Here is a 72,089-nt window from a genome sequence, read left to right as displayed (position 1 = left end):
GAGGTCTGACAGCAAAATGGCAACACTCTATAAACATCTCACAAAGGCCAAGGAAAGGTCAAAAGACTAAAGCCAAAAGTGCTTCGCTGAAAAGTACAAAGTCTTGAAAAAAGACACTACTTAAAAAGCAAAAAGCACGGCCTCAAAGACGGAGCTAAAAAGTCATTCAAATAAACTATAAAAAGGTTCCCCATCGGAATACTACCTAAAAAGTTGTTGGATTATGACTAAAAAGCCCGAGCAGTGAAGACAAACAAGTCGGAAGAAAGCTGAAAAGACCTTTAAAAAAAAGGGGGCAATACCAAACTCGCACAAGGAGAAACTACTTAAGATCGACCAAAGTCAGGATGCTTGAGCACGACTTCCCCAAAGAGATCAAAACTCTGAAAGCACGATCTCACGGAAAGGTCCAAACTCAAGCAGGGGCAAAGTCGTACAGGTTGACGTCAGCTAAGAAGAGGCGCAAGTACGATCTCAAAAAAGAACAAGCCAAAAGGTTGAGAAACAACTTAAGGCTCAAATGTGCTTAGCTAAAAGGGATACAACTCCACTCAAAGAAGGCACAATCTCAAACAGGGCTACGTACGTCATCCGAGACTAAAAAGGTTCAATATAAAGAACACTAAAAAGTCATTGGACAAGTCACTAAAAGCCCGGATATCAAGCCGCAAAGATAACTTCGCCAAAGCAGAGGGTTTTCAACACAAAAGCAAGGCGTGATCCAGAAGGCAAGGGTAGGAAACCCACACTACCACTCAAAAGAGGACGGACTGTGAAGTACCAAACCTGTAGAAAATCTGCAAAAGATTGTAAAGCAAGGAAGAAATAAGCCAGACAGATGCTTGAGCACGACTTCCAAAGAGATCGAAGCTCTGAAAAGCACAATCTCACGGAAAGATCGAACTCAAGCAGGGGCACTGTTCATACCCTTGGTCAAGCTGTCCGAACTGGGATGTTTAGCGACAAGCCGACCGACCTCTTCACAAAGAGCTCGAACAAAATGCCACAGAGGCCCAAGTAGGCCCAAACGAAGGAACACAGCCCAATCTAATGGCAGCTAAAGCCTAGAAAGATAAAGGCGGTTCCCCAGAAAATAAGATAACCTCATTCAAAGATAAGATAAGATAAGATAAGGGGTAAGTACGATTTTAGTCCCTTAAGTATGGGGCCAGAATCGAATTCGTCCCTCTTCTTATTTTGCCATTAAAATCGTCCTTAATGTTTTTTTTCGTATTAAAATCGTCCTTTTTAATAAAAATTTTTGTTTTATTCCTAAACTACCCCTATTCCTATTTTAATAATAAAAATTATAAAAAAAAAAAAACAAAACGGGTGTTTGGGGAAGGGGGGAAGAAAACGCGTGGGTGGGGAGGGGAGGGGAAGGGAAGGGAAGGGGGGAGGGGGCTGGCGCCGGGGAGGGAGCAGCTCGCTGCTGCTCGCGTTGCTGCCGTCAGACCCTGTCGCCGCCGTTCGTGCTTCAGTCGCCGCCACCATCGCACCGTTTGGAGCCGCCGTCAGACCCATTGAGAGGGGTCACGGGCTTGGAGCCGCCGCGCGTTCATCACCACCGCGTCTTCGCCGCGCTGCCGCCGTCGTCCTCACCACGCTACCGGGGGGTGGAGGTGGAAAGAAGGGGGGAACAGGCAGGTCGCCGCCGTGACCTCCTCGTCGTCGTCGCTTGCGCTCCGCTGCTGGTCGCCGCCTCGCCACTGCTGCTCGCCGCCTCTGCTTCTTGCTTCGATTTCTTTCTGCTTCATCTTCTGCTTCTTGATTTGTTGAATCTTTGATTTGTTGATTTATCTCTGTTTGTTGTTTGCTGTGGTGGTGGTGGTGGTGGGGGTGGAGGGGAAGGGAAGAGCAGGGAGGGAGGTGACGTGGGGTGGGGTGGGGGTGCTGGGAAGGGAAGACAGGGAGGGGGTGATGCGGGGTGGGAGTGGGGGTGCTGGGAAGGGAAGAAGGGAGGGGGTGACGCGGGGTGGGAGTGGGGGTGCTGGGAAGGGAAGAAGGGGAGGGGGGTGACGCGGGGTGGGAGTGGGGGAAGGGAAGAGGGGGAGGGGAAGGGGGAGGGGAGGCGAGGAGGGGGTGGGGGTGGAGGTGGGGGGAAGGGGAGGCGGGGAGGGGGTGGAGTTGGGGGGAAGGGGAGGACGACGCGGTGTGGTGGTGGTGGTGGGGGGAAAGGGGGCGCGGGGTGGTGGTGGGGGTGTGGGGGTGGGGGTGGGGGTGGTGGTGGGGGGTGGGGACGTAGGGGTGCTGGGAAGGGAAGACGGGGAGGGGCATTTTTGTCCAAAAAAATAAAAAGGACGATTTTAATACGAAAAAAAACATTAAGGACGATTTTAATGGCAAAATAAGAAGAGGGATGAATTCGATTCTGGCCCCATACTTAAGGGACCAAAATCGTACTTACCCCATAAGATAACTATCTTATCTCCAGAAAGGTCACTCTACAACTACTATAAATACACTGGAGCACCCAGGTATAACTCATACTCTGATTCCACTAAAAATCTGTTTAATACCCATGCTAACTTAAGCATTGGAGTCTCTTGCAGGTACCCCCCACCCTCCGGTGACGAAGGATCAGCAGTGCAGCCAAGCTCAACAAGTCGGACACGACAACTCCGGCTCCACCCACCAGTCGGACACGTCATCTCCGACCAGTACAGAAGATCTCATCTGAGATCGACCTACAGTTTCAGGTAACCCTCGGAACACCTGCCACCTTGGCTGACATGTTTTTAGTGGCAGCAGCCTTCCTTTCCTTTCTTGAAGGCCTTCATGGAGTCATTATTGTTAGATATCTCTGAAAAACAGAATCAACCACAGTAAGGGGTCACAATCACAAAGAAAAGGTAGCAAAGCTAAAAACAAGGATAAAAACAAGTCAGACAATACCCAACGCAGTTCGGACCAGGGACGGGTCCCCCAGAAACTTTTTAGTATCAAGGTGGGGAGGTTCCCCCCATATATCTTCAAGAATAATAACAAAAGCCCACTCAACCTCGTCAAGCATCTCCCAAGTATAACGAGACACTGTCACATTCTTTTGCCATTCTAGAGGAAAAGCAGGCTCATCATTCTCATCAAGGAAAAAGGGGTGGGCCCCCTCAACAGCTCGAACTTTAAAGAAATAGTTCTTAAAGTCCTTAAATGACTCATTGTTACATGGCAAAAACTTTATGTCCCTGGGCAGATCTAAAAGAAACCCAAGAAGCTTTCTTTTTGGAAGAAGCCCCGGGCTTGGCCGAAACAAAAAGATAGAGGAAAAGAGTCTGAGAAGGTGTGACACCTAACTCCTGACAAAGCAGCTGAAAGATCTTAACAAAACCCCAGGAATTCGGATGAAGCTGGGATAGGGCGACGTTACACGACCACAACAAGTCAGTCTCAAAAGCAGTAAAGGGAAAGGTAATGTCCAACTGGCTGAAAAAATATTCATAGGCATAGAAGAAGGGACGCTCCCCCTCAACCGAGGTTGGAAAACAAACCCTCTCGTCAGAGTTAGGCGCTACAAGCTCGTAATCCCTCTCCTGGGCACCGCTACCACAAACCCTATGATGTTTTCTCAGCTCTACACAAAACTCAGCATCCACCACAGAAACACACATTAAGACAAGGGAGTCCAGCCAATCGGACATCCACTCGGGAACTTTAGAAGACATCTCTACAATATTTTTACGAGAAGACATGGCCAACTAGTCCTACAAACAAGAAAAGAAGATTGGATTACTAAAAAACATCTCGGACGAAATCAAAACAACTCGGCCAACATAATCCAACACAGTACAAGCAACAAAAGGAAACCCCAGGACCCACACCAAGAAGATCTAGGGGCATCCTTTGGAGGCAGTTAACAGGACAAGAATTCAGGAAAACCCACAAGCCTACATCTCAATACGCCCTAAAAAGAAAAACCCTTTTTTTTGCAACTAAAACGACACCTTGAAGGCTATAAGCCACAAACCAAATACAGCCATCAAAATAAGCTACCTCCCAGACTCATCGTCCTAGTTCAAGTAAAAAATGAAGCTATCAAGCAACAAAATGTGTCAAAGAAGAAAACATCAAAGACACACCCCAAAAAAACAAAGAAAATCAAAACAAGTATCGTTATCTCCTACAAAGTTCAGCAGCAAGGAAAGCTATCAATAGGGCATGGGGCAATCTTTGCAGAAGCAAACAAGTGCAGTATCAAAGAACAACCAGAAGCAGTAACAAAACATGCAAAGCCCTAGAAAGCCTCAACAGAAATACCAGGAGTATGCATAAAGACGAAAAAGAAATCAACAAACAAACACAAGACTACAAAAAGACTCAAGCTTTTCCAACGTACATTCAGTCAGAATCAAAGCCTTATCGGAAAAAGGGAAGAGAACAATGAAAAGAAGAACCAACCTGAACAAAGGAAGAAGTTTCGTAGAAGATCGAAGATCGAATCGCCTCTCGAGCAAAGAGAAACACCAAGAAATCACCAAATGACGTCGCAGAGAAGAAAGGTGAAAATCGCAAACTTCAGGAAACAGAAAGGGAGAAAGAAAAGGGAAGTTACAAGACGGAGAAGAGAAACCGTTTCTTTGTGTAAAGATTCAAAATAAAAAAGCCAAGGGAAACAGGGCATTAAAAACTAATTAATAGGGGTATTAAACCCTTGCACCTTCCCAAGAACAGAGCGCTAATACAAAGCGCGCGCTTTAAGAATAAAGAAAACGTTCCACATTCAAAGGAAGACTCTACAAAGAAGAAGTCGACAGATGCCCGAGTTCGGCTTCACCAGAGAAGGATCGAAGTCCTAAATCTAAGACTTGACCTCCAAAAGGAAGACCGAAATCGAGCAGGGGCACCGTTCATACCCTGGGTCGCGCTGTACGACCCGGGATGTTTGGCGATAAAGCGACCGACCTCTTCAGGTCAGACTATCCGACCTCTTCTCAAAGAGCTCAGCCAAATTGCCAGAAAAGCCCACTAAAGGGCCCGAATAGAGGAACACGACCCAAATCCAAAGGCAGCCAAAGCCTAAAGAGATAAGGGCGGTTCCTGTTCCGAGGGTTACCTGAAACTGGAGGTCGATCTCAGATGAGATCGTCTGTACTGGTCGGAGAGGACGTGTCCGGCCGGCTGATGGCGGCTGGAGCTGTTGTGTCCGACTTGTTGGATTGACTGCACTGCTGATCCTTGGCCACCGGAGGGTGGGGGGTACCTGCAAGAGACTCCGATGCTTAAGTTAGCACGGGTATTAAGCAGGTTTTTAGTAGAATCAGAGTATGAGTTATACCTGGGTGCTCCAGTGTATTTATAGTAGTTGTAGAGTGACCTTTCTAGATAAGATAAGTTAGTTATCTTATCTTTATCTTTGAGTCGAGGTCAGCTTATCTTCAACGGAACCGCCCTTATCTCTATAGGTTTGGACGGCCTTTGGATTTGGGTCGTGTTCCTCTACTTTGGGCCCTTTATGGGCTTTCCTGTCAATTTGGCCGAGTTCTTTAAGAAGAAGTCGGTCCGCTTGACTTGAAGAGGTCGGTTGCTTTGTCGTCGATCATCCCAGGTCGGATAGATCGACCCAGAGTATGAACAGTGCCCCTGCTTGAGCTCGGTCTTCTTTGTCAAGGTTGAGTCCTTAACTTTGGTCCTTTAGCGAAACCGAACTCAAGCATTTTGTCGACTCCTTTTGTAGCAGCTTTTGAATGTAGAACGTTTTTCCTCTATAAGCGTGCATTTTTGTATTAGCGCTTTTTTGGGAATGCAAGCGGTTTTAATATCCGTATTTAATTGGCATTTAATTGCCCCGTTTCCCCTAACTTCTCTATTTTTGAATTTTGCATTCAAAAAACGGTTTCTCTCCTTCGCTAATTTCGTAACTTCTTCGCACTTATTCATTTTCTGCCTTTCACCCACATTTCAACTTTTCTTGCGACGTCGCTTGGTGATTTCTCTGAAGCTTCTGTTTTCGCCTGGCGTTTTTGTAGTTTCGCATTTCTTTCTGCGGTACTGCTTTTGTTCGTGCTTCTTTGCTCGTGAGAAGGCAATTTCCGATTTCGTCTTCCATCCTCAATTTCCCTGAAGCTTGCTACTCTTTCCAGGTTGGTACTAGCTTTCTTGCTTCTTTCATAGCTTCGTATTCAGTTTTTTAGTGAAGCTTTGATTTTGCATGTTGGAAAGTTTGAATCTTTTTCGTGGTCTTGTATTCGCTTGTCACTGTAATGTGTTTTTCCTGACTTTTCTTTTACGCATTCTCTTGGTATTTCCGTCGAGGCTTTCTAGGGTTTTTGTCGTTGCTTCTGGTTGTTTTTCCTGTCTGATATCGATAGGGAATCTGCATCTGTTCCTCGCTTTGTTTGGAGATTTCTTTTTGATTCTGACAAAGTTTTGCACCTTTTGATGATTTCTATTTGGCGTGTTCGGTGTTAGTGCTTGCTCTTTGCTGATGATTTTTTGCTTGATTTCGAAAAAGTTTGTGCCTTTGCTATTTTTCCGTTGATAAACTGTAGGAGGGTGGACCTTTTGCATTTTTTGCTTCCTTTGTTTTCTGGATTTTATTTTGATGAGTGCCGGGATATCGGTTGTAGAAATAACTTAAAGGCCTTGCTTGGTTTACTGCCTCCAAGGGATGCCCCAAGACCTTTGTCTTAAGTCTTGGGGTTTTCCCTTTTTGTTTATCCGTCCGTCGAGATGTTTTGCCCTCTGTCCGAGATATTTTTGAGTAATCCATTCTTCTTTTCTTTTGTAGGATTTAGTTGACCTCATGTCTTCCCGAAATAACGTTGTAGAGATGCCTTCCCAGGTTCCCACGGGTATGGCCGATTGGGTGGACTCCATGGTTCTCATGTGTGTCTCGCTGGTTGATTCTGAATTTTGTGCTCAGCTTAGGCAGTTTCACAGTGTTTGTAGTAATTCTGGTGATGAGAAGAACTATGAACATGTCCCTCCTTCTTCTGACGAGAGAGTCTGCTTTTCAACTCGGGTTGTTGATGGTCGCCCTTTCTTTTATGCTTATGATTTTTTCTTTGGTCAGCTGGGTATCACCCTTCCTTTTACCAAATTTGAAACCGACCTGTTATGGTCTTGTAATGTTGCTCCTCCTCAACTTCACCCCAATTCCTGGGGTTTCATTAAAATTTTCCAATTGCTGTGCAATGGCTTTGGTATTCCTGTTTCCCAGTCTCTCTTTTTCTATCTGTTTGTCTTGACTAAGCCTGCTTTTCCCTTGGAATGGCAAAAAGACGTGAGGGTCTCCAGGTATTCGTGGGAGATGTTGGATGATGCTGAGCGAGCCTTTGTGACTATCCTGGAAGAACACTGGGGTCAAGCTCCCCATCTCGACACAAAGAAATTTCTAACCAATCCTTATCTTCTTCAAACTGAACTGGGTATCTTTGCGTATTCTTTATTATCCGTGTATGTTGCTTATAGCTGTCTTTCCGACTTGTCTGACTTGTAACTGATTTTCTCTGCTGCTCCTTCCGTTGCTCCTCCCAATAAAAAACAAAAGACTGCTGAACCCTTTGACCTTGATGCTCCTGATTTTAATGCTATTGAATTCGTGGATCAACAAATCGGTCCCTACGGCGCTCTCTCCATGGACAATGTGTCCAACCTTCATCACTTGGAATTTATGGCCCGAAATCATGTGAAGATGGCGTATATGTCGGCTGCCATATATCGGACTGCTCAGAATCTCCCTCTCTACGCTACTAAAGCATTTATGGAGGAGGCGAAACAAGAGTTTGATCGGATGAAGGAGTTAAAGGAGGAGCTTGAGACGAAGGTAGCCAAGTTGGAGAAGGACTTGAAGAATGAGGAGGCGAGTTCTCAGTCGTTGGCGGCTTCTTTGAGGTTGGCTGAGGACGCAGTCCTGATGCACAAGGAGAGTTACCTTTCATCTTATCGGGAGGTGATGCGCCTGAGGGGGGAGCTTGACAGTGTTCGGGAAGATTATGCTGAGCTACAAAGTCATCTCGTTGGCAGCGTGACTGCTGCTTTTGAGAACTTGAGGGAGCAAGTTCAGGTCATTGCTCCCGAAGCCGACCTCACCCTTTTTAGCCTAGATAATATAGTCAGGGATGACAAGATTATCCCTGATGATGAGGGTGATGATGATGATGTTGTTCCTCCCCCTGTGTCCTCTACCAAAGTGCCAACCTCTTCGGTTCCTCCTACTGTGCCCGACTCAAATTGTCAGATCCTGAATCGGGAGGATGGAACTGTGCATGCTGTGCCGATTCAGACTCGCCCTCCTTCTCCTTTTCCTGATGCTGCCGAGAAGGCTCCCGATGCTTGTTGATCTCTTCTTGAAAATTTGTGTAGTTGGCCCGGCTTGTGGGCTCGTTTAGAACTTTTTTATTTATTTGCTGACACTTCCTAGTTGCTTGTTTAGCAACTTTTTATTTTGAAAAACAAAAGGTAACTTGTTATCTCTTTGTGGTAGGTTTTGGTGGCCTTCGAGGCCTTATAACTTTATAGAGTAGAAGCAGTTGTTTGACTTGACATCTTTTTTGTTTTTCTACTGATGTTCGAAATCATGCTGCTCGACCTCCTTGGATTTCTTTGCTTTATTTGCTTGTATCTTGGATCTTTTGAGGCTGTGATTGTATAGATCTAACTTGTTACTCGGTTTTCTCTGTTTGTGACCGATTCCTTTGCGTTGGTCCCCTTCTAAGTTATTTTCATAGTCCTCTTTTTTGGATCTTTATCAGATCTCTTTCAGGGACTATTTTGATAACTTTTTAGTAGTAGGAGTCCGACTTGGTTATATCGGTATCCTTTAAGTTATTTTTTGTAGTCCTCTTTCTTGGATCTTTGTCAGATCTCTTTCAGGGACTACTTTGATAACTTTTTAGTAGTAAGAGTCCGACTTGGTTATATCGGTCTCCTTTAAGTTATTTTTTGTAGTCCTCTTTCTTGGATCTTTGTCAGATCTCTTTCAGGGACTACTTTGATAACTTTTTAGTAGTAGGAGTCCGACTTGGTTATATCGGTCTCCTTTAAGTTATTTTTTTGTAGTCCTCTTTCTTGGATCTTTGTCAGATCTCTTTCAGGGACTACTTTGATAACTTTTCGTTTTGGGCTGACTTTGTTATGTTGGGCCCTTCTAAGTTAAAGTAATCCTCTTTAATAGGGTTGGCCAGACCTCTTTCCAGGGTTTACTTATAACTTGGTTTGACTTGGTTCGACCTCTTAATGTTCGATCAGTCTTTAAGTTATTATTTTAGCGATCCGTAAGACCTCGTCAGGTTCTTTTTTAGATCACTTTCGATAACTTCTTACATTATTCTGTGTTCATCTTTGCCGATTTGTAGAAAGTGGTTGTCATCTCTAGATCGTCCTTTGGGTGAATCGCGTTTTCACTTTTATCGGACGGTTGTCTTTATCGTGATCGTGCAGTGAAATTCTTTTTCACTTTCTGCCGATCTGTTGCTTTATAATCGGACGATGAATGCTTCAGATTAATGCGTCTTGAAATCTTTGTAGAATATCTAAAATATATTTTATTTAAAGGAAAAGTGCAAATAGATACATATGGGATTGTCTGAGTCTCAACTTGGTGCCTCATTAAAAAACCTTTTCAGGAAAAAGAGTGCATCGAATGATGAGATCTTTTATTTCTTCTTAACTGTAGTACCTTCTTAGGTTGCAAGCGTGCCACGACCTGGGAAGCTCTCGTCCATCGAGTTCAGACAGTCTGTAGTAGCCCTTTCCGAGTACTTCTACAACTCGATATGGTCCTTTCCAGTTTGCTGCCAGCTTTCCTTCTCCTTGTTCCGATATCATTTCGGATTAGGATGAGATCATTCTCTACAAAACTTCTCGGCACTACCTTTTGATTATATCTGGAAGCCATTCGGCGCTTTAGAGCTTCTTCCCTGATCCGAGCTCTTTCCTGGAGTTCGGGTAACAAGTCGAGCTCTTCTCTCTGAAGTTGGGAGTTTGCTTCCTCATTGTAGTGAACTACTCTGGGCTACCCTTCCTCAATTTCTACTGGAATTATCGCCTCTATTCCGTATGCTAATCGGAAGGGGGATTCCTTCGTGGTGGAATGTGGCGTTGTTCGATATGCCCATAGGACCTGTGGAAGCTCTTCTGCCCAGGCTCCCTTTGCATCTTGTAATCTCCATTTTAATCCGGCCAGTATGACTTTGTTAGCAGCTTCGGCCTGTCCGTTGGCTTGTGGATGTTCAACGGAGGTGTATTGGTGCTTTATATTCAAATCGGCTACCAGTTTTCTGAAGCCTGTATCTGTGAATTGAGTGCCATTGTCTGTGGTTATTGAATATGGAACCCCGAACCTTGTGACAATGTTTCTATATAAGAATTTCCGGCTTCTTTGAGTTGTGGCATTGGCTAGGGGCTCTGCCTCGATCCATTTTGTAAAGTAATCTACCCCTACTATGAGGAATTTAACTTGTCCTGATCCCTGTGGGAAGGGGCCGAGAAGATTGAGTCCCCATTTTGCAAACGGCCAAGGCGAGGTCACGCTGATGAGCTCTTCTGGTGGGGCGACGTGAAAGTTGGCATGTTTCTGACATGGTGGGCATGTCTTTACAAATTCTGTGGCTTCTTTCTGTAGAGTCGGCCAATAAAATCCTGCCTGGAGTACTTTTTTGGCGAGAGCTCGTGCTCCGAGATGATTGCCACAAATACCGCCGTGTATTTCTTCTAGCACTTCCCTTGTGTTGGAGGTCGGCACGTATTTTAGTAAAGGTGTTGAGATTCCTCTTTTGTACAGGATGTTGTTTATGATGGTGTAGTACTGTGCCTCCCTTTTTAATCTCTTTGCCTTCTTTTCTTCTGTAGGGAGTGTCCCTGTTTTGAGGTAGTTGGTTATAGGGGTCATCCATCCTTGGTCCTGACTTGTTATAGTCAGGACTTTTTCCTCTTCTGAGATTGACGGGTTCTGCAACATTTCCTGGATGAGGCTTCTATTGTTACCTCCTGGTTTGGTGTTGGCTAGTTTTGAGAGTGCAATAGCTCGGGCATTTTGTTCGCGGGGTATGTGGTAGATCTTATACTCCCCGATTTGTCCGAGCTGTTCCTTGGTCTTATCCAAATACTTCTTCATAGTGGCATCTTTGGCTTGGTAGCTCCCTATTATCCAGACGCGTCTTCCTTAGTGAATGTTATCGCTGGGATGTTGAGTGCTTCCTCCTCTTCTTCAACCTGATATACTTCTTTGAGATATCTTTTGCGAGAGGATTTGGAGATCCCTCCCGCTGCGAATCCGCCATGTATCATGTGGACATGTCTTTCTGGTGTCCGAGGTGATCACTCTGTTCGTTTGGTATCTTCATCCCTTCGTCTCTTTCTTTGATCATCATCTCGGGTGGCCAGGAATCGATCTAATTTTCCTTCCCTCACCAACTTTTCTATGATATTTTTCAAGTCGAAGCATTCGTTGGTAGCGTGTCCTCTGACCCGATGATATTCACAATATTCCTTCCGATTTCCTCCTCCCCTTTTGCCTTTGAGGGGCCGTGCTGGGGGAATTTTTTCTGTATGGCAGACCTCTTTGTAGATTTCAACTAGGGATGCTCTGAGGGGAGTGTAATTATGGTATTTTTTGATTTTCTCCCCTTGTCGATCTTCTTTTCTCTTAGATTCCCTATCTCTGTCACGGTAGGAGGCCCCCGATTTTGAGGTCTCTCCTAACCGAGCGTTTTCTTCCATGTTGATGTATTTTTCTGCTCGTTCCTGTACTTTGTCTAAGGAGGTCGGGTATTTTTTTGATATTGACTGACTGAAAGGTCCCTCTCGTAGGCCGTTGATGAGTCCCATGATGGCAGCCTCTGTGGGTAAACTTTGTATGTCCATGCATGTTTTGTTGAATCTTTCCATGTAGTTGCGGAGGCTCTCCCGATCTCCTTGCTTGATCCCTAGTAGACTGGGGGCGTGCTTAGCTTTATCTTTTTGGATGGAGAATCTGGCTAGGAACTTTCTGGCCAGGTCATCGAAGTTTGAGATGGACTTGGGAGGTAAGTTGTCGAACCATCTGATCACCGTCTTCGTGAGAGTTGTTAGAAAGGCTTTGCAGCGAACGGCATCTGAGGCGTCGGTAAGGTACATTCTGCTTCTGAAATTGCTGAGGTGATGGTTGGGATCAGTGGTGCCGTCGTACAAAATCATATCCGGGAGTTTGAAGTCTTTTGGAATTTTGGTTTTCATGATCTCCCTGGTGAACGGATCCTGTTCTTTGCGTGAGCTTTCCTCGGGAGTGATCCGAGGGGCTTTTAATTTGAGATCGGCTTCTAATTGCTGTAATTTGTCTTCCAATTCTCGACGTCGCCGTACTTCTCTTTGTAGATCCTTTCCGATTTCTCGTTGTTGTTAGGTTTCTTCTTCAAGCTGTTTCAAGCGATCTTGAAGAGCTTCTATCGCTCCCGGTTTAGATGAATTTTTGTCTCCATTGGATTCTGGGGTGTCTTTTAGTGGGGTGTCCGCATTTTTGTGCGGTGTTCTATTTTCTAGAACTGAATCGTGGTCGTTGTCACGGTTGTCCGCCATGGTGATGGGATGACTTCCAGGTTCCCCGGTGGTGCACGAATTGTGAATCACACTTTTCACAACTCGTACCACTAACCAGCAAGTGCACTGGGTCGTCCAAGTAATACCTTACGTGAGTAAGAGTCGAATCCCACGGAGATTGTTGGTTTGAAGCAATCTATGGTTATCTTGCAATTCTTAGTCAGGAAGTCAATTTTATTTATCAGTTGAATTGCGAATAAACAAGAGAGCATGGGTTAAAGGTTACTTGTTATGCAGTAATGGAGAATATGTTGGAGTTTTGGAGATGCTTTGTCTTCTGAATCTCTGCTTTCCTCTGTCCTCTGATTCACGCACGCACGTCCTTCTATGGCAAGCTGTGTGTTGGAGCATCACCGTTGTCAATGGTTACATCCCCTCCTCTTGTGAAAATGGTCCAAATGCTCTGTCACAGCACGGCTAATCATCTGAGGTTCCCGATCATGCTGGAATAGGACTCACCCTCCTTTTGCGTCTGTCACTACGCCCAGAACTCGCGAGTTTGAAGCTCATCACAGTCATTCAATCCCTGAATCCTACTCGAAATACCACAGACAAGGTTTAGACTTTCCGGATTCTCATGAATGCCGCCATCAATCTAGCTTATACCACAGAGATTCTGATTAAGGAATCTAAGAGATATTCATTCAATCTGATGTAGAACGGAGGTGATTGTCAGACACACGTTCATGGATTGAGGAAGGTGATGAGTGTCACTGATCATCACCTTCTCCATAGTTAGGCACGAATGGATATCTTAGATAGGAACACGCATGTTTGAATGGAAAACAGAAATACTTGCATTAATTCATCGAGACACAGCAGAGCTCCTCACCCCCAACAATGGAGTTTAGAGACTCATGCCGTCAAAGAGTATAAAGTTCAGATCTAAAATGTCATCAGATACAAAATAAGTCTCTAAAAGTTGTTTAAATACTAAACTAGTAGCCTAGGTTTACAGAAATTGAATAAACTATAACAGATGGTATAGAGATCCACTTCTGGGGCCCACTTGGTGTGTGCTGGGGCTGAGACTTAAGCAATTCACGTGCATAAGGCCATTTTGGGCGTTCAACGTGAGGTTTGGATCCATTTCTGGCGTTGAACTCCAACTTTTAATCCTTTTCTGGCGCTGGTCGCCAGAATTGGGCAGAGAACTGGCGTTGAACGCCAGTTTACGTCATCTATCCTTGAGCAACGTATAGACTATTATATATTTCTGGAAAGCCCTGGATGTCTACTTTCCAACGCAATTGGAAGCACGCCATTTTGAGTTCTGTAGCTCCAGAAAATTCACTTTGAGTGCAGGGAGGTCAGAATCCAACAGCATCAGCAGTCCTTTTTCAGCCTGAATCAGATTTTTGCTCAGCTCCCTCAATTTCAGCCAGAAAAATACCTGAAATTACAAAAAAACACCCAACTCATAGTAAAGTCCAGAAATATGAATTTTTCCTAAAAAGTAATGAAAATAAACTAAAAACTAACTTAAACATACTAAAAATTATATGAAATTAACCCTAAAAAGCGTATAAAATATCCGCTCATCACAACACCAAACTTAAACTGTTGCTTGTCCTCAAGCAACTAGACAAATAAAATAGAAGACTAATAGGTTGAGAAGCAATAATATCTCAGAGTTTTTTTGAGTGAAGCTTAGATTCTAATTAGATGAGCGGGACTAGCAGCTTTTTGCTTCCGAACAGTTTTGGCATCTCACTTTATCCATTGAAGCTCAGAGTGATTGGCATCTATAAGAACTTAGAATTCAGATAGTGTTATTGATTCTCCTATTTCAGTATGATGATTCTTGAACACAGCTATTTCATGAGTCTTGGCCGTGGCCCTAAGCACTTTGTTTTCCAGTATTACCACCGGATACATAAATGCCACAGACACATAATTGGGTGAACCCTTTGGATTGTGACTCAGCTTTGCTAAAGTCCCCAATTAGAGGTGTCCAGAGTTCTTAAGCACACTCTTCTTTCTGCTTTGGACCTTGACTTTAACCGCTCAGTCTCAAGTTTTCACTTGACACCTTCACGCCACAAGCACATGGTTAGGGACAGCTCGGTTTAGCCGCTTAGGCCAGGATTTTATTCCCTTAGGCCCTCCTATCCACTGATGCTCAAAGCCTTGGGATCCTTTTTATTACCCTTGCCTTTTGATTTTAAGGGCTATTGGCTTTTTCTGCTTTTCTCCCCTTCTTTTTTTTTTTTGCTACTTTTTCTTGCTTCAAGAATCATTTTTATGATTTTTCAGATTATCAATAACATGCCTCATGTTCACCATTCTTTCAAGAGCCAACATTTTTAACAGTCTTAAACAATAAATTCAAAAGACATATGCACTGTTCAAGCATTCATTCAGAAGACATAAAGTATTGCCACCACATGTAACTAATTAGAATTTCTCTTATTAAAAACTCGAAATTTTATTGCCTCTTATTCAAAAGGTTTACTATTTTATTCATGTTTGCTGATGATGAGAAAAATAAACTATGGCTTAATTGGAGATAAAATCAAAATAGATACTAATTACTACTATATGAATCCTAAGGTGAACTTCTCTAATGACACTATCACAGAGTTAAAGCAGAAATTGGAATTTAACAACCTTTGTTCCGGGAGATGGGTGTTCCTCTGATCCGTGGGGTGCTTGATTCTTAGAAGGCAGTTCCAGATAGTTTCTGCTTGTCAGTCTGCCACATATTAGCATAGAACTCCTGGACCATATTCCTTTCCACTTTCGTTTCAGGATTAGCTAGGACTTCCCAGTTCCTGATTCGAATTTGCTCCTGGATCTCCGGATATTCATCTTCTTTCAGATCGAATCTAACTTCCGGGATCACTGATCTCAGACCCATTATTTTGTTATAATGGTCTGAATGTTCTTTAGATAAGAACTTTCCTTGATTCCAAAGTGGTTTTGGAACGCTCTCTTTCTTGCCTCTTGGAGTGGGTTGTTTTCCTTTAGGAGCCATGATCTTAGTGATCGCGGATAAACACACCAAACTTAGAGGTTTGCTTGTCCTCAAGCAAAAGAAAAGAAAGGAGAGGGATAGAAGGAGAGCAAGGGCAATTGTTGATGGAGGAGGGTGGAGGCCGAATCCATATATAAACGGAGGGGGGGTGGGTTCGAAAATTTTGAAAAGATATGATAAAAAGATTGATTTGGAAAAGATAAGATAGAAGATATGATAAGAGAGAATATAGTTTAAGATTGAAAAGATATGAAAATTTTTTGAAAAAGATAAATCTAGATTTTGAAAAAGATAATGTGGAGATTTGAAAAAGATATTAGTTAAAAAAATAGATTTGTTTTGAAAATTTTGAAAAAGAGTTGGGTTGAATTTGAAAAAGAGGGTTGGTGCTTATGGATTAAGATACATTTGATATTTTTAAAGTAGGATTTTTGGAAATTAGGAATTTTTGTAAGAAATCATGAATTGAAACATGAAAATCAAAGTTTAAAATGAAAAATATGAAGAAAAATTGAATTTACCTCCTCCCCATCATCCTGGCGTTTGAACGCCCAAACACTGCCTGTTTTGGGCGTTCTAATGCCCAATTGCTGCTCTCCTGGGCGTTCAACGCCCAGTTGTTGCCCTTTTCTGGCGTTGAACGCCAGATTGCTATCCTTACTAGCGTTCAGCGCCCACTGGATGCTCCTTTTGGGCGCTGAACGCCCAAAATGGCCTCTTACTGGCATTTTCTTGCCAGTGAGCTCTTTTTCTCTATTTTGTGTGCAGAGTCCTTCTGTAACTCTGTGGACTTATACAAATGATTCCTCACCTTAGTGTCAGTGAACTGTATATAAACAAATAAAAATAAAAATAGGGCAAAATGCTTAGAGGATTGTTGCCCCATGGCTGGGTTGCCCCCAGCAAGCACTTCTTTATTGTCTTTAGCTGGACCTTGCTGAGCTTTTAGTCTAGCTTCAGCCTTGAGCACTCTTGCTCAATGTTGCCTTCAAGATAGTGCTTGATTCTCTGTCCATTGACAATGAACTTCTTATCAGAATCAATATCTTGAAGCTCCACATAACCATATGGTGATACACTTGTAATCACGTATGGTCCTCTCCACCGGGATTTTAGTTTCCCGGGGAATAGCCTGAGTCTAGAGTTAAACAACAGAACCTTCTGTCCTGGTTCAAAGATTCTAGATGACAGCTTTCTGTCATGCCACTTTTTTTATTTCTCTTTATAAAGCTTGGCATTTTCGAAAGCTGTGAATCTGAATTCCTCTAGCTCATTTAGCTGGAGCAATCGTTTTTCTCCTGCTAATTTGTCATCAAAGTTTAGGAATCTGGTCACCCAGTAGGCCTTATGTTCCAGTTCCACGGGCAGGTGACATGCCTTACCATACACGAGTTGGTATGGAGAGGTCCCTATAGGGGTCTTGAATGCTGTTCTGTAAGCCCATAGAGCATCATCCAAGCTCCGTGCCCAATCCTTTCTACAGGTATTTACTGTTCGTTCCAGGATTCTCTTTAATTCTCTGTTAGAGACTTCAGCTTGCCCATTAGTTTGGGGATGATATGGAGTAGCCACCTTATGGCGAATTCCATACCGAACCATGGCAGAGTAAAGCTGTTTATTGCAGAAGTGAGTGCCCCTATCACTGATAAGTACTCTAGGGACACCAAACCTGCTAAAGATATGTTTCTGGAGGAACTTCAGCACTGTTTTAGTATCATTGGTGGGTGCGGCAATGGCCTCAACCCATTTTGATACATAGTCAACTGCTACCAGAATATAAGTGTTTGAGTATGATGGTGGGAAAGGTCCCATGAAGTCAATTCCCCATACGTCAAACAACTCAATTTCCAAGATTCCTTGTTGAGGCATGGCGTAACCATGAGGCAGATTACCAACTCTTTGGCAACTGTCACAGTTACGTACAAACTCTCGGGAATCTTTATAGAGTGTGGGCAAATAGAAGCCACATTGGAGGACCTTGGTGGTTGTTCGCTCACCTCCAAAATGGCCTCCATATTGAGATCCGTGGCAATGCCACAGGATCCTCTGTGCTTCTTCTCTAGGCACACACCTACGGATAATTCCGTCTGCACATCTCTTAAAGAGATAAGGTTCATCCCACAAGTAGTACTTTGCATCAGTAATTAATGTTTTCTTTTGTATCATGTTGTACTCCTTGGGTATGAACCTTGCAGCTTTATAGTTTGTAATATCGGCAAACCATGGTGTTTCCTAAATGGCAAATAAATGCTCATCTGGAAAAGTCTCAGAGATCTCAAGAGAGGGGAGGGGCGTCCCTTCTACTGGCTCTATCCGGGATAGATGATCAGCCACTTGGTTCTCTGTCCCTTTTCTATCTCTTATTTCTATATCAAACTCTTGCAGAAGCAACACCCATCTGATGAGCCTGGGTTTTGAATCCTGCTTTGTGAGTAGATATTTAAGAGCAGCATGATCAGTATACACAATCACTTTTGATCCTACTAAGTATGATCTGAACTTGTCAATGGCGTAAACCACTGCAAGTAATTCTTTTTCTGTGGTTGTGTAATTTTTCTGGGCATCATTTAGAATGCGACTGGCGTAATAAATGACGTGCAGAAGCTTATCATGCCTCTGTCCCAACACTGCACCAATGGCGTGATCACTGGCATCACACATTAGCTCAAATGGTAATGTCCAGTCTGGTGCAGAAATGACTGGTGCTGTGACCAGCTTAGCCTTCAGCGTTTCAAATGCCTGCAGGCACTCTGTGTCAAACACAAATGGCGTGTCAGCAGCTAGCAGATTGCTTAAAGGTTTTGCGATTTTTGAAAAATCCTTTATAAACCTCCTATAGAATCCTGCGTGCCACAGAAAGCTTCTGATTGCCTTAACATTGGCAGGTGGTGGTAATTTTTCAATTACCTCTATTTTTGCTTGATCCACCTCTTTTCCCTTGTTTGAAATTTTATGCCCAAGAACAATCCCTTCAGTCACCAAGAAGTGACATTTTTCCCAGTTTAAAACTAGTTTGGTCTCTTGGCATCTTTTCAGAACAAGTTTCAGGTGATCAAGACAGGAGCTAAATGAGTCTCCATATACTGAGAAGTCATCCATGAAGACTTCCAGAAATTTTTCCACCATATCAGAGAAAATAGAGAGCATGCATCTCTGGAAGGTTGCATGCGCATTACACAGCCCAAATGGCATCCTTCTATAAGCAAACACTCCAGATGGACATGTGAATGCTATTTTCTCTTGATCCTGAGGATCTACTACAATCTGGTTATAGCCTGAGTAGCCGTCCAAAAAGCAGTAATAATCATGACCTGCTAGTCTTTCTAGCATCTGGTCTATGAATGGTAAAGGAAAATGATCCTTTCTGGTGGCTGTATTGAGCCTTCTGTAGTCAATACACATGCGCCACTCTGTAACTATTCTTGTAGGAACCAGTTCATTTTTTTCATTATGAATCACTGTCATGCCTCCCTTTTTTGGGACGACTTGGACAGGGCTCACCCAGGGGCTATCAGAAATAGGATAAATAATCCCAGCCTCTAGTAATTTGGTGACCTCTTTCTGCACCACTTCCTTCATGGCTGGATTTAGCCGCCTCTGTGGTTGAACCACTGGTTTGGCATTATCCTCCAATAAGATTTTGTGCATGCATCTAGCTGGGCTTATGCCCTTAAGGTCACCTATGGACCACCCAAGAGCTGTCTTATGTGTCCTTAGCACTTGAATAAGTGCTTCCTCTTCCTGTGAATTTAAGGCAGAGCTTATGATCACTGGAAAAGTGTCACCTTCTCCCAGAAATGCATATTTCAAGGATGGTGGTAATGGCTTGAGCTCGGGTGTAGGAGGTTTTTCTTCTTCCAGAAAAATTTTCAGAGGCTCTTTCATGTCCTCTGAATTCTCTAAATCAGGCTGAACATCTTTAAAGATGTTTTCCAACTCTGATTCGAGACTCTCAGCCATGTTGATCTCTTCTACCAAAGAGTCAATAAGATCAACTTTCATGCAGTCTTTTGATGTGTCAGGATGCTGCATGGCTTTGACAGCGTTCAACTTAAACTCATCATCATTGACTCTCAGGGTTATTTTCCCCTATTGGACGTCAATGAGGGATCGTCCAGTTGCTAGGAAGGGTCTTCCTAGAATGAGAGTAGCACTCTTGTGCTCCTCCATTTCCAACACAACAAAGTCAGTGGGAAAGGCGAATGGCCCAACTCTGACAATCATGTCTTCAATCACGCCTGATGGGTATTTAGTGGAGCGATCAGCAAGTTGGAGACATATCCTGGTTGGTTTAACTTCTTCAGTTAAGCCAAGCTTTCTGATAGTGGATGCAGGTATTAGGTTGATGCTTGCCCCAAGATCGCATAAAGCTGTCTTGGTACATTGTCCTTCTAATATGCATGGTATCAGAAAACTCCCAGGATTTTTAAGCTTCTCAGGAAAGCTTTTCAGAATGACTGCACTGCATTCTTCAGTGAGGAGAACTCTTTCTGTTTCTCTCCAATCCTTTTTATGACTCAAGATCTCTTTCATGAACTTGGCATAAGAAGGTATTTGCTCAAGTGCTTCTGCAAATGGAATCTTTATTTCAAGATTCCTGAGATAATCTGCAAAGCGAGCAAATTGCTTATCCTGCTCCTCTTTCCGGACTTTTTGAGGATAAGGTATCTTGGCTTTATATTCTTCAACCTTAGTTGCTGTAGGTTTATTTCCTACAGAAGTGGTTGAAGAAGCCTTTTTAGAGGGGTTGCTTTCAGCATTTGTGTGTGTCTGATCCCTCGCTGGCAATTGAGTGCCAGAGTTAGAGACTGGAGTGATGTTAGATGCCAACTCCTTGTCTGTTCCTAGCGTCTGAACACCAGAACTGTGCCCATTTTGGGCGTTCAGTGCCAGATCTTGCCCATTTTGGGCGTTCAACGCCAGATCCTTGCCTATTTCTGGCGTTGAACACCAGTCCTGCTGGTGCACAAATTGTGAATTACACTTTTCACAACTCGTACCACTAACCAGCAAGTGCACTGGATCGTCCAAGTAATACCTCACGTGAGTAAGGGTCGAATCCCACGGAGATTGTTGGTTTGAAGCAATCTATGGTTATCTTGTAAATCTTAGTCAGGAAGTCAATTATGTTTATCAGTTGAATTACGAATAACCAAGAGAGCATAAATTAAAGGTTACTTGTTATATAGTAATGGAGAATATGTTGGAGTTTTGGAGATGCTTTGTCTTCTGAATCTCTGCTTTCCTCTGCCTTTTAATTCACGCACGCACGTCCTCCTATGGTAAGCTGTATGTAGGGGATCACCATCGTCAATGGCTACATCCCATCCTCTCAGTGAAGAATATGCTCACATGCTCTGTTGCAGCACGGCTAATCATCTGTCGGTTCTCGATCATACTGGAATAGGATTCTTCATCCTTTTGCGTCTGTCACTAACGCCCAGCACTCGCGAGTTTGAAACTCGTCACAGTCATTCGATCATTGAATCCTACTCGAAATACCACAGACAAGGTTTAGACTTTCCGGATTCTCATGAATGCCGCCATCAGTTCTAGCTTATACCACGGAGATTCTGATTAAGGAATCTAAGAGATACTCATTCAATCAGATATAGAACGGAGGTGGTTGTCAGGCACACATTCATGGTTTGAGGAAGGTGATGAATGTCACGGATCATCACCTTCATCACAGTTAAGCGCGAATGATCATCTTAGATAGGAACAAGCGTGTTTGAATGGAAAACAGAAATACTTGCATTAATTCATCGAGACACAGCAGAGCTCCTCACCCCCAACAATGGAGTTTAGAGACTCATGCCATCAAAGAGTACAAAGTTCAGATCTAAAATGTCATGAGATACAAAATAAGTCTCTAAAAGTTGTTTAAATACTAAACTAGTAGCCTAGGTTTACAAAAAATGAGTAAACTATGATGGATGGTGCAGAGATCCACTTCTGGGGCCCACTTGGTGTGTGCTGGGGCTGAGACTTAAGCAATTCACGTGCATAAGGCCATTTTGAGCATTCAACGCCAGGTTTGGATCCATTTCTGGCATTGAACTCCAACTTTTAATCCTTTCCTGGCGCTGGACTCCAGAATTGGGCAGAGAACTGGCGTTGAACGCCAGTTTACGTCATCTATCCTTGAGCAACGTATGGACTATTATATATTTCTGGAAAGCCCTGGACGTCTACTTTCCAACGCAATTGGAAGCATGCCATTTCGAGCTCTGTAGCTCCAGAAAATCCACTTTGAGTGCAGGGAGGTCAGAATCCAACAGCATCAGCAGTCCTTTTTAAGCTTGAATCAGATTTTTGCTCAGCTCCCTCAATTTCAGCCAGAAAAATACCTGAAATTACAGAAAAACAAACAACTCATAGTAAAGTCTAGAAATGTGAATTTTTCCTAAAAACTAATGAAAATAAACTAAAAACTAACTAAAACATACTAAAAACTATATGAAATTAACCCCAAAAAGCGTATAAAATATCCGCTCATCACAACACCAAACTTAAACTGTTGCTTGTCCTCAAGCAACTAGACAAATAAAATAGAAGACTAATAGGTTGAGAAGCAATAATATCTCATTGTTTTTGAGTGAAGCTCAGATTCTAATTAGATGAGCGGGACTAGTAGCTTTTTGCTTCCGAACAGTTTTGGCATCTCACTTTATCCATTGAAGCTCAGAGTGATTGGCATCTATAAGAACTTAGAATTCAGATAGTGTTATTGATTCTCCTATTTTAGTATGATGATTCTTGAACATAGCTATTTCATGAGTCTTGGCCGTGGCCCTAAGCACTTTGTTTTCCAGTATTACCACCGGATACATAAATGCCACAGACACATAATTGGGTGAACCCTTTGGATTGTGACTCAGCTTTGCTAAAGTCCCCAATTAGAGGTGTCCAGAGTTCTTAAGCACACTCTTCTTTCTGCTTTTGGACCTTGACTTTAACCGCTCAGTCTCAAGTTTTCACTTAACACCTTCACGCCACAAGCATATGGTTAGGGACAGCTTGATTTAGCCGCTTAGGCCAGGATTTTGTTCCCTTAGGCCCTCCTATCCACTGATGCTCAAAGCCTTGGGATCCTTTTTATTACCCTTGCCTTTTGATTTTAAGGGCTATTGGCTTTTTCTGCTTTTTTTTTTGCTGCTTTTTCTTGCTTCAAGAATCATTTTTATGATTTTTCAGATTATCAATAACATGTCTCATATTCATCATTCTTTCAAGAGCCAACATATTTAACAGTCTTAAACAACAAATTCAAAAGACATATGCACTGTTCAAGCATTCATTCAGAAGACAGAAAGTATTGCCACCACATGTAACTAATGAGAATTTCTCTTATTTAAAACTCGAAATTTTATTGCCTCTTATTCAAAAGATCTACTTTTTTATTCATGTTTGCTGATGATGAGAAAAATAAACTATAGCTTAATTGGAGATAAGATCAAAATAGATACTAATTACTACTATATGACTCCTAAGGTGAACTTTTCTAATGACACTATCACAGATTTAAAGCAGAAATTGGAATTCAACAACCTTTATTCTGGGGGAACAGGGGTTCCTCTGATCCTTGGGGTGTTCGGTCCTGCAAGAGATAACTTCTGGCGCTTCAAGTCCCTTAAGTCACGCCCTTGCTCCTCTTGTTCTTTAAACATATAGGTAAGAATTTGACTGTGTTCCTTCTGTTCTTTTATTATTTGCTCCATAGCTTCCCGGATCTTGGTGACAGACATCTCAAGATACTCCCAGTATTCAGATTGAGGGATTTCTGGGAGAAATTCCTGTGTTTTCTTCTTGGTGGGATCCTCCTGCGCTTGTTGTTTTTCCATTGATGCCTTGGTGATTGGCTTCTCAACTGAGATGTACTCAGTTATTCCCATCCTTACTCCAGCATCCTTGCAGAGCAGCGATATCACGCTTGGATAAGCCAACCTGGCTTCTTTAGAATTTTTGTTAGCAATTTTGTAGAGTTCGGTTGAGATTAGCTGATGAACTTCCACTTCTTTTCCCATCATGATGCAATGGATCATCACTGCTCTTTTAACTGTGACTTCAGAACGGTTGCTGGTAGGCAACAGAGAATGCCCAATGAAGTCCAGCCATCCTCTGGCGACTGGTTTGAGATCCTCTCTCTTGAGTTGATTTGGGACACCTTTTGTGTTGGTGGTCCACCTGGCTCCAGGGATACATATGTCCTCTAGAATCTTATCCAGGCCCTTGTCTGTTCTCATCATTCTCCTGTTGAAGGAGTCTGGATCATCTTTCAGCTGAGGTAGCTTTAAGATCTCTCTGATCTTGTCAGGGGTGGTATGAACAATCTTTCCTCTGACCATGGTCCGATATTCATAGAAAGCAGTTCCAGATAGTTTTTGCTTGTCAGTCTGCCACATATTAGCATAAAACTCCTGGATCATATTCCTTCCCACTTTCGTTTTAGGATTAGCTAGGACTTCCCAGTTTCTGATTCGAATTTGCTCCTGGATCTCCGGATATTCATCTTCCTTCAGATCGAATCTAACTTCCGGGATCACTGATCTCAGACCCATTATTTTATTATAATGGTCTAAATGTTCTTTAGATAAGAACTTCCCTTGATTCCAAAGTGGTTTTGGAACGCTCTCTTTCTTGCCTCTTGGAGTGGGTTGTTTTCCTTTGGGAGCCATGATCTTAGTGATCGCGGATAAACACACCAAACTTAGAGGTTTGCTTGTCCTCAAGCAAAAGAAAAGAAGGGAGAGGGAGAGAAGGAGAGCTAGGTGCACTTGTTGATGGGAGGGGTGGGAGGCCGAACTCAAATTTATAGGGAGGGAGGGGGGTTTTCGAAAAAAAAAAGAGATAAAGATATGATAAAAAGATTTATTTGGAAAAGATAAGATAGAAGATATAGTTTAAAATTGAGAGGATATAAAAGATTTTTCTGAAAAAGATAGATTTAGATTTTGAAAAAGATAAAGTGGAGGTTTTGGAAAAGATATTGATGAGTTGAAAAGATAGATTTGTAAAAAATTTTGAAAAGAGTTGGATTGAATTTGCAAAGATGCCTGGTGCTTATGGATTAAAATACATTTGATATTTTTAGTGGTAGGGTTTTTAGAAATTATGGAATTTAGAAATCAGGGTTCTTAACATGTTTATGTAAGAAATCATGAATTGAAGTAAGAAAATCAAGATTTAGAATGAAAAATTTGAATAAAAATGAGTTTTGTCTCCTCCCTGCCATCCTGGCGTTTGAACGCCCAAACACTGCCTGTTTTGGGCGTTCAGCACCCAATTGCTGCTCTCTTGGGCGTTCAACGCCCAGCTGCTGCCATTACTGGCGTTCAACGCCCAGTGGGTGCCCATTTCTGGCGTTGAACGCCTAGATTGCTACCATTACTGGCGTTTTCTTGCCAGTGAGCTCTTTTTCTCTGTTTTGTATGCCGAGATCTTCTGTAAATGATTCCTCACCTTAGTGTCAGTGAACTTTATATAAACAAATAAAAATAAAAATAAAAAATAAAAATAGGGTAAAATGCTTAGAGGATTGTTGCCCCATAGCTGGGTTGCCTCCCAGCAAGCGCTTCTTTATTGTCTTTAGCTGGACCTTGCTGAGCTTTTAATCTTGCTTCAGCCTTGAGCATTCTTGCTCAATGTTGCCTTCAAGATAATGCTTGATTCTCTGTCCATTGACAATGAACTTCTTATCAGAATCAATATCTTGAAGCTCCACATAACCATATGGTGATACACTTGTAATCACGTATGGTCCCCTCCACCGGGATTTCAGTTTCCCGGGGAATAGCCTGAGTCTAGAGTTAAACAACAGAACCTTCTGTCCTGGTTCAAAGATTCTAGATGACAGCTTTCTGTCATGCCACTTTTTTTATTTTTCTTTATAAAGCTTGGCATTTTCCAAAGCTGTGAATCTGAATTCCTCTAGCTTATTGATGCGCATAAACTTGTTATGCTACGATTTAGGAAATTGCACGATCGGCAAAATTCCTTCCGGCAAGTGCACCGGTTATCGTCAAGTAAAAACTCACAATAGAGTGAGGTCGAATCCCACAAGGATTGGTTGAATAAGTAATTCGGATTAGAAGTGTGTCTAGTTGAGCGGAATCAAGAATTAGATGAGAATTGCGGAATGTAAAATTGGCGGGAAACGTAATGGCAAGAAATTGAAATGGCGGAATCTTAAATTGCATGAATTAAAGAGCAGAAGCTAAATTGCTGAAATTAAAAGGGAATGGGGGTGATTGCATGAATTGAGTTGCAGAATGTAAAGAGAAAGTGGAAATCAGAGATGTGGAATTCATTGGGTTATAGGAGATATTGAGATCTCCGAATCAAAACATGTTTATCTCTTCCTCAACCAATGCGTTCATTGAATTTTGCTTGGCAATCTTATATGATTGGATCCCAATCCCTTGGCTCACCAATTCTCTCTAAAAACAAACAAATTCCCAATCCCTTGGTTTAAATGTTCATAAGAAGAGATGATGCTCGATCACTGATTATACCACACAGTTTCATGAACCACAATTTGGTAGGATTACATGTCACAATATCCATCCAAACCCCAATCCAATTCACTGTGAGAAAGCTTCTCTAGCATGAATCCTCCATTCCTTTCCCAAGGTTCCGAAGGATTCCAATTATGAGTAGTTTCTTTCCCAAGACAACTACCCAATGGAATTAGATCGAGAAGCTTTCTAACAAAATTCAAGAGAAAAGATTGAAGAAGAAGATAAACTATTATTGATTCATTGAATTACAATAGAGCTCCCTAACCCAATGAAAGGGGGTTTAGTGAGTCATAGCTCTGAATTCAATTACAAAGGTATGAAAACTAGCAAAAAAATGAAAAGGTAAAAGTCCTTCCTAACTTAAATTCTATCCTATTTATACACTTTCTATATTGAGCTTCTGTTGTGTTTCTTGGGCTTTGAGGCCTCTCCCTGCTTTCCTTTTGCTTTGGGTTTATGATCCATAATCTTGATGAGGCTGCTGATCCACATTCTGTAACATTCATTAAGCCAACTTAGTGATAATCAAGTAATGACACATGACTCAACAAATTGAAATTCCAGACTCATCAATCCTTCAGACCCAATCCCATAAACCATGATATTCAATTGGGTTTCATACCAGAGTAAGTTTAAGTTAATGTTTGTGCTCAAAAGCTAACTTAAACTGCAATATTTTTGGCCCAGAAACCTTTTCCAATAGTGGCGTTTAAGTTGCAGTTTAAGCTTAAACTGCAGCTTAAACGCCAGACACTTCCAGTGATGCCTTTTGTGGAAGCACGTTTAAGCTTCAGTTTAAGGTTAAACTGAAGCTTAAACGTGGAAATGGAAGAAGGCAGCCCTGGAGGGTAAAGTAGTCGAACACGTTTAAGCTTCAGTTTAAGGTTAAACTGAAGCTTAAACGTGGAGATAGGAAAGGCAGCCCTGGAGGTCGAACACGTTTAAGCTCCAGTTTAAGGTTAAACTGGAGCTTAAACGTGGGAATAGAGAAAGCCATCCTGGAGGTCGAACACGTTTAAGCTCCAGTTTAAGGTTAAACTGGAGCTTAAACGTGGAAGTGGAGAAAGCAACCCCTGGAGGTCGAACACGTTTAAGCTCCAGTTTAAGGTTAAACTGGAGCTTAAACGTGGAAATGGAGAAAGCAACCCTGGAGGAGAAAACTTGGTCGAACACGTTTAAGCTCCAGTTTAAGGTTAAACTGGAGCTTAAACGTGGAATTGGCTCCCTGGTGCATTTCCCATTTCTGGCGTTTAACTTCCAGTTTAAGGTTAAACTGGAGGTTAAACGCCACTTTCACCCTTTCCTCAGCTTTCATGATTTTGGTAGTTTAAGTTCCAGTTTAAGCTTAAACTAGAACTTAAACTCCACATGTGATATTCAAGCTTCCTTTATTGATTTTGTTGCTTCCTTGCCTAGCCTCTTCTTCCCTGAAATCATCCAAACAATTGAATCAAAGTCTTGCAAAATTTCATGAGAAATCTTCCATTCATAGCATTCAAGTAATATAACTAAAAACTCATGGAATTTGCATAAAAATCATACTGTTTGGATGGTTCATTGCTTTGTTATTCATTTAACCATTCTTGGTTACTTTAAGCTCAAGAAAATGCATAAAACAACTAAAACTAACAGAAAAATGCTAGTGAAACTCGCTTAAGATGCCTTGGCATCACAACACCAAACTTAATACTTGCTTGTCCCTAAGCAAGTCCTGAGTTATTTGAGAAGAAAGTATGAAACAGAAAGCAATTACATTGGCTATATTAGTAAGCACTTGAAGTTCATCAGAAGGGTTTTATGCAGAAAGTTGCAGCATCACTTTTTCATTCTTATCAGGTAAGATTATCACTTTTTCATTGCATTCATCAAACACTGCTATGGCCTCTTGTTATTCTTATGTCCTTGGCACTTTTCTCTTCTTTGTTTTTCTTTTCTTTTTCTTTGAGCTCCTTTGCTCCTTGTTTGCTTAGTGTCATGTGTTGCACACGCCTTTGGCATTTTCTTTTTCTTATCAGTGCACTACACATATCCACTGCAGGCATTTTAGTTCACATTTCTTCTTGAGACATTGGTGCCCAGCACCTCTTTGTGTGACTAAATGTTTTGTATTTAGGTTGCTCTTGATAATGGACTTTTGGTTGATAATCCCGGGTTAGTTAACCCAAGTTACCAAGTGTTGAAACACTCCTCAGAACCTATTCATCCAAGCATATCCTTAATACATAAACACCACAGGCATTTGTCTCAGAAGTTCAAACCATTGGTGCCTAGCTTATTTTCTCAATTTTTTTGCTTTTTGGTTGCCCTTTTTCAGTGGCTTTTTCTTCTTCTTTTTCTTTCTTTTTCATGGCCAAAGACATTTATTCATCAAGATCCATAGACAGTTTTCAATTTCTACACAAAAAATGATAATTCTACACTCTATTTCCAGTGATCTGACTAAACAATCAAGCATGCATACCACCACTTAATTCTACTTGATTTGTCACTAATTGAGCCAAGTTACTTTTGTTCAAACTTTTCTTTTATTTTTGGAAACAGAACAAGCATGGCAAGCATTTGTTTAAGAAGGTGAAGTTATATCCAAACATCTAGGCATTCACTTTATTCAAAGCAATAAACAGACAAACATACTAGAAACTTCACATTAAAAACTTAAATGACTTATAATGAAAGAAAGCTCATAAAGACAATTCACCAATTATCATTTGATTATTAAGGAACGAGACCACCTCTCATTTATTGCTTGGTTCTTCTTGATTCTTGGGATCCTGCTTCTTCTTGCTTCCTACCCCTTTTTGACCACTTGTACTTCCTTTGCCTTTTCTTATGAGCTTTTTCCAGAATCCAGCCTTTTTCATTGTTTCTTCCACTCCTTTTTCAAGGATCATTGCCTTGTTTATTTCTCCTTCTTTCCTCCCTTTGAAATACTCATCAAAAGCTGGGAATGCTGGGTCCATCTTGTGTAAATGTTCCCCTATGTAGTTAAGCTTGATTTGCAAACTGATGTTGTAATCAGCTTGAACTGAGTATCTTGCATTCTGTAAAGTGGTGGCTTCCTTGATTGCCAAGACATTGGCATCTTGGTGTTGGCATATGTGGCTGAAGGATTCCTGTAATTGTAAATTCTTTTCCCTTTGCAGATCTAAGAATCTTGATTCAAAGTTCCTTTGCATATCCATCATTTTTAGGTGAAAGTCCTCTTGTCTCTCCTGAGACCTCATGTATTGTTGAGACATTCCTTCTATGATTTCCTGCATTCTGCTCATATCCATGGGGTCTCTGGGAATTTGTTGTCTTCTTTCTGGAATTCCTTGCTCTTCTTGCTCTTCTTCTCCGTCCTCTCCTTCTTGTCCTTCTTGCTCTGCTTCTTGCTCTGCTTCTGCTTGTTGCCCTTCTTCATTTCTTCTTTTTGTATGTCTTGGAGCAATTGGGCCAAGAGTCATTCTGTACGCAGTTATGGCCATTCCAGGATGTAGCCAATTAGGTCTTTCATCTTCAAGTGGTACTTGGGCATCAATGCATAGTCTAATGATGGTGCTAGGGAAGTGGAGCCAGGATTCAGGATCACTTTTCTCACTAAGCTCTTGTATCTGTTCAGCAATGAGTTTATGAACTTTGATCTCCCCTCCCACCATAATGCAATGTAGCAAGATGGCTATTTTAGGGACTATTTCTGAAGAGTTTGCAGTGGGTAGGATGGATCTCCTAACTATTGCATACCACCCTTTAGCTTCAGGTGTTAGGTCTCCTCTTCTCAAGACTCTTGGAGCCCCTCTTGTTTTTCTCACCCATTCAGCTCTGATGGCACAAAGGTCTTCAGCAATAGTCGTATAGTCAGGTTCTCCTATCATCCTTTCCTCATAACTTGCTTGGCTGAAACGTATGTTTTTCAGGCCAAGAGTTTTCATGATTGCCTTGGGGCTGAAGTCAACTTCCACCCCTCTCACATAGCTTTTGTATGTGGGTTTCAAGGTTGAATCCTCCCTCACTGCATTTGCATAAAACTCTTTCACCAGGTTGATGTTGATTCTAGTGATTGGCTTAGTCAGGAGCTCCCACTTCCTCTTTTTGATCTTCTCCCAAACACCTGGGAACTCATCCTTTTCAAGGTCAAAGGGAACCTCAGCTAGTACCGTTTTAGGTCTCATCCATTCGGCTTGAATCTCATGGAAAACTGATTTGTATCTCCATGCATCGAATTCCCTGTTCTCTTCCATTGGCTGCTTGTCTTTTCTTCTTTTGTGGCTAGATGAGGCTGCCATTGGTTCTTTAGTTTTGGTAAGTGACAAGCTAAAGTTGACAAGGTGAAGCAAGAAATGTTGTTGGAAGTGTGGTGAGGTTGTTTTCGGCAAGAGATAGTTATGCTATGATGAAAGAAAATGTGCATGAAGGAGATTTGGTGGTGTGGAACTCGTTCCCCAAGTGGTTCTTTATAGTGCCCGTAAGTGAAAAATGGACGGCTAGGGTGATTTGTGAAGGGTGGCTTGATGGTAAATATATGAATTAGGGAAAAGGACGAATTGCTTTTCATTTTCTTGGAGGTATTCTGAGTGCATTAGGTTGTACATGTAGCTATCTTTTCATGCAGAACTCCCTTTTCCCATGTGTTAGTTTCAAAGACTTGTGAACTTCCTTTTTGACCAAGCACCGTACCTCCCCCTTTGTCTTTTTCCTCCATTCTTATCTTTCCTTTTGTACCTGCACAAACAAACAAATTTGCTATCATTTTTTCGTTCATGTGAATAATGAATAGTACTTGTACATGTTTTTTTCCTTCTTTTTGAATTGTAAATCAATGATTGACTTCCTGAGCTTATAGCCGTGACCTTTGTATGTATGCACACTTATTACTGGACACCAAACTTAGTGTTTGGTAATGTCTCCTGATGACATGAAATCCATGTTGGTTATCCTTAATGAATGTGCATAATTCTAACAAATCATAGTCACTTTGGCTCTTTGATCCTAAACAATTTTACTACCTAAAGTAATTGAAATCAAAGTATTAAAATATGCAAATGGTATACTTGTCATGAATTTCTAAATCCAGAGGAACTTCTTGCTTTTCATTAACTGTGTTCAAAAGGAACACCAAACTTAATGTTTGGTTGTGCACTTTGAATGAAAGATTGAATACAATTTGAATAAAATTTGGGGTGCCTTCAGGCACACCAAACTTAGATACCAATTGTATTTTACATGCAATGTTTAGTGCACTCTTTCAACAGTTGTCCTGAGGATTCAAGTTCATGCATAAGAAACCATGCTTTATTAGATGCAAAGCAACACAATAAAGAGTAAGGACACTAAAACATGGGTTGCCTCCCATGAAGCGCTTCTTTAACGTCACTAGCTTGACGGTTGTCCCTTGTTAGGGTGGATTGTAGTGCTTGATGCCTTCTCCTCTCATTATGAAAACGTCCCCATTTGATTCCTTCATGACTTCTAAATGTTCCATAGAAAGAACTTTCCTGATTGTGAACACTTGAGGGATCTGGGAAGGAATGGTTTTGAGGCCAGGTGGAATTGGCAGATAATGACTTGATATCACTTTATCTCCCGGAGAAAAACCTTCAGTGGGAATTTTCTTGTTTCTCCATCCTCTTGGCAATTTCTTTACAATTCTTCCCTTTCTCTTGAGGATTTCTTCATTGACCCTTATGCCATGAGGATCCTTCTGATCTGTTTCTATTGATTCTTGTGGCTTTAACTCTTGCAATTCTTGTTTGCCTTCCAAGGACTGTTTTAGAGTTTCAGCTGCTGGATTACTTTCCTCCAAACACAGATGGCTACTATCATCCTTAGGCTTTTCAGGTTCTGGTTTAGGCTCAGATGCAGGTTTGAAAACTTTGAAAATGAGCTGTTCATCATGTATTCTCAGAATTAGCTCTCCTTGTTCTACATCTATGAGCGCTCTAGTAGTGGCTAGAAATGGCCTGCCCAGAATGATAGGGTGTAAGTAGCTTTCCTCCATGTCCAAAATGACAAAGTCTGTGGGGAAGTAATAATCTCCCACTTTCACCAGCACATTCTCAACTACCCCTTCAGCTTGCTTCTGAGTTTTGTCAGCCAGTTGTATGATTACATCAGTGGATCTCACCTCATTCAGTTGTAGCCTCTTCATAAGAGTTAGAGGCATCACATTTATGGTAGCTCCTAGATCACAGAATTCTCTGTCAATTTTTGTTTCCCCTATGATGCAGGGGATATGAAAACTTCCTGGGTTTGTTTTCTTAGAGACTGTGTCCTTCTTGATGAGGGCACTGCATTCTTTGTTCATTGTTACCGTTTGTCCTCCCTTCAAAACTCTTTTCTTGCTCAACAATTCCTTTAAATACTTGATATGTGTAGGCATCTGCTGGAGGATCTCAAGGAAGGGAATATTGATATGGAGAGACTTAAATGTCTCTAAAAACCTTGAATAGGTTTTCCCTTTTTCACCTCCTCCTAACCTCTGAGGAAATGGTGCTTTTGGTTGGTATGTTTCCAGCATGCCTGTTTGCAGTTCCTTGGCTTGTTCAGTTTCACCTTCCTGCTTAGCTTCTTCCACACCTTCCTTCAAGATTTCTGGCTTCTGTTCTGAGGGTCTGATTCCTTCTTCTTCTGAGACTTCCTTCAATGTGGTGATGGCCTTGCATTCTTCCCATCTCACTCTCTTTTGTTCCCCTTTAGGATTCTTTTCTGTGTCACTAGGGAACACTGCAGTTGACTTGGGGGCCTGTTGAGATAGCTCTCCTACTTGAGACTCCATCCTCTTGAGTTTTTCACCATGGTTCCTTAAGGTAGATCTCACATCATCCCTAAAGTTTTTCAACTCACTTATGTCCTGACCCATGTTTGCAAGCACTCCTTCTATCCTGTTTAATTGATCTTGAAATTGTTGGTTCGGATTAGGTTGGGTAGGTTGATTATTTTGGCCATGATATGATGGTTGGGAGTAAGTGTTTTGTGTGGCTTGGTATGATCTTTGGTTGGAGTTTTGGTATGTGGAATTGTTATGTTGGTTGTGGTTGTAAGGTTTGTGGTTTTATGGTTGGGTTTGTTGGTTCCCCCACCCAAAGTTTGGGTGGTTTTTCCATCCTGGATTGTAAGTGTTGGAATGTGGATCATATGATTGCCTTTGTTGGTTTCCCACATAGTTGGCCTCTTCCCAATCACCTCCTTCAGTGCTTACTTCCTCTTGATCTTGTGTGTGTATTGCAGCCACTTGCTTTGTTTCTAATTTCCTGGTGAGCTCTGCTAGTTGCTTGGCAAACACCTTATTTTGGGCTAAAATGGTATCAACATGGTTCAGCTCCATGACTCCCTTAGTGTTGTGTCTCTCTGATGCATAGTAGTACTCATTCTCAGCCACTGTCTTAATCACTTCAATGGCTTCTTCCACAGTCTTTTTCCTGTTCAATGAACCTCCTGATGAATGGTCATGGAACATGTCTGGTGGGCATTTCCTTGTCAAATCCTTGAACCTCTCCCATGCCTCGTAGAGAGTTTCACCATCTTGTTGTCTAAACGTCTGAACCTCAGATCGAAGCCTATTGACCTTTTGTGGGGGTAGAAACGTGCCAGAAACTTGCTTTCCACCTCATCCCAGGTTGTTAGGCTCCCCCTTGGGAATGATTCCAGCCACTTAGCTGCCTTGTCCCTAAGTGAAAATGGGAACAAGAGCAGTTTATAGGTATCTTCCTGGACTCCATTGGACTTCACAGTGTCGCAAATTCTCAGGAATTTTGTGAGATGTTGGTTTGGATCTTCATTAGCACTCCCACCAAATGAACAATGATTCTCCACAAGTGATATTAGCTGTGGTTTGAGTTCAAAATTGTTGGCCTGAATGGGTGGTTTCTGAATGCTGCTACCACAATTCCCAGAGGTTGGGTTTATGTATGAACTAAGAACCCTCCTCTCAGGAATGGCATTGTTTCCATCATCCCTCTCATGGTTGTGAACTTCTCTATCCATGTTGAGATCTAAAGCTTCCTCAAAATTGTCCTCAGATTCTCCTTCAGATTCCTCTTCTCCCAGTACTCTCTTCCCTCTTGCTTCCCTTCTAAGTCTATGAAGGGTCCTCTCTGGTTCGGTATATGGAGGAGTTGATGTCTCTCCTCTCCTACCTGTCATACAAGAACACAGCACAGGCAACAAACAAGTGAAATACTCTTGGTTAATGGAAGAGTATGGTTAGAGTAGTTGAGGAATTAATTCAAATAGTTAGTGAGTTAGTGAGTTAGTTGCTTGAATTTAAAGGCATAAAGAAAGAAAGCATGTAACAGAGTGCAGAAATTAAAAATTCAACAAGTAACTTGAACTGAATTAACAAAGCAAGAAAAATGCTCAATCTAGTTAACTTCCAATTTGAGAATTGTCAATCGAAAACCAATCCCCGGCAACGGCGCCATAAACTTGATGCGCATAAACTTGTTATGCTACGATTTAGGAAATTGCACGATCGGCAAAATTCCTTCCGGCAAGTGCACCGGTTATCGTCAAGTAAAAACTCACAATAGAGTGAGGTCGAATCCCACAAGGATTGGTTGAATGAGCAATTCGGATTAGAAGTGTGTCTAGTTGAGCGGAATCAAGAATTAGATGAGAATTGCGGAATGTAAAATTGGCGGGAAACGTAATGGCAAGAAATTGAAATGGCGGAATCTTAAATTGCATGAATTAAAGAGCAGAAGCTAAATTGCTGAAATTAAAAGGGAATGGGGGTGATTGCATGAATTGAGTTGCAGAATGTAAAGAGAAAGTGGAAATCAGAGATGGGGAATTCATTGGGTTATAGGAGATATTGAGATCTCCGAATCAAAACATGTTTATCTCTTCCTCAACCAATGCGTTCATTGAATTTTGCTTGGCAATCTTATATGATTGGATCCCAATCCCTTGGCTCACCAATTCTCTCTAAAAACAAACAAATTCCCAATCCCTTGGTTTAAATGTTCATAAGAAGAGATGATGCTCGATCACTGATTATACCACACAGTTTCATGAACCACAATTTGGTAGGATTACATGTCACAATATCCATCCAAACCCCAATCCAATTCACTGTGAGAAAGCTTCTCTAGCATGAATCCTCCATTCCTTTCCCAAGGTTCCGAAGGATTCCAATTATGAGTAGTTTCTTTCCCAAGACAACTACCCAATGGAATTAGATCGAGAAGCTTTCTAACAAAATTCAAGAGAAAAGATTGAAGAAGAAGATAAACTATTATTGATTCATTGAATTACAATAGAGCTCCCTAACCCAATGAAAGGGGGTTTAGTGAGTCATAGCTCTGAATTCAATTACAAAGGTATGAAAACTAGCAAAAAAATGAAAAGGTAAAAGTCCTTCCTAACTTAAATTCTATCCTATTTATACACTTTCTATATTGAGCTTCTGTTGTGTTTCTTGGGCTTTGAGGCCTCTCCCTGCTTTCCTTTTGCTTTGGGTTTATGATCCATAATCTTGATGAGGCTGCTGATCCACATTCTGTAACATTCATTGAGCCAACTTAGTGATAATCAAGTAATGACACATGACTCAACAAATTGAAATTCCAGACTCATCAATCCTTCAGGCCCAATCCCATAAACCATGATATTCAATTGGGTTTCATACCAGAGTAAGTTTAAGTTAATGTTTGTGCTCAAAAGCTAACTTAAACTGCAATATTTTTGGCCCAGAAACCTTTTCCAATAGTGGCGTTTAAGTTGCAGTTTAAGCTTAAACTGCAGCTTAAACGCCAGACACTTCCAGTGATGCCTTTTGTGGAAGCACGTTTAAGCTTCAGCTTAAGGTTAAACTGAAGCTTAAACGTGGAAATGGAAGAAGGCAGCCCTGGAGGGTAAAGTAGTCGAACACGTTTAAGCTTCAGTTTAAGGTTAAACTGAAGCTTAAACGTGGAGATAGGAAAGGCAGCCCTGGAGGTCGAACACGTTTAAGCTCCAGTTTAAGGTTAAACTGGAGCTTAAACGTGGGAATAGAGAAAGCCATCCTGGAGGTCGAACACGTTTAAGCTCCAGTTTAAGGTTAAACTGGAGCTTAAACGTGGAAGTGGAGAAAGCAACCCCTGGAGGTCGAACACGTTTAAGCTCCAGTTTAAGGTTAAACTGGAGCTTAAACGTGGAAATGGAGAAAGCAACCCTGGAGGAGAAAACTTGGTCGAACACGTTTAAGCTCCAGTTTAAGGTTAAATTGGAGCTTAAACGTGGAATTGGCTCCCTGGTGCATTTCCCATTTCTGGCGTTTAACTTCCAGTTTAAGGTTAAACTGGAGGTTAAACGCCACTTTCACCCTTTCCTCAGCTTTCATGATTTTGGTAGTTTAAGTTCCAATTTAAGCTTAAACTAGAACTTAAACTCCACATGTGATATTCAAGCTTCCTTTATTGATTTTGTTGCTTCCTTGCCTAGCCTCTTCTTCCCTGAAATCATCCAAACAATTGCATCAAAGTCTTGCAAAATTTCATGAGAAATCTTCCATTCATAGCATTCAAGTAATATAACTAAAAACTCATGGAATTTGCATCAAAATCATACTGTTTGGATGGTTCATTGCTTTGTTATTCATTTAACCATTCTTGGTTACTTTAAGCTCAAGAAAATGCATAAAACAACTAAAACTAACAGAAAAATGCTAGTGAAACTCGCTTAAGATGCCTTGGCATCACTCATTTAGCTGGAGCAATTGTTTTTCTCCTGCTAATTTGGCATCAAAGTTTAGGAATCTGGTTGCCCAGTAGGCCTTATGTTCCAGTTCCACGGGCAGGTGACATGCCTTACCATACACGAGTTGGTATGGAGAGGTCCCTATAGGGGTCTTGAATGCTGTCCTGTAAGCCCACAGAGCATCATCCAAGCTCCGTGCCCAATCCTTTCTACGGGTATTTACTGTCCATTCCAGGATTCTCTTTAATTCTCTGTTAGTGACTTCAGCTTGCCCATTGGTTTGTGGATGATATGGAGTATCCACCTTGTGGTGAATCCCATACCGAACCATGGCAGAGTAAAGCTGTTTATTGCAGAAGTGAGTGCCCCCATCACTAATGAGTACTCTAGGGACACCAAACCTGCTAAAGATATGTTTCTGGAGGAACTTCAGCACTGTTTTAGTATCATTGGTGGGTGTGGCAATGGCCTCAACCCATTTTGATACATAGTCAACTGCTACCAGAATATAAGTGTTTAAGTATGATGGTGGGAAAGGTCCCATGAAGTTAATTCCCCATATGTCAAACAACTCAATTTCCAGGATTCCTTGTTGAGGCATGGCGTAACCATAAGGCAGATTACCAGCTCTTTGGCAACTGTCACGGTTACGTACAAACTCTCGGGAATCTTTATAGAGTGTGGGCCAATAGAAGCCACATTGGAGGACCTTGGTGGCTGTTCGCTCACCTCCGAAATGGCCTCCATATTGAGATCCGTGGCAATGCCACAAGATCCTCTGTGCTTCTTTTCTAGGCACACACCTACGGATAATTCCGTCTGCATATCTCTTAAAGAGATAAGGTTCATCCCACAAGTAGTACTTTGCATCAGTAATTAATTTTTTCTTTTGTACCCTATTGTACTCCTTGGGTATGAACCTTGCAGCTTTATAGTTTGCAATATCGGCAAACCATGGTGTTTCCTGAATGGCAAACAAATGCTCATCTGGAAACGTCTCAGAGATCTCAAGAGAGGGGAGGGGCGTCCCTTCTACTGGCTCTATCCGGGATAGATGATCAGCCACTTGGTTCTCTGTCCCTTTTCTGTCTCTTATTTCTATATCAAACTCTTGCAGAAGCAACACCCATCTAATGAGCCTGGGCTTTGAATCCTACTTTGTGAGTAGATATTTAAGAGCAGCATGATCAGTATACATAATCACTTTTGATCCTACTAAGTATGATCTGAACTTGTCAATGGCGTAAACCACTGCAAGTAATTCTTTTTCTGTGGTTGTGTAATTTTTCTGGGCATCATTTAGAACGCGACTAGCATAATAAATGACATGCAGAAGCTTGTCATGCCTCTGTCCCAATACTGCACCAATGGCGTGATCACTGGCATCACACATTAGCTCAAATGGTAATGTCCAGTCTGGTGCAGAAATGACTGGTGCTGTGACCAGCTTAGCTTTCAGCGTTTCAAACGCCTGCAGGCACTCTGTGTCAAACACAAATGGCGTGTCAGCAGCTAGCAGATTGCTTAGAGGTTTTGCGATTTTTGAAAAATCCTTTATAAACCTCCTATAGAATCCTGCATGCCCCAGAAAGCTTCTGATTGCCTTAACATTGGCAATTGGTGGTAATTTTTCAATTACCTCTATTTTTGCTTGATCCACCTCTATTCCCTTGTTTGAGATTTTATGCCTAAGAACAATTCCTTCAGTCACCATGAAGTGACACTTTTCCCAGTTTAAAACTAGGTTGGTTTCTTGGCATCTTTTCAGAACAAGTTTCAGGTGATCAAGACAGGAGTTGAATGAGTCTCCATATACTGAGAAGTCATCCATGAAGACTTCTAGAAATTTTCCACCATATCAGAGAAAATAGAGGGCATGCATCTCTGGAAGGTTGCAGGCGCATTACACAGCCCAAATGGCATCCTTCTATAAGCAAACACTCCAGATGGACATGTGAATGCTGTTTTCTCTTGATCCTGAAGATCTACTGCAATCTGGTTATAGCCTGAGTAGCCGTCCAAAAAGCAGTAATAATCATGACCTGCTAGTCTTTCTAGCATCTGGTCTATGAATGGTAAAGGAAAATGATCCTTTCTGGTGGCTGTATTGAGCCTTCTGTAGTCAATACACATACGCCACCCTGTAACTGTTCTTGTAGGAACCAGTTCATTTTTTTCATTATGAATCACTGTCATGCCTCCCTTTTTTGGGACGACTTGGACAGGGCTCACCCAGGGGCTATCAGAAATAGGATAAATAATCCCAGCCTCTAGTAATTTGGTGACCTCTTTCTGCACCACTTCTTTCATGGTTGGATTTAGCCGCCTCTGTGGTTGAACCACTGGTTTGGCATTATCCTCCAATAAGATTTTGTGCATGCATCTAGCTAGCTTATGCCCTTAAGGTCACCTATGGACCACCCAAGAGCTGTCTTATGTGTCCTTAGCACTTGAATAAGTGTCTCCTCTTCCTGTGAATTTAAAGCAGAGCTTATGATCACTGGAAAAGTGTCACCTTCTCCCAGAAACGCATATTTCAAGGATGGTGGTAATGGCTTGAGCTCGGGTTTAGGAGGTTTTTCTTCTTCCAGAAGAAATTTCAGAGGCTCTTTCATGTCCTCTGAATCCTCTAAATCAGGCTGAACATCTTTAAAGATGTTTTCCAACTCTGATTCAGGACTCTCAGCCATGTTGACCTCTTCTACCAAGGAGTCAATAAGATCAACTTTCATGCAGTCTTTTGATGTGTTTGGATGCTGCATGGCTTTGACAGCGTTCAACTTGAATTCATCATCATTGACTCTCAGGGTTATTTCCCCTTGTTGGACGTCAATGAGGGATCGTCCAGTTGCTAGGAAGGGTCTTCCTAGAATGAGAGTAGCACTCCTGTGCTCCTCCATTTCCAGCACAACAAAGTCAGTGGGAAAGGCGAATGGCCCAACTCTGACAATCATGTCTTCAATCACGCCTGATGGGTATTTAGTGGAACCATCAGCAAGTTGGAGACATATCCGGGTTGGTTTAACTTCTTCAGTTAAGCCAAGCTTTCTGATAGTAGATGCAGGTATTAGGTTGATGCTTGCCCCAAGATCGCATAAAGCAGTCTTGGTGCAATTACCTTCTAATATGCATGGTATCAGAAAACTCCCAGGGTCTTTAAGCTTTTCAAGAAAGCTTTTCAGAATGACTGCACTGCATTCTTCAGTGAGGAGAACTCTTTCTGTTTCTCTCCAATCCTTTTTATGACTCAAGATCTCTTTCATGAACTTGGCATAAGAAGGTATTTGCTCAAGTGCTTCTGCAAATGGAATCTTTATTTCAAGAGTCCTGAGATAATCTGCAAAGCGAGCAAATTGCTTATCCTGCTCCTTTTTCCGGAGTTTTTGAGGATAAGGTATCTTGGCTTTATATTCTTCAACCTTAGTTGCTGCAGGTTTATTGCCTACAGAAGTGGTTGAAGAAGCCTTTTTAGAGGGGTTGTTATCAGCATTTGTGTGTGTCTGATCCCTCACTGGCAATTGAGTGCCAGAGTTAGAAGCTGGAGTGAAACTGGACGCCAGCTCCTTGTCTGCTCCTGGCATCTGAACGCCAGAACTGTGCCCATTTTGGGCATTCAGCGCCAGATCTTGCCCATTTTGGGCGTTCAACGCCAGATCCTTGCCCATTTCTGGCGTTGAACGCCAGTCCTGCCTTGTTTCTGGCGTTGAACGCCAGTCCTGAGCATGGTCTGGGCGTTCAGCGCCAGCCTTCCACCAATTTTCCGGCGTTTTAGTTCCAGAATTACTTTTTCCTGGGCTCTTTCTGTCCTCAGGTGAATTTTGGGTGGTTTGCTCATTTCTTAGCTTTTTGCTGCCTTGAGGTGGGGTATTTAATGTTTTCCCACTTCTTAGTTGATCTGCTTGGCATTCTTCTGTTATTTGTCTTTATAGCTGTTGCTTTGTTTGCCTAAATTGTTCTTCCATATGTATATTTGCCATTCTTGTCTCTTGTAGCCTATCTTTAAATTCGGCTAGCTGCCTTGTTAGAAAATCCAACTGCTGATTGAATTCAGCAGCTTGTTTTACAGGACTGAGTTCAGCAGTTGCTGTCTTAACCTCTTCTTTCATGGAAGGGTCACTGCTTAGGTACAGATGCTGATTCTTGGCAACTGTATCAATGAGCTCTTGAGCCTCTTCAATTGTCTTTCTCATGTGGATAGATCCACCAGCTGAGTAATCTAGAGACATCTGAGCTCCTTCTGCAAGCCCATAGTAGAAGATGTCTAACTGAACCCACTCTGAAAACATTTCAGAGGGGCATTTTCGTAGCATCTCTCTGTATCTCTCCCAGGCATTATAAAGAGATTCATTATCTCCTTGTTTAAAGCCTTGGATGTCCAGCCTTAGCTGTGTCATCCTTTTTGGAGGGAAATATTGATTCAGGAATTTTTTTGTCAGCTGTTTCCATGTCTTTATGCTGGCCTTGGGTTGGTTATTCAACCACCTCTTAGCTTGATCTTTTACAGCAAATGGAAATAGTAATAGTCTGTAGACATCCTGATCTATTTCTTTATCATGTACTGTGTCAGCAATTTGTAAAAACTGTGCCAGAAACTCTGTAGGTTCTTCCTGTGGAAGACCGGAATACTGGCAACTTTGCTGCACCATGATAATGAGCTGAGGATTCAACTCAAAGCTACTGACTCCAATGGAGGGTATGCAGATACTACTCCCATATGAAGCAGTAGAGGGGTTAGAATATGACCCCAGAGTCCTCTTGGACTGTTCATTTCCGCTTAGGTCCATGATGGAGAAAGGGAGATGGTGTAAAATAGGAAAAATATTTTTATTTATTTATTTATTTATTTCGAAAACAAAATAAATCAAAATAAAATAAATAGAAATGATTGAAAGATTTTTGAAAAAAAATTGAAGAGAGAGAAAGTGGTTAGAAGATTTTGAAAAGGATATGATGATTTTTGAAAAAGGTTTTAAATTTTGAAATAAAAATCTAAATTTTAGAAATAGATTTTGAAAATTTGCTTTTAAAATAGAGAGAAAAGATATTTTTGATTTTTAAGAGGAAAGAGAAAAACAATAAGATGGCACAAGATTTAAAATTTTTAGATCTAATGCTCCTTATTTTCGAAAATTTTGGAGGGAAAACACCAAGGAACACCAAACTTAAAAATTTTAAGATCAAGACACAAGGAAAACTCAAGAACACTTTGAAGACTCACAAGAACACAAGAACATTAAGGAAGAACACCAAACTTAAAATTTTTAGAAAACCAAAATAAATTTTCAAAAATTTTAAGAAAAATCAACAAGAAAACACCAAACTTAAAGTTTGGCAGAGGATTTAATAGAAAAATTATTTTTGAAAAAGGTTTTAATAAGAAAATAAGGATTCTAAAATTTTAACACGACAATAATACGAGACTCTAAACAAAAAGAGAAATTTTTCCTAATCTAAGCAACAAAATAAACCGTTAGTTGTCCAAACGCGAACAATCCCTGGCAACGGCGCCAAAAACTTGGTGCACAAATTGTGAATCACACTTTTCACAACTCGTACCACTAACCAGCAAGTGCACTGGGTCGTCCAAGTAATACCTCACGTGAGTAAGGGTCAAATCCCACGGAGATTGTTGGTTTGAAGCAATCTATGGTTATCTTGTAAATCTTAGTCAGGAAGTCAATTATGTTTATCAGTTGAATTGCGAATAACCAAGAGAGCATAAATTAAAAGTTACTTGTTATGCAGTAATGGAGAATATGTTGGAGTTTTGGAGATGCTTTGTCTTCTGAATCTCTGCTTTCCTCTGCCTTCTAATTCACGCACGCACGTCCTCCTATGGTAAGCTGTATGTAGGGGATCACCATCGTCAATGGCTACATCCCATCCTCTCAGTGAAGAATATGCTCACATGCTCTGTTGCAGCACGGCTAATCATCTGTCGGTTCTCGATCATACTGGAATAGGATTCTTCATCCTTTTGCGTCTATCACTAACGCCCAGCACTCGCGAGTTTGAAGCTCGTCACAGTCATTCGATCATTGAATCCTACTCGGAATACCACAGACAAGGTTTAGACTTTCCGGATTCTCATGAATGCCGCCATCAGTTCTAGCTTATACCACGGAGATTCTGATTAAGGAATCTAAGAGATACTCATTCAATCGAATATAGAACGGAGGTGGTTGTCAGGCACACGTTCATGGTTTGAGGAAGGTGATGAATGTCACGGATCATCACCTTCATCACAGTTAAGCGCGAATGAACATCTTAGATAGGAACAAGCGTGTTTGAATGGAAAACAGAAATACTTGCATTAATTCATCGAGACACAGAAGAGCTCCTCACCCCCAACAATGGAGTTTAGAGACTCATGCCATCAAAGAGTACAAAGTTCAGATCTAAAATGTCATGAGATACAAAATAAGTCTCTAAAAGTTGTTTAAATACTAAACTAGTAGCCTAGGTTTACAAAAAATGAGTAAACTATGATGGATGGTGCAGAGATCCACTTCTGGGGCCCACTTGGTGTGTGCTGGGGCTGAGACTTAAGCAATTCACGTGCATAAGGCCATTTTGGGCGTTCAACGCCAAGTTTGGATCCATTTCTGGCGTTGAACTCTAACTTTTAATCCTTTTTTGGCGCTGGACGCCAGAATTGGGCAGAGAACTGGCGTTGAACGCCAGTTTACGTCGTCTATCCTTGAGCAAAGTATGGAATATTATATATTGCTGGAAAGCCCTGGATGTCTACTTTCCAACGCAATTGGAAGCACGCCATTTCGGGTTCTGTAGCTCCAGAAAATCCACTTTGAGTGCAGGGAGGTCAGAATCCAACAGCATCAGCAGTCCTTTTTCAGCCTGAATCAGATTTTTGCTCAGCTCCCTCAATTTTAGCCAGAAAAATACCTGAAAAATTACAGAAAAACACACAACTCATAGTAAAGTCCAGAAATGTGAATTTTTCCTAAAACCTAATGAAAATAAACTAAAAACTAACTAAAACATACTAAAAACTATATGAAATTAACCCCAAAAAGCGTATAAAATATCCGCTCATCACCTGCCTTGTTTCTGGCGTTGAACGCCAGTCCTGAGCATGGTCTGGGTGTTCAGCGCCAGCCTTCCACCAAATTTCCGGTGTTTTAGTTCCAGAATTACTTTTCCATGGGCTCTTACTGTCCTCAGGTGAATTTTGGGTGGTTTGCTCATTTCTTAGCTTTTTGCTGCCTTGAGGTAGGGTATTTAATGTTTTTCCACTTCTTAGTTGAACTGCTTGGCATTCTTCTGTTATTTGCCTTGACAGCTGCTGCTTTGTTTGCTTAAACTGTTCGTCCATATGTATATTAGCCATCCTTGTCTCTTGTAGTCTATCTTTGAATTCGGCTAACTGCTTTGTTAGAAAGTCCAATTGCTGATTGAATTCAGCAGCTTGTTTTACAGGACTGAGTTCAGCAGTTGCTGTTTTAACCTCTTCTTTCATGGAAGGGTCACTGCTTAGGTACATATGCTGATTCTTGGCAACTGTATCAATGAGCTCTTGAGCTTCTTCAATTGTCTTTCTCATGTGGATAGATCCACCAGCTGAGTAATTCAAAGACATCTGAGCTCCTTCTGCAAGCCCATAATAGAAGATGTCTAACTGAACCCACTCTGAAAATATTTCAGAGGGGCATTTTCGTAGCATCTCTCTGTATCTCTCCCAGGCATCATAAAAAGATTCATTATCTCCTTGTTTGAAGCCTTGGATGTCCAACCTTAGCTGTGTCATCCGTTTTGGGGGAAAGTATTGATTCAGGAATTTTTCTGTTAGCTGTTTCCATGTCCTTATGCTGGCCTTAGGTTGGTTATTCAACCACCTCTTAGCTTGATCTTTTATAGCAAATGGAAACAGTAATAGTCTGTAGACATCCTGATCTATTTCTTTATCATGTACTGTGTCAGCAATCTGTAGAAACTGTGCCAGAAACTCTGTAGGTTCTTCCTGTGGAAGACCGGAATACTGGCAACTTTGCTGCACCATGATAATGAGCTGAGGATTCAACTCAAAGCTACTGACTCCAATGGAGGGTATGCAAATGCTACTCCCATATGAAGCAGTAGAGGGGTTAGAATATGACCTCAGAGTCCTCCTGGACTGTTCATTTCCACTTAGATCCATGATGGAGAAATGGAGATGATGTCAAGTAAAAATTTTATTTTTATTTATTTATTTATTTGTTTATTTCGAAAATAATTAAAATAAAATAAAAAAATAGGTGAAGATTTTTGAAAAAAAATAAGGAGAGAGAAAGTGGTAAGGAAGTTTTGAAAAAGATATGATTTGGAAAAGATTTTAAATTTTGAAAAAAAATCTGCATTTTTTTTTAAAATAATTTTCGAAAATTGTTTTAAAATTAGAGAGAAAAGATATTTTTGAATTTAGTGAGAAAAGAGAAAAACAATAAAATAGCACAAGATTTAAAATTTTTAGATCTAATGCTCCTTGTTTTCGAAAATTTTGGAGGGTAAAACACCAAGGAACACCAAACTTAAAATTTTAAGATCAAGACACAAGGAAAACTCAAGAACACTTTGAAGACTCACAAGAACACAAGAACATGAAGAAGGAACACCAAACTTAAAATTTTCGAAAATCAAAGGGAAATTAACTAAGAAACACCAAACTTAAAGTTTGGCACAAAATTTAATAGAGAAAATATTATTTTTGAAAAAGATTTTTAAAAAGAGTGTACCAAACTGCCACGGACTTAGACTAACGCTCTAGCCAATTGGGCAGTAAAAGTAACACTTGTTTTGAAGAGGGATATTTTTTACTAAGAACAATAATAAGAGACTTTAAACCAAAAAGAAAAATTTTCCTAATCTAAGCAACAAAATAAACCGTCAGTTGTTCAAATACGAACAATCCCCGGCAACGGCGCCAAAAACTTGGTGCACGAATTGTGAATCACACTTTTCACAACTCGTACCACTAACCAGCAAGTGCACTGGGTCGTCCAAGTAATACCTTACGTGAGTAAGGGTCGAATCCCACGGAGATTGTTGGTTTGAAGCAATCTATGGTTATCTTGCAATTCTTAGTCAGGAAGTCAATTTTATTTATCATTTGAATTGCGAATAAACAAGAGAGCATGGGTTAAAGGTTACTTGTTATGTAGTAATGGAGAATATGTTGGAGTTTTGGAGATGCTTTGTCTTCTGAATCTCTACTTTCCTCTGTCCTCTGATTCACGCACGCACGTCCTTCTATGGCAAGCTGTGTGTTGGGGCATCACCGTTGTCAATGGTTACATCCCCTCCTCTTGTGAAAATGGTCCAAATGCTCTATCACAGCACGGCTAATCATCTGAGGTTCCCGATCATGCTGGAATAGGATTCACCCTCCTTTTGCGTCTGTCACTACGCCCAGCACTCGCGAGTTTGAAGCTCGTCACAGTCATTCAATCCCTGAATCCTACTCAGAATACCACAGACAAGGTTTAGACTTTCCGGATTCTCATGAATGCCGCCATCAATCTAGCTTATACCACGGAGATTCTGATTGAGGAATCTAAGAGATATTCATTCAATCTGATGTAGAACGGAGGTTATTGTCAGACACACGTTCATGGATTGAGGAAGGTGATGAGTGTCACTGATCATCACCTTCTCCATAGTTAGGCGCGAATGAATATCTTAGATAGGAACATGCATGTTTGAATGGAAAACAGAAATACTTGCATTAATTCATCGAGACACAGCAGAGCTCCTCACCCCCAACAATGGAGTTTAGAGACTCATGCCGTCAAAGAGTACAAAGTTCAGATCTAAAATGTCATCAGATACAAAATAAGTCTCTAAAAGTTGTTTAAATACTAAACTAGTAGCCTAGGTTTACAGAAATTGAATAAACTATAACAGATGGTATAGAGATCCACTTCTGGGACCCACTTGGTGTGTGCTGGGGCTGAGACTTAAGCAATTCACGTGCATAAGGCCATTTTGGGCGTTCAACGCCAGGTTTGGATCCATTTCTGGCGTTGAACTCCAACTTTTAATCCTTTTCTGGCGCTGGACGCCAGAATTGGGCAGAGAACTGGCATTGAACGCCAGTTTACGTCGTCTATCCTTGAGCAAAGTATGGACTATTATATATTGCTGGAAAGCCCTGGATGTCGACTTTCCAACGCAATTAGAAGCACGCCATTTCGAGTTCTGTAGCTCCAGAAAATCTACTTTGAGTGCAGGGAGGTCAGAATCCAACAGCATCAGCAGTCCTTTTTCAGCCTGAATAAGATTTTTGCTCAGCTCCCTCAATTTCAGCCAGAAAAATACCTGAAATTACAGAAAAACACACAACTCATAGTAAAGTCCAGAAATGTGAATTTTTCCTAAAAACTAATGAAAATAAACTAAAAACTAACTAAAACATACTAAAAACTATATGAAATTAACCCCAAAAAGCGTATAAAATATCCGCTCATCACCCGACAACGGCGCCAATGTTCCGAGGGTTACCTGAAACTGGAGGTCGATCTCGGATGAGATCTTCTGTACTGGTCGGAGAGGACGTGTCCGGCTGGCTGATGGCGGCCAGAGCTGTTGTGTCCGACTTGTTGGATTGACTGCACTACTGATCCTTGGCCACCGGAGGGTGGGGGGTACCTGCAAGAGACTCCGATGCTTAAGTTAGCACGGGTATTAAGCAGGTTTTTAGTAGAATCAGAGTATGAGTTATACCTGGGTGCTCCAGTGTATTTATAGTAGTTGTAGAGTGACCTTTCTAGATAAGATAAGTTAGTTATCTTATCTTTATCTTTGAGTCGAGGTCAGCTTATCTTCAAGGGAACCGCCCTTATCTCTATAGGCTTGGACAGCCTTTGGATTTGGGTCGTGTTCCTCTACTTTGGGCCCTTTATGGGCTTTCCTGTCGATTTGGCCGAGTTCTTTGAGAAGAAGTCGGTCCGCTTAACCTGAAGAGGTCAGTTGCTTTGTCGTCGATCCCAGGTCGGATAGCTCGACCTAGGGTATGAACAGTTCCCTTGAAGATAAGCTGACCTCACCCAAAGATAAGATAAGATAAGATAACTAACTTATCCTATCTAAAAAGGTCACTCTACACCATTATAAATACACTGGAGCACCCAGGTATAACTCATACTCTGATTCTACTAAAAACCTATTTAATACCCATGCTAACTTAAGCATCGAATCTCTTGCAGGTACCCCCACCCTCCGGTGACGAAGGATCAGCAGTGCAGCTAGTCCCACAAGTCAGACACGACAGCTCCGGCTGCCACCCACCACCCGGACACGTCATCTCCGACCAGCACAGAAGATCTCGTCCGAGATCGACCTACAGTTTTAGGTAACCCTCGGAACAATGGATATGTCGGGTGTTTCCTCTTTTCCCTCGACATGATATACTTCTTTAAGATATCTTTTGCAAGATAATTTAGAGATCCCTCCTCCCGCAAATCCTCCTTGTATCATGTGGACGTGTCTCTCTGGTGTACGAGGTGGTCGCTCAGTTCGTCCGATCTAATTTCCCTTCTCTTACCAATTTTTCTATGACATTTTTTAAGTCGAAGTATTCGTTGGTGGAATGTCCATAGATTCGATGGTATTCACAGTATTCAGTCCGATTTTTTCCTTCTTTTTTGCTTTTGAGTGGTCAAGCTGGGGTATTTTTTCAGTATGGCAAACTTCTCTGTAGACATCCACAAGGGACACCCGAAGAGGGGTGTAATTGTGGTATTTTTTTATCTTTTCCCCATGTTGATCTTCTTTTTTCTTGGATTCTTTGTCCTTATCTCGGAAGAGTAGGAGAATCCAGATTTTGAGGTCTCTCCTAGTCGAGAGTTTTCTTCCATGTTGATGTACTTCTCTGCTCGTTCTTGCACTTTGTTCAGAGATGTGGGATGCTTGATATAGAGTGGCTAAAAGGTCCCTCCTGCAAGCCATTGATGAGACCCATAATAGCGTCCTCTGTTGGTAGACTTTTGATGAGCGGATAATTTATACGTTTTTTGGCATTGTTTTTACATAGTTTTCAGTATGATTTAGTTAGTTTTTAGTATATTTTTATTAGTTTTTAATTAATATTCACATTTCTGGACTTTACTATGAGTTTGTGCGTTTTTCTGTGATTTCAGGTATTTTCTGGCTGAAATTGAGGGACTTGAGCAAAAATCAGATTCAGAGATTGAAGAAGGACTGCAGATGCTGTTGGATTCTGACCCCCCTGTACTCAAAGTGAATTTTCTGGAGCTACGGAACTCCAAATGACGTGCTCTTAATTGTGTTGGAAAGTAGACATCCAAGGATTTCCAGCAATATATAATAGTCCATACTTTGATTAAGGATAGACGACGTAAACTAGCGTTGAACGCCAGTTCCATGCTGCATTCTGGAGTCAAACGCCAGAAACAGGTTGCAAAGTGGAGTTAAACGCCAGAAACAGGTTACAAACTGGCGTTCAACTCCAAGAAAGACCTCTACACGTGTAAAGCTCAATGATTAGTCCAAGCACACACCAAGTGGGCCCCAGAAATGGATTTCTGCATCATTTACACATTTCTGTAAACCCTAGTAACTAGTTTAGTATAAATAGGACTTTTTACTATCTTTGTAAGGGGATCTTTGATTAGTTTTTATGCTATCTTAGACTTTCATGGGGGCTGGCCATTCGGCCATGCCTGGACCATTATCACTTATGTATTTTCAAACGGTAGAGTTTTTACACACCATAGATTAAGGTGTGGAGCTCTGCTGTTCCTCATGAATTAATACAAAGTACTACTATTTTTCTATTCAATTCAAGCTTATTCCTATTCTAAGATATCCATTCGCACCCAAGAACATGATGAATGTGATGATTATGCGACGCTCATCATCATTCTCACTTATGAACGCGTGCCTGACAAACACTTCCATTCTACATGCAAACAAGCTAGAATGAATATCTCTTAGATATCTAATACAGAGGAACGAGTTCGAGATATTAGAATCTTTGTGGTATAAGTTAGAACCCATGGATGGCCATTCTTGAGATCCGAAAAGTCTAAACCTTGTCTGTGGTATTCCGAGTAGGATCTGGGAAGGGATGGCTGTGACGAGCTTCAAACTCGCGAGTGCTGGGCGTAGTGACAGATGCAAAAGGATAGTAAATTCTATTCCAGTATGATCGAGAACCGACAGATGATTAGCCATGCAGTGACAGCACATTGGACCATTTTCACAGAAAGGATGGGATGTAGCCATTGACAACGGTGATGCCCTACATAAAGCTTGCCATGGAAAGGAGTAGGAATGATTGGATGAAGACAGCAAGAAAGCAGAGGTTCAGAGGAACGAAAGCATCTCTATACGCTTATCTGAAATTATCACTAATGAATTACATAAGTATCTCTATCCTAGTTTATGTTTTATTTATCTTTTAATTATTAAAACTCTATAACCATTTTAATCCGCCTGACTGAGATTTACAAGGTGACCATAGCTTGCTTCAAGCCGACAATCTCCGTGGGATCGACCCTTACTCACGTAAGGTTTATTACTTGGACGACCCAGTGCACTTGCTGGTCAGTTGTGCGAAGTTGTGACAAAGAATTAAGATTATGAACGTGCGTATAAAGTTTTCAGCGCCGTTACCAAGGAATGGAACCGTCACGATTTTTGCGCACCAAGTTTTTGGCACCGTTGCCGGGGATTGTTCGAGTTTAGACAACTGACGGTTCATCTTGTTCTCAGATTAGGTAATTTTATTTTAATTTTAAGCTTTTTATTTCTTATTTTCGAAAAATACAAAAAAAATTTCTTCTTTTTTCGTTTTTCCTAATTAAATTTCAAAAAATAAAAATAAAAAAAAGTTTAATAAAATAATAAAACAAAAAATATTTTGTGTTTCTTGTTTGAGTCTAGAGTCAAGTTTTAAGTTTGGTGTCAATTGTATCTTTTTAATTTTCTAAAAATTATTTTCAAAAATCTCATGCATTGCATTCTTCATGATCTTTAAGTTGTTCTTGGCCAGTCTTCTTGTTTGATCCTCATATTTTCTTGTTTTGTGTCTTTTCTTGTTTTTCATATGCATTTTCAATTTGTTAATGTCTAAAGAATAAAAATTTTTAAGTTTGGTGTCTTGCATGTTTTCTTTTCTTGAAAATTTTTCAAAAATAAGTTCTTGGTGTTCATCTTGACATTCAAAGTGTTCTTGGTGTTCATCTTGACATTCATAGTGTTCTTGCATGCATCACATGTTTTGATCCAAAATTTTCATGCATTGAGTCTTTGGGTTGTTTTTCTCTTTCTTCATTTAAAATTCAAAAATAAAAAAAAAATATCTTTCTCTTATTTCACTCATAATTTTCAAAAATTTGATTTGATTTAGTAAAAAATTTTTAAAATTTAGTTATTTCTTATGAGTCAAATCAAATTTTCAATTTAAAAATCTTATGTTTTTCAAATCTTTTTCAAAAATCAAATCTTTTTCATTTTTCTTTCATAATTTTCGAAAATTACAAAATGATTTTCAAAAATCTTTTTCTTATTTTGTTTCATAATTTCAAATCTTTACTAACAATTAATGTGATTGATTCAAAAAAATATTAAGTTTGTTACTTGCCTAGTAAGAAAGGTTCAATCTTTAAACTCTAGAATCATATCTTTTTAGTTTCTTGTTAGTCAAGTAATTAACTTTAATTTTCAAAATCAAATCTTTTTAAATTTTTTTTCAAATCTTTTTCAAATTAAGTTTCAATCACATCTTTTTCAAAATCAATTTCAAAATCTTTTCTAACTTCCTTTCTAACTTCTTACCTTTTTAAAATTGATTTTCAAATTTTTTTTAATCAATCCTATCTTTTTGTTTCAATCATATCTTTTTCAAAACTACCTAACTAATTATCTCTCTCTAATTTTCGAAAATCCCTTCCCCCTTTTTCAAATTTCTTTTTTTTATTAACTAATTGTTTTAATTTTTAATTTAATTTGATTTCAATTTTAATTTCAAAATTTAACTTTAAATTTTATTTTTAATTTAATTAATTTTTGAAATTCCCTCTCTCTCATCTCCTTCTAATTATTTATTTATTTACTAACACTTCTCTTCATCTCAAAATTCGAACCCTCTCTTCCTCTTGGTGTTCGAATTTCTCTTCTTCTAGTCTTCTATTCTTATACTCACATAAAGGAATCTCTATAATGTGACATAGAGGATTCCATATTTTCCTTTGTGTTCTCTTCTTTTTCATATGAGCAGGAACAAGGATAAGAACATTCTTGTTGAAGCTGATCCTGAACCTAAAAGGACTCTGAAGAGGAAGCTAAGGGAAGCTAAAGCACAACTCTCTGGAGAAAATCTGACAGAAATTTTCGAAAAAGAAGGAGACATGGCCGAAAATAATAACAATGCAAGGAAGATTCTTGGTAACTTTACTGCACCAAATTCCAATTTACATGGAAGAAGCATCTCAATCCCTGCCATTGGAGCAAACAATTTTGAGCTTAAACCTCAATTAGTTTCTCTGATGCAACAGAACTGCAAGTTTCATGGACTTCCATCCGAAGATTCTTTTTAGTTCTTAACTGAATTCTTGCAGATCTGTGATACTGTTAAGACCAATGGGGTTGATCCCGAGGTCTACAGGCTTATGCTTTTCCCATTTGCTGTAAGAGACAGAGCTAGAGTATGGTTGGACTCTCAACCTAAAGATAGCCTGAACTCTTGGGATAAGCTGGTCACGGCTTTCTTAGCCAAGTTCTTTCCTCCTCAAAAGCTTAGCAAGCTTAGAGTGGATGTTTAAACCTTCAGACACAAAGAAGGTGAATCTCTCTATGAAGCTTGGGAGAGATACAAGGAACTGACCAAAAAGTGTCCTTCTGACATGTTTCAGAATGGACCATCCTGGATATATTCTATGATGGTTTGTCTGAGTTATCAAAGATGTCACTGGACCATTCTGCAGGTGGATCCATTTACCTAAAGAAAACGCCTACAGAAGCTCAAGAACTTATTGATATGGTTGCAAATAACTAGTTCATGTACACTTCTGAAAGGAATCCTGTGAATAATGGGACACCTATGAGGAAGGGAGTTCTTGAAATTGATACTCTGAATGCCATATTGGCTCAGAATAAAATATTGACTCAGCAAGTCAATATAATTTCTCAGAGTCTGAATGGATTGAAAGAATCATCCAACAGTACTAAAGAGGCCTCTTCTGAAGAAGAAGCTTATGATCCTGAGAACCCTGTAATAGCAGAGGTGAATTACATGGGTGAATCCTATGGAAACACCTATAATCCCTCATGGAGAAATCATCCAAATTTCTCATGAAAGGATCAACAAAAGCCTCAACAAGGCTTTAACAATGGTGGAAGAAACAGGTTTAGCAATAGCAAGCCTTTTCCATCATCCACTCAGCAAAAGACAGAGAGCTCTGAGCAGGATCCATCTAGCTTAGCAAACATAGTCTCTGATCTATCTAAGGCCACTCTAAGTTTCATGAAGGAAACGAGGTCCTCCATTAGAAATTTGGAGGCACAAGTGGGCCAGCTGAGTAAAAGGGTCACTGAAACCCCTCCTAGGACTCTCCTAAGTAATACAAAAGAGAATCCAAAAAGAGAGTACAAGGCCATTGATTTAACCATCATGGCTGAACCTACAAGGGAGGGAGAGGACGTGAATCCCAGTGAGGAAGACCTCCTGGGACGTCTAGTGATCAACAAGGAGTTTCCCTCTGAGGAACCAAAGGAATCTGAGGCTCATCTAGAGACCATAGAGATTCCATTGAACCTCCTTATTCCATTCATGAGCTCTGATGAGTATTCTTCTTCTAAAGAGAATGAATATGTCACTGAAGAGCAAGTTGCCAAGTACCTTGGTGCAATCATGAAGCTGAATGCCAAATTATTTGGTAATGAGACTTGGAAAGATGAACCTCCCTTGCTCATCAATGAACTAAGTGATCTGGATCAACTGAGATTGCCTCAGAAGAAACAGGATCCTGGAAAGTTCTTAATACCTTGTACCATAGGCACCATGACCTTTGAGAAGGCTCTATGTGACCTTGGATCAGGGATAAACCTCATGCCACTCTCTGTAATGAAGAAACTGGGAATCTTTGAGGTGTAAGCTGCCAGAATCTCATTAGAGATGGCAGACAACTCTAGAAAATAGGCTTATGGACAAGTAGAGGACGTGCTAGTAAAGGTTGAAGGCCTTTACATCCCTGCTGATTTCATAATCCTGGATACTGGGAAGGATGAGGATGAATCCATCATCCTTGGAAGACCTTTCCTAGCCACAGCAAGGGCTGTGATTGATGTGGACAGAGGAGAGTTAGTTCTTCAACTGAATGAGGACAACCTTGTGTTTCAAACTCAAGGATCTCCTTCTATAACCATGGAGAGGAAGCATGAAAATCTTCTCTCACTGCAGAGTCAACCAAGGCCCCCACAGTCAAACTCTAAGTTTGGTGTTGGGAGGCTTCAACCTTGCTCTGAACATCTGTGAGGCTCCATGAGAGCTTACTGTCAACCTATTGACATTAAAGAAGCGCTTGTTGGGAGCCAACCCAATGTTATCTAATTATATTTATTTATTTTCCATTGTTATTTTATGTTTTCTTTAGGTTGATGATCATGTGAAGTCACAAAAACTACTGAAAAATCAAAAACAGAGTGAAAATAGAATGAAAAACAGCACACCCTGGAGGAGAACAGTCTGGCATTTAAACGCCAGAAACAAGCATCTGTCTGGCGTTTAACGCCAGAAACAGGCACCAAGCTGGCGTTTAACGCTAGAAACAAGCATCTACCTAGCGTTAAACACCAGAACAGAGCATGGAAGTGGCGTTTAACGCCAGAAACAGGCAGAAGTCTGGCGTTAAACGCCAGGATTGCATGTATAGGGCGTTTTACACGTCTAAAGGGTACATGGATCAAAAAAATCCTTGACACCTCAGGATTTGTGGACCCACAGGATCCCCTCAGGATCTGTGGACCCCACAGGATCCCCACCTAACCCTATTCTCTCCTTTTCACACCTTTTCATAACTCTCTTCCCCAAATGCCCTTCACCAATCACTTCAATCACTCTTTCCCATCATCCCCTCACCACTCACATCCATCTTCTCTTCCCCATAAACCCCACCTACCTTCAAATTCAAAATATTTTTCCTCCCAAACCCAACCCTAAATGGCCGAACCCTAAACCCCTCATTCCTTTTTCTATTTCACACAACACAACCCTCTCTTCTTCTACTTGGCCGAAACCTACTCCCTCTCCTCCATTTCTCTTCTTCTTCTACTTCTTTCTTTCTTCTTTAACTCGGGGACGAGCAAACATTTTAAGTTTAGTGTGGTAAAAAAATTTCTTTTTGTTTTTCCATAACCATTTATGGCACCTAAGGCCAGAGAAACCTCTAGAAAGAGGAAAGGGAAGGCAATTGCTTCCACCTCTGAGTCATGGGAGATGGAGAGATTCATCTCAAAGGTCTATCAAGACCACTTCTATGAAGTTATGGCCAAGAAGAAAGTGATCCCTGAGGTTCCTTTCAAGCTCAAAAGGAATGAGTATCCGGAGATCCGACTTGAGATTCAAAGAAGAGGTTGGGAAGTTCTCACCAACCCCATTCAATAAGTCGGGATCCTAATGGTTCAAGAGTTCTATGCAAACGCATGGATCACAAGGAACCATGATCAAAGTGTGAACCCAAATCCAAAGCATTGGCTTACTATGGTTCGGGGAAAATACTTAGATTTCAGTCCGGAAAATGTAAGGCTGGCGTTCAACTTGCCAATGATGGAAGAAAATGCACGCCCCTACACAAGAAGGGTCAACTTTGATCAAAGGTTGGACCAAATCCTCATAGACATATGTGAGGAAGGAGCTCAATAGAAAATTGACTCAAGAGGCAAGCCGGTTCAACTAAGAAGGCATGACCTCAAACCAGTGGCTAGGGGATGGCTAGAGTTCATTCAACGCTCAATCATTCCTACTAGTAACCGGTCTAAGTTACTATAGACTGGGCCATCATGATCCATAGTATCATGATTGGAGAGGAGGTGGAAGTTCATGAGATTATACCTCAAGAACTTTACAAGGTGGCTGACAAGTCTTCCACTTGGGCAAGGTTAGCCTTTCCTCACCTCATATGCCACTTCTGCAATTCAGCTAGAATTGACATAGAGGGAGATATCCTCATTGAAGAGGATAAGCCCATCACTAAGAAAAGGATGGAGCAAACAAGAGATCATGGACCTCAACATGAGCATGAGGAGATTCCTCACCATGAAATCCCTGAGATGCTTCAAGGGATGCACTTTCCTCCACAAAACTATTGGGAACAAATCAACACTTCCCTAGGAGAATTAAGTTCCAACATGGGACAACTAAGGGTGGAACACCAAGAGCACTCCATCATCCTCCATGAAATTAGAGAAGATCAAAGAGCCTTGAGGGAGGAGCAAGAAAGATAAGGAAGAGACATAGAGGAGCTCAAGAGCACCATTGGTTCTTCAAGAAGAGGAAGACACCACCCTCACTAAGGTGGACTCATTCCTTAATCTCCTTGTTTATTTATTTTCCTATTTTTCAATTTTTAAGCTTTATGATTATTTATATTTGTGTCTTATTACATGATCATTAGTGTCTAAGTGTCTATGCCTTAAAGTTATGAATATGAATCCACCACCTCTCTTGAATGAAAAATGTTTTAATTACAAAAGAACAAGAAGTACATGGTTTTGAATTCATCCTTGAAACTAGTTTAATTATTTTGATGTGGTGGCAACACTTTTTATTTTCCGAATGAATGCTAGAACAGTGCATATGTCTTTTGAAGTTGTTGTTTATGAATATTAAATATGTTGGCTCTTGAAAGAATGATGAAAAGGAGACATGTTATTTGATAATCTGAAAAATCATAAAAATGATTCTTGAAGCAAGAAAAAGCAGTGAATACAAAAGCTTGCGAAAAAAATGACGAAAAAAGAGAAAGAAAACGAAAAAGCAAGCAGAAAAAGCCAAAAACTCTTTGAACCAAAAGGCAAGAGCAAAAAACCAATAGCCCTTAAAACCAGAAGGCAAGGGTAATAAAAAAGGATCCAAGGCTTTGAGCATCAGTGGATAGGAGGGCCTAAAGGAATAAAATCCTGGCTTAAGCGGCTAAACCAAGTTGTCCCTAACCATGTGCTTGTGGCGTGAAGGTGTCAAGTGAAAACTTGAGACTAAGCGGTTAAAGTCAAGGTCCAAATCAAAAAGAAGAGTGTGCTTAAGAACCCTGGACACCTCTAATTGGGGACTTTAGCAAAGCTGGGTCACAATCTGAAAAGGTTCACCCAATTATGTGTTTGTGGCATTTATGTATCTGGTGGTAATACTGGAAAACAAAGTGCTTAGGGCCACGGCCAAGACTCATAAAGTAGCTGTGTTCAAGAATCAACATACTGAACTAGGAGAATCAATAACACTATCTAAATTCTAAGTTCCTATAGATGCCAATCATTCTGAACCTCAATGGATAAAGTGAGATGCCAAAACTATTCAAGAGGCAAAAAGCTACAAGTCCCGCTCATCTAATTGGAGCTAAGTTTCATTGATATTTTGGAATTTATGTATATTCTCTTCTTTTTATCCTATTTGATTTTCAGTTGCTTAGGGACAAGCAACAATTTAAGTTTGGTGTTGTGATGAGCGGATAATTCATACGCTTTTTGGCATTGTTTTTACATAGTTTTCAGTATGATTTAGTTAGTTTTTAGTATATTTTTATTAGTTTTTAATTAATATTCACATTTCTGGACTTTACTATGAGTTTATGTGTTTTTCTGTGATTTCAGGTATTTTCTGGCTGAAATTGAAGAACTTGAGCAAAAATCAGATTTAGAGGTTGAAGAAGGACTGCAGATACTGTTGGATTCTGACCCCCTGCACTCAAAGTAGATTTTCTGGAGCTACAGAACTCCAAATGGTGCTCCCTCAATTGCGTTGGAAAGTTGACATCCAGGAATTTCCAGAAATATATAATAGTCCATACTTTGATTAAGGATAGACGACGTAAACGGGCGTTGAACGCCATTTCCATGCTGCATTCTGGAGTCAAACGCCAGAAACAGGTTGCAAAGTGGAGTTAAACGCCAGAAACAGGTTACAAACTGGCGTTCAACTCCAAGAAAGACCTCTACACGTGTAAAGCTCATTGCTCAGCCCAAGCACACACCAAGTGGGCTCCGGAAGTGGATTTCTGCATCATTTACTCATTTCTGTAAACCCTAGTAACTAGTTTAGTATAAATAGGACTTTTTACTATCTTTGTAAGGGGATCTTTGATTAGTTTTTATGCTATCTTAGACTTTCATGGGGGCTGGCCATTCGGCCATGCCTGGACCATTATCACTTATGTATTTTCAAACGGTAGAGTTTCTACACACCATAGATTAAGGTGTGGAGCTCTGCTGTTCCTCATGAATTAATACAAAGTACTACTATTTTTCTATTCAATTTAAGCTTATTCCTATTCTAAGATATCCATTCGCACCTAAGAACATGATGAATGTGATGATTATGTGACGCTCATCATCATTCTCACTTATGAATGCGTGCCTCACAAACACTTCCGTTCTACATGCAAACAAGCTAGAATGAATATCTCTTAGATATCTAATACAGAGGACCGAGTCCGAGATATTAGAATCTTCGTGGTATAAGTTAGAACCCATGGATGGCCATTCTTGAGATCCGAAAAGTCTAAACCTTGTCTGTGGTATTCCGAGTAGGATCTGGGAAGGGATGGCTGTGACGAGCTTCAAACTCGCGAGTGCTGGGCGTAGTGACAGATGCAAAAGGATAGTAAATCCTATTCCAGTATGATCGAGAACCGACAGATGATTAGCCATGCAGTGACAGCGCATTGGACTATTTTCACAGAGAGGATGGGATGTAGCCATTGACAACGGTGATGCCCTACATAAAGCTTGCCATGGAAAGGAGTAGGAATGATTGGATGAAGACAGCAGGAAAGCAGAGGTTCAGAGGAAGGAAAGCATCTCTATACGCTTATCTGAAATTCTCACTAATGAATTACATAAGTATCTCTATCTTAGTTTATGTTTTATTTATCTTTTAGTTATTAAAACTCTATAACCATTTGAATCCGCCTGACTGAGATTTACAAGGTGACCATAGCTTGCTTCAAGCCGACAATCTCCGTGGGATCGACCCTTACTCACGTAAAGTTTATTACTTGGATGACCCAGTGCACTTGCTGGTCAGTTGTGCGAAGTTGTGACAAAGAATTAAGATTATGAACGTGCATATAAAGTTTTCAGCGCCGTTACCAAGGAATGGAACCGTCACGATTTCTGCGCACCAACTTTGTATGTCCAGACATGCTTTGTTGAATCTTTCCATGTAGCTGTGGAGAGTTTCCCGATCTCCTTGCTTGATTCCTAATAGACTTGGGGCGTGCTTAGCTTTGTCTTTTTGGATGGAGAATCTGGCCAGAAAATTCTTGGCTAAGTCGTCGAAGCTTGAGATGGACCTAGGGGGTAGATTGTCAAACCATTTAATTGCTGTCTTTGTTAAAGTAGTCAGAAAGGCTTTGCAGTGAACTGCATCTGAGGCGTCGGTAAGGTACATTCTACTTCTGAAATTACTGAGAAGATGGTTGAGATCTGCTGTGCCATCGTATAAAGTCATGTCGGAAAGTTTGAAGTCCTTTGGGATTTTGGTCCTCATGATCTCTTTGGTGAATGGGTCTTGGTCCTTACAGGGGCTATCTTCATGACCGTATCGAGTGGTTTTGGCCTTGATATCTGCTTCGAGTTTTAGGAGCTTGTCCTCTAACTCGCGGCATCGCCTAACTTCCCTTCGTAGGTCTCTCTCAGCTTCTCGTTGATGCTCCACCTCTTTTTCGAGTTGGTTTAGGAGGTCTTGAAGTGCCTCCATGGCTTCCACGTTTGGCGAATTCTTGTCTTTGTTAGGTTGAGGAGTATCTTTTGGTGTAGTGTCCGCATTTTTGTGCGGCATTCTGTCTTCTAGATCAGAGTCGTGGTCGTTGTTAAGATTATCCGCCATGATGGTGGGATGACTTCCAGGTTCCCCGGCAACGGCACCAATGTTCCGATGGTTACCTGAAACTGTAGGTCGATCTCGGACGAGATCTTATGTACTAGTCGGAGCTGACACGTCCGGCTGGTGGGTGGCGGCTAGAGCGGTTTTGTCTGACTTGTTGGGCTGACTATGCTGCTGATCCTTTGTCACTGGAGGGTGGTGGTACCTGCAAGGGACGTCGATGCTTAAGTTAGCAAGGGTATTAAGCAGGTATTTTGTAGAATCAGAGTATGAGTTATACCTGGGTGCTCCAGTGTATTTATAGTAGTGTGGAGTGACCTTTCTGGAGATAAGATAGTTATCTTATCTTATCTTATCTTTGAGTGAGGTCATTCTTATCTTCAAGGGAACCGCCCTTATCTCTATAGGCTTGGACTGCCTTTGGATTTGGGTCGTGTTCCTCTGTTGGGCCCTTTTTGGGCTTTCCTGGTGATTTGGCCAACCTCTTTTGAGAAGAGGTCGGATAGTCCTGACCTAAAGAGGTCGGTCGACTTGTCGCTAAACAACCCGGGTCGGACAGCTCGACCCAGGGTATGAACACTTCTCCTCAAGGCAATTTTAATCAGAATAACTTCAACAACAATCGTCAGTTTCAGCCCTCTCAACAATGTCAAGCACTTCCACTTTTTTAGAAATCTTCTGACTTGGAATCTATAGTTGCAGAGCTCTCCATGAGTACCCACAATTTTATGCAGGAAACCCGAGCTTCATTCAGAAACTTGGAGATTCAAGTGGGTCAGTTGAGCAAGCAAGCACCTGAGAGGCCTTCTAATACTCTTTCCAGTGACACAATGCCTAACCCAAAGGAAGAGTACATGGCCATACATCTGAGAAGTAGTAAGGTAGCAGGTTCAGAAGCAAAAGTTAGTGAGGAGCTGGTTGAAAAAGAAGCTTAGGAGAAGACTGAGGACAGAGTAGAGCATGCCCCTCTAAGGCATCTGGATAACCCCTTTTCAGTTGATCTTGAGCAACATCCAGTGAAGTCTCCAGCACTTGAGTACAAGCCAAAGATGCTATATCTTCAGAGGTTTCAGAAGGCCACCAAAGAAAAATATTTTTCAAGATTTTTAGAGGTCTTCAAGAAGCTTCAAATCAACATTCCTTTTGCAGAAGCTTTTGAGCAAATGCCTTTTTATACTAAGTTCATGAAGGAGTTGTTGACTAACAAGAGGAACTGGAAAGAGAGTAAAATAGTGGTGCTAACAAATGAATGCAGTGCAATTATATAGCAGGATCTCCCTGAGAAGATGCAAGATCCGGGAAGCTTTCTAATTTCTTACACCATTGGAGACATTACTAGTCAGAGAGCATTATGTGATCTTGGAGCTAGCATCAATCTCATGCCACTTTTCTTGATGAGAAAGCTCAAAATTGATGAGGTAAAACCCACTCGTATTTCTCTTCAACTTGTTGATCGTGCAATTAAATTTTCTCTTAGAGTTGTTGAGAATTTACTGGTGAAAGTAGGACTTTTTTTTATTTTTCCTGCTAATTTTGTCATACTGGATATGGAAGAGGACAAGAATGCCTCCATTATTTTAGGAAGATCCTATTTAGCTACAGGGAGAGCCCTTATTGATGTGCACAAGGGTGAGTTGACTCTGAGAGTCAATGAAGAAGATATTGTCCTTAATGTGCTTGAGGCTCTACAACACCCTAGTGATTCTGAGGGGTGTATGAGAGTTTATCTTATTGAGCCACTGATTCAAGAGATTTTTGATGCCAAAGAGCTTGATGGTGTTTTGGAACCCCCTTCAGAGGATGGTTTGCTTGAGATTGATGATTCACCACCTCAAGAGAAGGTGTCACACATGCCTGATATAGAGGAAGGGCCTCCGAAGCTTGAGTTGAAACCCTTGCCTCCCTCTTTGAAGTATGCTTTTCTAGGCGAGCAAGATTCCTATCCAGTGATCATTAGCTCCTCTCTGAGACATGAGGAAGGGGAAGCTTGATACAAGTGCTCAAGATCCATAAAACAGCTCTTGGGCAGACCATTAGTGATTTGAAGGGGATTAGTCCGGCTAAGTGTATTCACAAGATCTTTCTTGAGGATGATGCTAAACCAGTTGTGCAACCACAAAGACGACTCAATCCAACCATGAAAGAGGTGGTCCAGAAAGACGTAATGAAGCTTTGGAAAGTTGGGAGAATTTACCCAATTTCTGACAGTCCACGGGGTGAATCCTGTGCAAGTGGTTCCCAAGAAAGGAGGGGTGACAGTGGTCAAGAATGAGAAGAATGAACTTATTCTCACAAGGACCGTCACGAGGTGGCATATGGGTATTGATTACAGAAGGCTCAATACTGCAACAAGGAAAGATCACTTCCCTTTGTCTTTCATTGATCAGATGCTTGAGAGGTTACCTGGCCATGAATTTTATTGTTTTTTAGATGGATATTCTGGCTATAATCAAATTGCTGTAGACCCTCAAGATCAAGAGAAGACGACGTTCACTTGCCCTTTTGGAGTGTTTGCTTACCGAAAGATGCCGATTAGACTGTGCAATGTATAACAACCCCAGTTTTTAAAAAAAATAATGAGTTATTAGTTTATTTATGATAATTTTCGATAATTTTATTTAAAGAAAATTATTCTTTTAAATGTAATTAAAATAAATTTTATGATACTTTGAGTTTAAAATTCAATAAAATTTTCTAAATAATTGAGTATTTTCATATTAAGGATTTAAAGATTTAATAAATGAAGATTTTATACAATTTAAATTAAAATAATTAAAAATATTTGATTAATATTATGAACTAAAAGAAAATTTATTTATTTATCTCTAGTCTTAAATTAGAGTATTTAATTAAAAAAATAATTTATAATTTGAAAAATAAATAGTATTCTTAAAATTAATCATATTGATTAAATTTGGTTTTAAATCAATAATCTATTTAAACCCTAAATTTCCAATTTTAAACCCTAATTTCACTAGTCCTAACCCTTCTAAAACACACACATGTACCTCCACACTTGTTCATTTCTCAAAGAGCCATGTTTATCCCTTCCTCATCCACCGCCATTCCCTTTTCTTTTTACTTCACCCACACCTACGTAACAAAAGAAAGAAAGAAATCAGAAGGGTAGAAATGAAGAGGGATTGAAAGAGTGAAAGAACCAGAGCCGCGGGAGAAAAAGGAAGGGAGGGGAGGCTCCACCATGCCGCCAGCTCGCTGCGCACCACTACCGCCCGTGAAGCCAAAGAGATCGCCGCTGTCACAGGGAAGAGGAGGAGAGAAAGAGTAGAGTGCGAGAGAACCAAAGACACAAGAGATAAGGAGAATGCAGCAGCCAGAGAGGGAGGTAGCGCCGCTGCCGTCGCCACTGGTTCTAATGCCGCTGCCATGGAGAAGATAATGACGCAAGGAAGAGAGGGAGACAAAGTCGTGCACCACCATCAAAGCCAGCGGCATCCCAACCCTTCTTGTCTTAGTCTCAATTCTGTAACTCTTGAACCTACCATGATTATACCTTTGTTCTGTTTAAATGTTGTTCCTTTGTCAAATTCTTATTTTAATTTCAATAGCATGTCTCTGTTTTAGCACGGCCATATTACTCCTCTTATTTTTTTGCTGGGGCCGTTTTGAGTGAGGATGTTTGTGCCACTATAGAATTGCTAGAGTTGCTGCTGCCATGGATTAAAAAGAAAGGGGATTGTCGCATTTAAATTCGGCGGTTTTGACTAACTGAGGTAGGGGATTTATTTTAAAAATAAAGGTTTTAAATTATGAATGCCAATAAAATTAAATGAGTAATTGTAAATAGTTTATGGTTGCTTTGTGTGAATAATTGTTGGAATTGAGTTGAATCATAGCTGTGATTGGTGATTGGTTTAATGATTTCATGTAGTAATTATAGATGATGTTATGTATTTTGAAGTTATACTTGCTGCTAGTACTTGTTGATGATGATTGTGAGTATGGAATATTGAGATGGCTACTGAAAATTTATTTGATGAATCATAACTTGAGATATGTTGTGATAGATGAGATGCTAAAGAATGGATGTTGTGATAATATGATTACGTTGCCCTTATGATATGAAATCGTGATATATTGAATTAAGTGTTCTTGGTCAAATTCGGCTAGTCTAAAGAAAATTATAATTGTGGTTTTAGAGGAATTTTAGGCTTGAATATAAAATATGGTATGAAGGGTTGTTAAAATTACTTAATGCAGAATTTTTTGCATAATTGGCAGCAATTTAAAATAAAAACTGGGAGAAATCTAGACATAATTTTCGATCAAAATTATTTTTTTGTCAAACTTAAAGAAGTCAAGAATTCTCCATAAAAAGTTCAAGGAATTCGGCCAGGTGGTTTGGAATCTATAAATTTTTGAAGTTTAGTGGTTGCTGTAGAATTTTTTGGTTTTCTAGTTCTGCAGTACCAAATTCCAGATGCTATAACTTTTATTTTGTTTGGAATTTTGAGTTGCTTCCAAAAAAATTTTAAATATCTATCAGTCTATTTTAAGTGAGTACAAATTTTATTTCCATTGCTATTTTGTAGAGTTAGTTATAACTCTTGGAAGCTGAACTGTTCACAGGAAATTCAAAACTAATTTAAAGAAAGAGAGCAGCATTTCCAACTGACATTTAATTAACCAAATGAGGTACTATGGATCTAGAATTTATTTGTCCTAAAACTTTGGGGTGTTAAGTGTATTCTCACCAAAATATGGAAGTATCGAATTAGAATTGGATTTATCATGAATTTATCAAAAACAGAGCTGCTTGTTGTATTTTTTCTGAATTCTCTTCAGTGTGGCAGCAGATTTAATTAAGTTGGCTATCGGATTCAATTCTAATCCAAACGTGGTAAAACTTGATTTAGACTCAAAGGATATGTGCAAATTTGGCAGAATGTAACAGCTTAGTTAAACAAATGTGTGTAGGTTATCCCTAGGACACGTTTAAAGCTAAGCGGTGATGCAGAGGTATACTTAGCTGTAAGGTGAAGTGGAGGCATAATGGAAAGAAAAGAAAGTGAGAATTAAAGAATGGACAGGGTACTTAGATGAAAAGAAAAGGGAAGTAAAGAATGAAATAAATAATTGAGAATTGTATGTTAAACGGGCCTTGTGCCAAACTGCTAATGCGAAAGTGCCCGCCTAACTAATAGCCTGAGATTGCTAATGCGAGAATATTCGCCTAACTAATAGCACTATTTCTTACTATGATGCACCTTAAAATGCTATTATGATAAGGCCTAACTGACACGGGTAACCGTGATGCCAAGGTGTCTAACTGACACAGCAAAGAAACCATATTCGGGGTTCACTTCGAATAACGTCGGGTTGCGGGTAGACAACCGACGCATGAGCTCATGGCCTGCGCTAGAAACAGGCATGAATCATCTTATTTGCATATTTACATTTGATTGTGTTTGTTTTATTTTGTTTATCTGTGATTGTGGTGTTGTTTTGGTGACTTGCTTGTGTGCTTGATTTGATACTTTACTTGTGCTGTGGTCTTAATAATTAATGTACTAAGGATTGATGTTTGTATGTTGGATTTAGGTATATTGTTTGTGATGTTAGCTTATTTAGATCTTGCAGTAACTTGAGGAATGTTATTTACATATAAGGAATTGTTAATGAGACTAAGATTTTGTCTAAGTAACGTAATTTAAAGAAAGCGAGTTAAAACTGTTTCTAAGTAAAATTATTTTTGTGATGTGAATTAACTATTTGTATTTACTCTGTTTATTATGGTGTTCACGTTCCCTACTGAGAACATGTGGCTTTGTTCTTACCCTAATGTTTTTCAAAAACCTTTTCAGAGGTACAGACAAGACGACTAATTGGAAATCTACAGATTAATAGAAGATTTATTTGGCTAGTTGCTTCTGGGTTTATTCCCCTTGCCCTTGATGTTTCTATAGTGTTATATTTTTACAGAGGGGTAGGTTTGTAATTGAGTCTTGCATGAACAATTATTATGTATTAATAGTAAATATGTGAGTATATGTTTATCTGACATAGTTTAGCTTGAAGTATATACCAAAATAAAAGGAATTTCGTTTTTCTTAAAAACTATTGACCAGTTAACGTGTAGAGGCTCAATATTAAATAGCTAATAAAAGAAAAATAGAGTAGTAATGCCTCATTCTTAGTACGATTATGACGTGCTAAAAATTAAGGTGTTACACTATGGTATCAGAGCAGTTCGTTCTAGTAGAGCCTTGGGAAGGGACTGATTATGCTTTACTGCAAACTCTGAGTGTCTGTCATGCGATGGAACTTGTCATAATGACAAGAGTTAGATTTTATATGCATGACTGTCTGTTGATTAAAGCTGTTAGCCTACCATTGCATACCTTATGGTATTAAGTCTGGCCAACTTAATACTAATAATTTATGTATATGGAAACACTAATAGGTTGTCATGGACAAAATAGAGTTAATAAGTAATGCGAATCATGGGGATTGGGGACGTTAGAAGTTAAGTTTTAGGAGTTGGCTTCGTTTCAATGTATAATTCTTATTCGTGCTGATGTAAATCTCTTCCTTGATTGCTTGCAGTAGAATTCTTTGTTTCCAATTCTTCTTGGGATGTGTTTTGAATATCTTCTGACCATAACTTGTTGTTCATACATATCCTTACTTGAGTATGTTCCTAATTATTACTTGAACCTTTCGGAATATTCATCCTTATTGCTATTTACCTGTCATTATTATGTGCATCCTTGTTAGAGTCTAATCTTAAGAATCTTTCTAAATCTCCACAGTACACTACACCTTTTCTGTCATCTTCATGAGATATGATTTCTTTCACATTTGAAAAACTGAATATGTTAAACCTTTTTGTTTCTTTTCTTTGATGTTTTTGAAAGTGGGCTTGAAATAAATCTTTTCCATCTTATATCAATTTTCAAGGACAAAAATTTTTGTAAGGTGGGTAGGATATAACAACCCCAGCTTTTAAAAAAATAAATAATAAGTTATTAGTTTATTTATGATAATTGTTGATAATTTTATTTAAAGAAAATTATTTCTCTAAATGTAATTAAAATAAATTTTATTATACTTTGAGTTTTAAATTCAATAAAATTTTCTAAATAATTGAGTATTTTCATATTAAGGATTTAAAGTTTTAATAAATAAAAATTTTATACAATTTAAATTAAAAAAATTAAAAAAGTTTTGATTAATATTATGAACTAAAAAAATTATTTATTTATCTCTAGTCTTAAATTAGAGTATTTAATTAAAAAAATAATTTATAATTTAAAAAATAAATAGTATTCTTAAAATTAATCATATTGATTAAATTTGGTTTTAAATCAATACTCTACTCAAACCCTAAATCCCCAATTTTAAACCCTAATTTCACTAATTCTAACCTTTCTAAAACACACACGTACTTCCACACTTGTTCATTTCTCAAAGAGCCACATTTACCCCTTCCTCACCCACCGCCATTCCCTTTTCTTTTTACTTCGCCCACACCTACATAAAAAAAAAAAGGAAAGAAAGAAATCAGAAGGGTAGAAATGAAGAGGGATTGAAAGAGTGAGGGAACCAAAGCCGGGGAGAAAAAGGAAGGGAGGGGTAGGCTCCACCGTGCCGCCAGCTTACCGCGCACCACTGTCGCCCGTGAAGCCGAAGGGATCGCCGCCGTCACAGAGAAGAGGAGGAGAGAAAAAGAAGAGCGCGAGAGAAGCAAAGACACAAGAGAGAAGGAGAATGCAGCGGCCAGAGAGGGAGGCAGCGCCGCTGCCGTCGCCACTAGTTCTACTGCCGCTGTCATGGAGATGAGAACGACGTGAGGAAGAGAGGAAGACAGAGTCGTGCACCACCATCAGAGCCACCGACATCCCCACTCTTCTTGTCTTAGTCTCAATTCTGTAATTCTAAGGAGTGATGTTTATATGTTGGATTTAGGTATATTGTTTGTGATGCTAGCTTATTTAGATATTGCAGTAACTTGAGGAATGTTGTTTACATATAAAGAATTGTTAATGAGACTAAGATTTTGTCTAAGTAACGTAATTTAAAGAAAGGGAGTTAAAACTGTTTCTAAGTAAAATTATTTTTGTGATATGAATTAACTATTTGTATTTACTCTGTTTATTATGGCGTTCATGTTCCCTACTGAGAACGTGTCGCTTTGTTCTCATCCTAAAGTTTTTCAAAATCCTTTTCAGAGGTACAGATAGGACGACTAATTAGAAAGCTACGAATGAATAGAAGACTTGTTTGTCTAGTTGCTTCTGGGTTTATTCCCCTCGCCCTTGATGTTTCTAGAGTGTTATATTTTTACAGAGGGGGTAGGTTTGCAATTGAGTCTTGCATGAATAATTATCATGTATTAATATTAATTATGTGAGTATATGTTTATTTGACATAGTTTAGCTTGAAGTATATACCAAACTAAAAGAAATTTCGATTTTCTTAAAAACTATCGACCAGTTAACGTGTAGAGGCTCAATATTAAATAGCTAATAAAAGAAAAATAGAGTAGTAACGCCTCATTCTTAGTACGATCATGACGTGCTAAAAGTTAAGTTGTTACACAATGTCCCAATGACTTTTTGGAGGTGTATACTTTCTATTTTCTCAGATATGGTTGAAAAGTTCATTGAGGTATTTATGGATGCCTTTTCTATTTTTGGTAATTCTTTTGATTCTTGCCTAAAACATCTTTCCTTAGTCTTGAAGCGGTGCCAAGAAACAAACCTTGTTTTGAATTGGAAAAAATGCCATTTTATGGTAACTGAGCATTGTTCTTGGGCACTGAATTCAAGTAACAGAATAGAGGTTGACAAAGTTAAGGTAGAGGTAATTGAAAAATTACCACCTCCCACTAATGCAAAGGCAATCCGAAGTTTCTTGGGACATGCAGGCTATTATAAAAGATTTATAAAGGATTTTTCTAAGATTGCTAAGCCTCTGAGCAACCTCTTGGTTGTAGACATTCCTTTTTTGTTTTGATGATGATTCTTTGCCTGCCTTTGAGACTCTGAAAGCTATGCTTGTATCTGCTCCCATAATAGCTCTTCCTAACTGGGATTTACGGTTTGAATTGATGTGTGATGCCAGTGATCATGCTATAGGAGCTGTCTTAGGACAGAGACAAGACAAGCTTGTGCACGTCATTTATTATGCTAGCTGTGTGTTAAATGACACACAAAAGAATTACACAACTATAGAAAAAGAGTTATTAGCTGTAGTTTATGCATTTGATAAGTTTAGGTCCTATTTGATTGGTTCTGTGGTTATTATTTTCACTAACCATACTGCTCTTAAATACCTTCTAACTAAACAGGATGTTAAACTAAGATTGATTAGGTGGGTGCTCCTTCTTCAAAAGTTTGATATTGAGATTAGAGACAGAAAATGGTCAGAGAATCAAGTGGCTAACCATCTTTTCAGGATTGAACCTGAAAAGAGAATGCAACAGCCCACTCCTGTGACTGAGACCTTTTTGGATAAGCAATTCTTTGTCATTCAGAGGGCTCCGTGGTTTGCAAACATTGCAAACAACAAGGCCATGAGGTTTATCCCCAATGAGTACACTAAACAACAATTTAAGAAGCTATTGAATGATGCCAAGTACTTCTTGTGGGAGGAACCTTACCTTTTCAATATATGCTCAAATGGTATTATCCGGCGTTGTGTCTCAGATGAGGAAACACAATAGATTCTCTGGCATTGTCATGGTTCCGAGTATAGTGGCCGCTTTGGAGGTGAGAGGACAGCAACTAAAGTCCTTCAGAGCGGGTTTTATTGGCCGACTCTCTTTTAAGTCTCTCGGGACTTTGTGCGGAATTGTGACAAGTGTCGGAAGGCTAAGAATCTGCCCAACAACCATGAGATGCCACAACAAGGAATACTAGAATTGAATTATTTGATGTGTGGGGCATTGACTTCATGGGACCTTTTCTACCCTCATATTCAAATAATTACATTCTGGAGGTGGTTGATTATGTATCCAAGTGGGTGGAAGCAGTGGCTTTACCCACTAATGATGCCAAAGTGGTGCTGAGCTTTCTTTAGAGATATATTTTCAGCCAGTTTGGTGTCCCGAATATACTAATTAGTGATGGAAGAAGCTACTTCTGCAATAGACAGCTAGACTCTCTTCTGTAGAAGTATGGAGTCCATCATAAAATGGCAACCCCTATCACCTACAAACAAGTGGATAGGTTGAGGTTTCTACTAGAGAACTCAAGAGGATTCTGGAAAAGACAGTTAGTACCTCACAGAAGGACTGGGCTAGGAAGCTTGAAGATGCTCTCTAGGTATACCGGACGGCATTCAAGACTCCTATTAGCATGTCCCATATCAGCTGGTCTATGACAAAGCCTGTCACTTAGTAGTGGAGTTGGAGCACAAAGGTTACTAGGCAACAAAGTTCCTGAACTTTGAGTGTCTCTGTATGGTCATGTGGAACTTCAAGAAGAATACTCTAATAGGAGGTTCACTGTCAATGGCCACAGGCTGAAGCACTATCTTGGAGGCAAGGTTGATTGTTAGAGGTCCGCTCATTTGCTGACTTAGCAAAGCTGACCGTCAAGTTAGTGATGTTAAAGAAGCTCTTTTTGGAGGTAACCCAATAATTTGTATCCTTATATTTTCTATTTGTTTTGAATTTATTTAGTTTGTTTTAATTTCTTATAGTTTTCCTTCTTTTTACTTGTAGTTTGGTCAGGGTGGCACCAAACTTGAGAATCTTAAGTTTGGCGCCACATGCACAAGTTTAAAGAAGTTGGCTACTGGAAGAGTGGTGCCAAACTTGAGAAACTCAAGTTTGGCGCCAAGTGCTCATATTTGGAGATGTTGGCTTTGGAAGGGGTGGCGCCAAACTTGAATATATGAAGTTTGGCGCCACCAATAAGTAATTAGAGGAGTTCCATTTTGCCAGGGTGGCACCAAACTTGGCCACCCTGGCATTTGGCACCGTATTTTCATAAAAAAATAAAAATTTAGGCGCCAAATGTCGCATCACTGGCGATTGGCGCCAAGGGAGATTTACACGAAGAATTTGGTTCGGCCAGGCGCCGCATCACTAGCGTTTGGCACTAGGGAGGAAGAACAAGGGAATTTGATTTGGAATTTCAATTTTACACGAGAATCACTCGTGATTCTCCCTACTTTTTGCTAACCCCTATACCCCTGACATCTTTCCATCCCCATATCCTTTTTCAAATCAATTTCCAACCCCCATATCCCTCATCAAATCATTCCTCCCTTCCCCAAACCCCTCCCCTTGACCGAGCCCTCCTTTTTTCTTGTTTTTCCTTTCCATACCCTTCTTAACCCCCTTTCCCCCTCTATGTAAGCCCCCACACTACATTACCCATCACAACTTCCTTCCATTACATTCACCACAAACCAATTCACAACCACTTGTTCCCTTCCACCCTATTCTCCACAACAACAACATATACATATTCCTTCCCCCCAAACCACAACCGTCAACCACACATTCCCCCTCCCTTTTCTTTTCTAATTTTATTTTATTTCCATACCCCTTATATCCACTACGCCTTATCTGTCTCCATTCTCTTCCTCCTCTTTGTCCTATTTTATTTTTGCTCGGAAATGAGCAATCGTTTAAGTTTGGTGTTATCATGCTGCTCGTTTCTTCTGTTTGATTTCAATGTCACCAAAGAGCACTGATACTTCAAGAAAGAGAAAGGACAATGAACCGGCCACCAGCTCTTTTGATTCAAGGAGGTTCTGCTCCAAGTTACATGAGGAGCACTTCTTTGAGGTTACTTCCAAGAGAGTCGTGATTCTGGAAGTGAAATTTGCATTGAAACTGGACGAGTATTCGAAAATTTGGTTCCAAATTGAGAGGTGGGGTTGCAATTTCTCTGTGACCCGCACACTGAGGTTGGGCAATTGATGGTTCAAGAGTTCTGTGATAACCTTTGGATCACCTATAAGGATGTCCAAGGGGTGAATGAGAAGAATCATCAGACTTTTGTGAAAGGAGGAGTATTGAATTTCAGTCCAAGGAGCATCTAACAAGTCCTCCAGTTGCCACTTGCTGAGCATACTTTGACTAGCTACAGTGAAAGGGTGAACCAGAACCAGAAGTTGGACCGAGTGCTTGCTGAGATCTGCCTCCCAGGAGCCTAGTCGAGGTTGGGTTTGGATTTTAGACTGAACCAACTGAAGAGCAGCGACCTCATTCCTTCGGCTAGGGGATGGCTAGACTTCATCTGAAGGTCTATTATGCCTACTAGCAACTGGTCGAAATGTACTGTGGATTGAGCCATACTGATCCACTGCATCATGAACAAGGAGTATGTGAATGTGCAAGACATAATTGCACATCAGATATAATGCGTTGCATCCAACCCCTCTTCAC

At 40.4% G+C, this 72,089-nt stretch overlaps 1 protein-coding gene and 2 non-coding genes across 3 annotated transcripts; 2 read left to right on the top strand and 1 right to left on the bottom strand.

Moving 5' to 3' along the window:
* The first annotated feature begins 33,443 nt into the window (after nt 1-33,443).
* Nucleotides 33,444-33,547, top strand: LOC148547858 (small nucleolar RNA R71). The gene has a single exon (XR_015898782.1). It is a non-coding gene; the product is annotated as a small nucleolar RNA R71 (small nucleolar RNA).
* An 18,880-nt stretch (nt 33,548-52,427) lies between these two features.
* LOC148547857 (small nucleolar RNA R71) lies at nt 52,428-52,531 on the bottom strand. The gene has a single exon (XR_015897200.1). It is a non-coding gene; the product is annotated as a small nucleolar RNA R71 (small nucleolar RNA).
* Nucleotides 52,532-61,008: 8,477 nt separating this feature from the next.
* Nucleotides 61,009-61,713, top strand: LOC107611006 (uncharacterized). Its single transcript, XM_016312975.1, has one exon. The coding sequence runs from the start codon at nt 61,009-61,011 to the stop codon at nt 61,711-61,713; it is 705 nt and encodes a 234-aa protein (XP_016168461.1).
* Nucleotides 61,714-72,089: the final 10,376 nt, after the last annotated feature.

Source organism: Arachis ipaensis, chromosome B8 (assembly GCF_059453495.1).
Source record: "Arachis ipaensis isolate K30076 ecotype BB chromosome B8, ASM5945349v1, whole genome shotgun sequence".
Lineage (NCBI taxonomy): Eukaryota > Viridiplantae > Streptophyta > Magnoliopsida > Fabales > Fabaceae > Arachis > Arachis ipaensis.
Note: the sequence above shows the minus strand (reverse complement) of the source record. Positions and strands in the feature narration are given on the sequence as shown.

Excerpts from the sequence above, each read along its gene's own strand:
- LOC107611006 (XM_016312975.1), top strand. The coding sequence starts at position 61,009 with ATGCAAGATCCGGGAAGCTTTCTAATTTCTTACACCATTGGAGACATT.